The sequence below is a fragment of the Pseudopipra pipra genome, chromosome W (assembly GCF_036250125.1).
Source record: "Pseudopipra pipra isolate bDixPip1 chromosome W, bDixPip1.hap1, whole genome shotgun sequence".
In the NCBI taxonomy this organism is placed as follows: Eukaryota; Metazoa; Chordata; class Aves; order Passeriformes; family Pipridae; genus Pseudopipra; species Pseudopipra pipra.
The window spans coordinates 53037340-53109428 of NC_087580.1; the positions used below are offsets into that span (position 1 = coordinate 53037340).

The 72089-nt window shown below is 46.7% G+C and overlaps 1 long non-coding RNA gene across 1 annotated transcript; it reads left to right on the forward strand.

The window, feature by feature from the left end:
• The first annotated feature begins 15540 nt into the window (after nt 1–15540).
• LOC135405107 (uncharacterized) lies at nt 15541–32241 on the forward strand. The gene is made up of 3 exons (XR_010425741.1): nt 15541–15701; nt 28477–29047; nt 30515–32241. It is a non-coding gene; the product is annotated as an uncharacterized LOC135405107 (long non-coding RNA).
• The last annotated feature ends 39848 nt before the right edge of the window (nt 32242–72089 follow it).

A 72089-nucleotide genomic window follows, 5' to 3' on the forward strand; every position in this document is an offset into this window, starting at 1 on the left:
GGTGGCTGCCGTATCTGTGGGCACTGGCGTGCAGGAGGCAACTGCACCTCCTGAAGGGCATGAGCTGCCACTGGCACGGAAAGAGAGAAGAGGGAAGCTATACCAAATGTGTTAAAAACTATATTAAAATTTATATAATGTGTATTTTAAGGCATTAGCCCAATTTCTTGCTCATCAGGATGAGTCATTCTTGAGCCTGGAGGAAGTGATCCTTGAATATCAACCAGCTCTTTTGGATCCCTCTTCCTTGCAGGGCCTGTTCCCATGGGATTCTTCCAAGAAGGTCCCTGAAGAAGCCAAAGTTAGCTCTCCTGAAGTCCATGATTGCAATCTTACTTGCTGCTCTGCTTCTTCCTTGCCTAATACTGAACGCCACAATCTTGTGGTCACTACAACCAAGGCTAACCCCAACCTTCACATCTCCAACAAGGCCTTCTCTGTACAAACAGGTCATGAGGTATGAGGTCAAGCAGCACACCATTTCTTGTGAGATCCTCCACTACTTGTGTCAGGAAGTTGTCATCAATGCTTTCCAGGAACCTCCTGGACTGTTTGTGCTTTGCTGTGTTGCTTCTCCAGCAGATGTCTGGGTAGTTAAATTCCCCCACAAGAACCAGGGCCTATGATCTTGAGACTGCTTCTAGTTGCCTGTAGAAGGCCTCATCCACTTCCTTCTCCCGCTCAAGTGACCTGTAGCACACACCCACAACAATGTCAGCCTTACTAATCTGCCCTTTAATCCTAACCCATAAGCTCTTAACTCACTCATCATCCACCCCAAGACAGAGCATGATATATTCCAAGTGTTGTCTCACATAGAGGGCAACACCGCCACTGCACCTTTCTGGTCTGTCTCTCCAGCATGTAGCCCTTGTCATGGTTTTCTGTGGCTGTTTTTCTTTTTTGGTAGTGGGGGGGTCCTACATGGGGTGATTTCTGTTAGAAGCTGCTGGAAGTTCCCCCCCCCCATGGAGCCAATGATAGCTGACTACAGGAGGGACTTCCTGCTGTTGGCCAAGGGAGAGCCAATTGTTGCGCCTCTGTGATAACATATTTAAGAAAAAGTTTGTTGTGCAGAAGAAATTCAAGCCAGGGGGGTTGCTGATGGAAGCCTCCAGGCCTGGGGCAGCTCCGCCACATTGCAGCTGAGCCCATGCGGGAACAAGTGGATTCATGAAGGAGGACTGTTACCCTCATGGGAGGCCCAGGATGGAGCGGGGTCCTTCAGAAGATCTGTGGCCCGTGGAGAGAGGAGCCCACGCTGGAGGAGGTTATTCCCAGGTAGGACTCAACTCATGGCCCTGTGGGGGACCCACATCAGTGCAACTCACCCGTTAAAAACTGCATCCTATGAAAAACCATCAGGGTGCAGAGACCCCTCTGCACCCCATGGAGGAATGACCTTCGGGAGGGCAGATATGGAAGATCTGTGGTCTGGGGGGGGGGACCCACATTGGAGAGGTCCATCAAGGACTGTTTCCCGTGGGAGGGACCCCACAGAACAGGGGAAGTACTCAGAGTTTGACGCCCCCCCCCGTAGCCCGTGGTGAAGACCATGGTGAAGCAGGCTGTCCCCCTGCAGCCCATGGAAGGGTGACCTGCAGGACAGCAGACTTGGAAGACCTGTTGCCCTATGGGTGGACTTGTCTCCCTGCAGGGGGAGGAGGAAGAACATGGAAGGAAGGAGGGGTGGTTGGAAAGTGTGTTTAAGACTGTTTTACTTCTCACTCTTTAACTCTTATCCTGTTAGTAATAAGTTTTAGTATTATCCCCATGTTGAGTCTGTCTTGCCTGTGTGACCTCTCCCAACTCTTAGCGATTTTCGTGGGTGCCTAGAATCCAGCCAGGGTCAACCCACAACACCTTTCATGACAACATTCCAGTCATGTGAGCTATCCCACCATGTTTCCATAATTGCAATGAGATCAAAGCCCTGTGACTGCGCATGGATCTCTAGTTCCTCCTGTTTGTTCCCCACACTGTGTGCGTTGGTGTACAGGCACTTTATAAAAGTATTTTACAGAATCACAGAATTTTTAGGGTTGGAAGGACCTCTGGAGATCATCTAGTCCCTTAAAATCAGAAAAATAATTCTCTGGACTATTTTTGAGTATTAAAAGGCAAAAAGCACTCCTTTATTGTGGTGCTGTATTAGGGAGGGTTTGAGACATACTGAAGCTTGAAAATCAAGACACCGTTGGAGCTCAATAAAACAGATATTTATTACAAAAAGTGGATGACATAAACAGGCACCCAGGAGAAGGAGAAAACCAAAGAGGAAAATATGACACCCTACTCACTTAGGTGTCATTTATGAGATGATCTTACCCACTCCAGAGACTATAAAACCCTCTGCCGCAGCAGCGTTTTCCGGAGGGTTAGCAGGCTCCCACGATAGCAGGCGTCCCCGCTAAAGGCAACTTGATCCTTCGTGTAGAGCAAGCCCCACCAATGGAAAAACCTGTCTGCTTTTATACAATCAGTTGAGCATCTCTGCCCGGGGAGGTGTGGCCAGTACCGCCTTGCCAGAGGTTCCCAATCCCACCCTCTTGTTTATGTAAGTTCATCCCTTCAGCGCATACGTGAGAACTTCGGAAATCCCCTAACGCACGTGCAGTATGCTTTGGGGGTCTTTCCTAATTGAGTCAGGGGTCGAGCCTTCCTCCCCTCCTCTTCAGTTTCTCCTTCAAATGCCCTTGACAATAAACCAATAGTAGAACACCAATTAAAATAGTTTATACAGAAGTTCTCCCTCCAAGGACGAATTCACTGTTTTATCAGTGAACTTGGCAGGGAGAATATAAACTACTACAGGTGGCTGGGGCCAAACACAGACCAAAAAATATCAACATCCCCGCTACAGGTGCCAAGGGTGCACAAAAATATTTTGCACACCCCCAATTGCATAGGCTTTTACAACTTTATACTATCATCTAATTACAATATTCAGATTCTAATTACAATATTTGGACACTACCTCATCTGTTACATCTACTTCCAAAATGGTCCCTCCCATAGCACCGCCCTTGCCACACCCCTGCCACACCTCCTGAATTTGAGTCGGAGGTCCCAAAAACGCCACCTCTTCATCTTCTCTTTTTCTTCCTCATCTCCTCTGACTCAGTATCACGCCTTCTGGAATGGTTTCAAGGGTCCTGAGCAGCTTTTACTTATATCGAGTGTTATGTCTCTTTCTCAGTACATTTTTACAGATAGAAAACCCTTTACAGAAATGAGAAGATGCAAAAAGGAGCTCCAGAGTCAAAGACACATCCTCATGGAGGTACAGTCAATGCTCGCCTTTATTGCAAAATTACACATGTTATATAGGGTCCTACAGGGTTCACACGCTCTACTCTAACTCACTCTTGGTTACATCTGTTTATTCACACACTATAGCTATAACTCTATTGGCTTACCTATCCAAGGCATGCGCTCTGACATTTCCAGGCCCTCCCATCTTGTGGTTTCTAACATCCTGGATAACATGCTCTTTTCTTGTTTATCTCTATGCAGCTTTCTCATATCTGCTGCTCAAGGACACACATCTGCTGCTCAAGGACACACGGTCCTCGCCGTCCGGCACGTAGGCTGGATTGTGCAAGCAGGCCTGGAGCAATATGTTATGTCCTGTATCGTCTAAGATACTCTCAGCAATTCCCCCTTTTTCTTTTTGCACAATCCAGGCCTGATTGATGGTCTTTCGCACCATATCTGTAAGACACTTCAAGATACATGGTACAATTATCAAAATAGCGCAGATCACCAGCAAAATAACTATTCCTGATTTTACCAAGTCTCGTAGCCATCCTGATAATCCTAGATTGTTTAACCATTCTTCAAATGGTGACACATTGACAGTAAGCTTTTTCATGTTGTCCCTCAACTTTCAGAGATCAGCGTGTATCGAGGTTGAATGATCTGAGAAATTCATACAACACATGCCTTCAAAATCTTCACATCCGTGCCCTTGTGCTAAATGCAAAAAATCTATTGCAACTCTATTGTGCAAAACAGCATGCCTAATGCTATCAACATCATTTGTTAGTTCAGTTAAAATTTTTGATGTTATGTTTAACTGCTTAGCAGCCCAACATCCTAACCTTTTACTTTCTTTCAATGCTTTTGCAGTGCCAATTGGCACTAAAAAGGAAGCAATTATGTTGGTTGGAATGTCCCACAATTGAACGTTATCATTACAGTCTGGCCCTAGTTGATGCACATTTCTCTTGGTTCGACTCTTTGTTCCATGTGGTTCTTGAAAACTTTTATTTTGCAAATGAAACTTCATTTAACTCAGGGTTATGTGTCTCCTATTTTTTATCTAAAGGTGCTTATGCATATGTGAGGTAATATGGTTTATGCATTTGTGAGCAAAACCAGAATATATTAATAATCATATATTCATACATTCACATGCATACATTCACACCACTTTCATGCGTGATGGCCATCACTTCATGCTCTCACACAAACATACTTTTGAGTTGTATTTTACTATGTTTTCTGGTTGTGAACTGAGAAATTATTGTTCTTGTGTTTTGCCCTCATCTGAGTAAGATCTAATTATGCATTTCTTGTTTTTATGAAAGTATAACTTGGAAAACATAAACATATTTCTGCTTCACGTTCAATTCAAAACCCAAATACATACAAACATTCTTATAATTTAAAGATAAATATATACTCGTATTTTTAAAGCAAAACACGCACTTGTCTATGCAAATGGGCTTTTGGACTTCAAAGAGAACTTGTCAGTAGTCATGACAAAAACTTCAAAAGCTCCACTTCTCCACCACGTTTAAAACAATTCTGGCTATTTAGGCAAGCAACCTCAAGAAACAGTCAGCATGAACTTATCTTTCCTCACTCTCCCCCCCTTTTTTATTTTATTGAAATTAAACCGTTAGGTTAGTTGTTACATGAATAAAAAGCTTAGCTTTGTTGACTTTGAACTTAGTGTCCTGTGTAAGGACAGGTTTTTATATGATTTGCCTATGGCGTGCTGTATCTTGGGGGTCTGTCTTAACATCATCATCTTCTTCACTGTTTCTGTCAAATGTTTTTGGAGAGTTGTCAACTAATAGCAAAATACCAATTAATCTCAAGTTATACAAGATGGTTGTTTCAGGGACGAAGTTCCCGTCTATCAGCACTTGCATCATCCAATTAAGCACAAATACATTCCCACCGCATGGTCTGTGGTTGGACCATGCCATTGTTGAACAACTTAAGCAGCATATTGATGGAAAACAACATAAAAGATCCACAACAAAGGACTAATAGTAAAAGTGCAGACAATAATATCTTTGTAATCATATCCATCTTTAGTGAAAAGATCAGAATAGGTTCTAGCTGTTCTTGCTTCATTGGGTCAGCCAGCGTCACTTGCATGCTATGCTGTGGTTGTAGGTAATCATAATCTCTTTGCAGTCAGCATACAGGGGGTCAGCATCTCACTTTTGAACGTAGACTTAATCTCCAAGTTGGAATAGATGAACAGGAGTGCTTAATCTCACGAGTTTGGGCTACAGAATGAATCCGTGGCATTTCTGTAAAGTAGAGCCTAGACTATTAAACAATTTTCACAAAAGAATTTCAAATTTCAGAATTTTTGTAACTTGATCATACGAGAGGAATATAGGTTTTATAGTACGAAGTGGTTGGCTGTCAGTTACTAATAAAAGGCTGTAGAGAATCATGTAGGACAAAGCAGGTAGTGCAATACAATCAGGCACCAGGCACTGTCACTGCTTGTGTTAAATGGTCAAAGCCTGTGTGCTGTGAAAAACCCAAGAGCATTAAGAGCATGAAGAAAAATATCCAGGGCATGATCAAAATTCACTCAACTAAGGCATTCAGTAAAGGAATGCACAAGTTAGATAAAGCATTCAAACAACAGAAACCATCATGCTATGAAGTTAGCAGTCTATCAAAAGATTGCGGGCATGATGCGAGCTAGGGCCTATGGGGGGAGGGGTGGGTGGGTCCAAAAAACATCAGCCTTTCATTTACAGCTGTGCTAACTAGTCACTGTCTTGCTTTCTAACACAGGGCTCTTTTTCTGTGAGGCTCAGCACTTCATGCATTGTTATTTATAATCTTGTGTGGAGTTGTAAACTAAAAGGTTTCTCTTATATGTTGCAGCAGTCAGAGAGGAGAGAGATATTAAACAATTCTTGCCACTCGCTATAAAACTCCTGGGATAAAGCATATGCAAACAATATCAATTTCCATGAGAGACAATAGAAATATAATATCAATAACTATAATATTGTCTGGTAATTTGACAGTATTATTCAAACTATACTAGCAATCCATTCTTTTAAAGTTTTTCCAGTTTGGATATTATGAAGTAAATTCACTGAAGATATCTCTAAAGTCAGTGAGAGATCTTCAAAAGTCAGTTGATATAGAATTTGGAGTTTGTTTTCAAATTCCAGCTAAATTCATAATACAAATTTAATCATATTATGACTTTCTATATTGGAGTCAAAATGTAAGTTTTAATCCTAACTCTGATTCTTGCTTACCAGCAATACAACATAGAACAATGTTAAAATACATTGTTGGTATACCAATCTAAGAAGCAAAAACCTTCTTAGCTCTGGTAATATTTATTAGGGCAAGAGACCTGCTACATAAGAAAGAAAAAACCAATGTATTTTGTTCTTTAAGATACGTGGCCTGCACTGAATGGCCAATGCATGGCTGTGGTTGCTGTCCTGATTAATACAAAAAATGAAAAAAGCAATTAGAATAGTTTCCTTAATTTACTGTATTCTGCATCATCTTCCCAGCTTCTGGTCAAGCTCGCTGGAGCGACAGATTGGCTCCTCTATTCATGAGAATTACTAATGACAGATTGAGAATGAATACATTTTTATTTGTGACTCTTTTCATTAATTTTAATATTATTTCTAACCATTTTTTTTTCTTTAAATCTCTACTGTGGTATATGACCGAGGTTTCAGTTTGCAGTGTTTCGCTTCCCCTCCCCCTATCCTGTAGGCAGGGAGATTCAGACAGGAGAGGTTTTCTGGATTTCTTGCCCCCCCCCCCCCCCCCCCCCCACTGCAAGGGAAGGTTGCAAAGTTGCAGCCTCTATAAAGCAGGAGGGTTCTACAGCCCCCCCCAGTCCCGAGAAACTGGTAATGTAAACCCTTTTTTTTTTTTTTTTTGAGTTTGGCCGGAGAAGGTGTAAGCCTCCCACTCAGTTGCTCGGCAACAAACTATCTCTATTGTGTGAGCTGCTACCACCTTATCTCTTTCTGAACTAAGGCAAAGGCAGAGTTTTGCAAGAGGGCTTTTTATCCTTTTTGTCAAAACCCCGCTCTTTTTTTTTTTTCTGAATACAACATTTTGGCAGAACATTTTTATAGGGGTACAATACAATCAAGAAGGCATTTCACTAAAATTTTCGTACAAATACTCATTTCCCTGAAAAACTCCCTAAAACTGTCTGCATACTAGCTTGCAGTTAAATGCAATTATTTGGTTTTAAGTTATCTACAAGTGATTAGAAGGACTAAAGAGAGAGATTTTGCTTTCTTTTCTCGACCACTTACATGCGTGGTTTCTGCGGGGCAACCACCCCGGGCCCTCACTAATTCCCACATGGCAGAGCTAAGGAGCTAAAGATGGAAACGAGAACTATGGAAAGGTGTGTACTTGTTTTAAATACCTATTCCCCAAGAGTAACAGAAAAAGGAAAGAAGGCTATTTTGGTTTTCTCTCTCACTGCAGCCTCTGCTGCTGTTCCCACTCACTCTCCCCCCCTCCCCTCGCGGGGGGGGGGGGGGGGAAGGGAGAGAGAACCCGCTGAAGTTGTTTAGTGTCTGTTCTCGCTGCTGCAGCCCCCGCCGAGCCTCGCGCCAGCCCCGCAGCGCCCGAACCGCCTCTCCGCTGCGTCTGCCGCCGGCACCGGTGGCAGTTTGAATAATCTCAAAGGAAAATTCCTATGCTCCTGTGTCATCTGAGACACCTCTCCCGGACCCTCATCCCTGGGTTTTAACAGTTACTAACAAACCCATGGTTGCTTCACCACACACACGCACAACCCCCAACACACACACACACACTAGCACGGCATAGTTAGCAACACCGTGAGCCCACAACGACACACCGGACAGACAACAGAGTCAACACGAGAGTTAACAGAAACACAGGAAAGCAGCCTTCCAGCCTGCTCCCCTTCTCAACAAGAAGTGGTACTTTTCCCGGTTTTTCTTGCACCGCTACTGCCGGGCTGCTCTCCTACCAGCTCTTGGGTGCTCCTGCTTTACCTCCGCAGTGCTGCCTCGCTCTGCTCTGCTACACCGTGAGGGTCTTCCGGCCATAGCGGCTCTCTGGTGTTCGTCTGCCCCACGACTCTGCACAGAGTGGCGGCGGCCACGGTTTGAATTCACACGGTTCTGTCGGGGCAGTGTGTGCTAGGCCGCAACGCACTCCCCCCTTCAGCAGGATGACTGCACGGCCAAGAAGTTTCGTAGGAGCGGCGAGGGTAGTCAAGTCCCAAAGTGTATCTCCCAAACCCCGCCATTCCTCAAAGGCGAAAAGGAGAGGGGGTACTTTAAAAAAGCAGCTATCATGGGCCCAAGCAACAAGCTTGTCGAATACCTTCTCAGTTACTGCTTCCCCTCGCTTAGCGAGGATACCTAACAGCAGTTTTTTAGCTGCAGCAAATTCTGATTCCATGCTTACAGCAAATGACGGGGGGAAGGTAGAGATCCTTCCTACCTCGGTCTGCGCCGACTGACCTCCGCGATCTGAAACTCCTCTGTCGAGCTCCGTTCAGCCTCCCACGTCTCCATCTGCGTCTCACCGCCAAGGAGATTAATCGGCTATCCGCATTCTTCTGCCTTTTTGTGCTTCTTTTCACCTTTCGGGCACCAGAAGAAATGAGAAGATGCAAAAAGGAGCTCCAGAGTCAAAGACACATCCTCATGGAGGTACAGTCAATGCTCGCCTTTATTGCAAAATTACACACATTATATAGGGTCCTACAGGGTTCACACGCACTATAGCTATAACTCTATTGGCTTACCTATCCAAGGCATGCGCTCTGACATTTCCAGGCCCTCCCATTTTGTGGTTTCTAACATCCTGGATAACATGCTCTTTTCTTGTTTATCTCTATGCAGCTTTCTCATATCTGCTGCTCAAGGACACACATCTGCTGCTCAAAGACACACGGTCCTCGCCGTCCGGCACGTAGGCTGGATTGTGCAAGCAGGCCTGGAGCAATATGTTATGTCCTGTATCGTCTAAGATACTCTCAACACTTTACCTCATTAAAACTCCTTGTCTGTCAAAATTCTTAACAAAGAATGTGTCATGGTTTGAGAGCCCCAAAATCCAATTCTCTAGCCCTAGCCCCTCTCTCACATCTCAACCCAGTGTGAGATGGGTTTTCCAGACACCACACAAGACTCAAAATGGGGGGAAGGGATTATATATTACAATGACTGTACAAAATAAATATTACAATACATTACACACACAATCTCAACTATCTCTACCATGACAAAGCAGTATTTACAATGGATCAAATCTCTTCTCCCTTCCAAATAAAAGTCCAGGAGGGAAGAAGGAAAAGATCCTTTCCACTCTCAGAGCAGCACTGTCTTCAGGGCAGCAGCCCATCTCACTTCATGCAGCAGTTGTAGCTGTATCTCTGCCAGTACACACGAGGGGGGTATCCAAGCCCCTCTTGGCCCTTCGTCTCCAAGCGAGGGTCTTCTCTTCCGTGGACTGTGTTAACCCGGACAAAGGTCACTTCACCACGGTCATATCAACGAAGTACAGAAGCCTTCGTGACAGTCCGTATCTTCAGGGGATTCAAACCCCCTTTGCAGAGCTCCGTGCTCTGTCTCAAAGCAGTGGCGGGGGGGAAAGCCTTCCTCCGCATTCCTTTGGCCATCCCGGTCTAGCTATCCAGGACGCCTGAGCTTTTCAGCTCCTCTCTGCAGTGCATGCTGCATCTTAGGACTTCCATTCAGTAGGAGTCCATCCTCTCCACTTAGGAGAGGTCACAAAAGGAGTTTGGGGGTTTTGGTTCAGTTCTTACCCCAAAACTCTGTCTCTGTAGAGCTTAGTGCTGTTCTCTGTCTCTGCGGCTGGCTCTCTTTCTCTTCAGACAACTCTGTGTCTCTCTTCCTTGGCTACGTGCTGTTTCTGCTGCTTCTTCAGTTCTTATCTGTTGGCTCTCTGCCACCTTCCCTCGGTCAGTGCTGTTCTTGCTGCTGCTTCTGCTGCTCACGGTGGAGAAACATCCCCCAGCTCATAGCTACAGGTACTTAGCCCAGCCTTACACTGTTCCAAGTCCCTGTAGCCCCCCAGGCGGGGTCTGGGGGGGCCAGAGCCCCCAACGGGCTCCTGCCCCTTCTCCTTGTAGCTCTACAACATGGCCACCTCTCCAACAACAACTACAACTACTTTCTTTTCTGGTCTAAGTGTGATATGTTTATATTTTGCAAAAGCACTCATTGGCTCAAACCTCAAGGGTCACCACCCCCTGGGGATTTATCATTTTATAACTTCAGGGGAGGGGTAAAACTGTTTTACCCCACCACAGAATGATAAACAGCATTTTTAGATATTTTGTACAAAGGTACTAGCAAGCTACAGGTACTAACAAGCTATACTAAAACTTATATAATATAGATTTTAAGGCTACACTAATCCAACGCCCCTGCCAAAGCAGGGTCACCTAGAGCAGGTTACACAGGAACATGTCCAGGTGTGTTTGGAATGTCTCCAGAGAGGAAGATTCCACAACCTCCCTGGGCAGCCTGTTCCAGTGCACTGCCACCCTCAATGTAAAGAAGTTCTTCCTCATGTTGAAGTAGAACTTTTTGTGTTTTAGTTTATGGCCATTGTTCCTCGTCCTGCTGCTGGGCATCACTGAAAAGAGTCTGGCACCATCCTCTCGGTACCCGCTTTCGAGATATTTATATGCATTGATGAGACCCCCTCTCAGTCTTCTCTAGACTAACCAGGCCCAGCTCCCACAGTCTCTCCTCATAAGAGAGATGTTTCAGACCCCTAATAATCTTTGTGGCCCTCCACTGGACCCTCTGTGGTAGATCCTGGTCTTTCTTGTACTGAGGAGCCCAGAACTGGACTCCAGATGTGGCCTCACTAGGGCTGAGTAGAGGGGGAGGATCACCCCCCTTGACCTGCTGGCCACACTGTTTATGATGCACCCCAGGATACTATTGGCCCTCCTGACCTCAAGGGCACACTGCCAGATTATAGTCAACTTGTTATCCTCCAAGACTCCCAGGTCCTTCTCTGCAGAGCTGCTCTCTAGTAGGTCAGCCCCCAACTTGTACTGGTACTTGGGGTTATTTCACCCCAGGTGCAGTACCCTATACTTGCCCTTGTTGAACCTCATTAGGTTTCTCTCCACCCAATTCTCCAGCCTATTGAGGTCCCGCTGAATGGCAGCACAGCCTTAAGGTGTATGAGCCACTCCTCCCAGTTTTGTATCATCAGCAAACTTGCAGAGGGTACATTCTATACCTTCATCCAGGTAGTTGATAAACAAGTTGAATAAGACTGGAACCAGTATTGATCCCTGGGGAATGCCACTGACTACAGGCCTCCAACTGGATTCTACTCCACTGATCTTGACCCTCTGAGCTCTGCCATTCAGCCAGTTCTTGATCCACCTCACTGTCCATTCATCTAACCCACATTTCCTGAGCTTACCTACGAGGATGTTATGGGAGACAGTGTCAAAAGCCTTGCCAAAGTCGATGTAGACAACATTCACTGCTGTCCCCTCATCGACCCATCCTGCCATGTCATCGTAGAAGGCAATCAGATTGGTCAAGCATGATTTCCCCTTGAGGCTGACTGGACAGTAGTTTCCTGAGTCCTCCTTCTTGCCCTTTTTGAAGATGGGAGTAACATTGGCCTTCTTCCAATCATCAGGCACCTCTCCCATTCTCCATCATTTTTTAAAGATCATGGAGAGGGGCAGAGCAACAACTGCCAGCTCCCTCAGCACCTGTGGGTGCATCCCATCAGGGCCCATGGATTTATGGGCATTTAGTTTGCCTAGCTGACCTCTAACCCAACCCTCTATGACCAGGGGGAAATCTTCTTTTCTCTGGTCTTCTCTTACCTTCAAGGTCTGAGACTCCTGAAAGCCATCGTCAGCAGTAAGTACTGAGGCAAAGAAAGCATTCAGTAATTCCACCTTTGCTTTGTCTTCCATTACCAGGACATGCATGTAATTCAGCAGTGTCCCCACATTTCCCTTAATCTTCCTCTCGCTGCTGATATCCATGTAGAAGCCCTTCTTGTCCTCGATTTCCTTTGCCAGACTCAATTCCAAGTGGGCCTTGGCCTTCCTCGTAGCATCCCTGCATATTCTGATGATGTTGCTATAGTCCTCCCATGTGACCTGTCCCTTTTTCTACATCCCATAAATTTCTTTCTTGTGTTTGAGATTTACTAGGAGCTCCCTGCTCATCCATGCAGGTCTCCTGCCACCTTTGCCTGATTTCTTCATCATGGGGATACACTAGTCTTGAGCTTAGAGGAAGTGGTACTTAAATATTGACCAGCTCTCTTGGACGATAAATCTGGAGATAAGAGAAGTTTTCAGGTTTCCAGGAAGGAAGCCTGCGAACACCCCCTCATGCTCCCTGACAGCTGGCAGTGATGCGCGGCACACCAACCCCAGGCGGGTATGATTGCACCAAGCACAGGGTGAAGAGAGGGAAGAGGATAACGGGGACAGGATGACAGCACTTTTCTCCATATGAGAGGTCCTCTGTCTTGGTTTAATGACAGTATATTCGGGAGGTGAGACCTCTAATGAGTTGAACCCTCCTTTTTTATTTCCCTCCCCCCAGTATAGAGAAGGTAAAAATTACGAGTCTGAATGAAGAAGGAAAAATAAGAATTTTACTAATATGGGAAAGAAACAAAAAAACCCAACAATAGCAGAAAATATTACCTAACTACCCCCTCTCCCCTAGGTTAAAACAAAACCTGGAAGGATATTTCATCTGGAAAAAGCCTTATGCTGCTGAGGTGCTGGTGTTGGTTTCGGCTTAGCAACCATGTGGGTATGTGGGTGGTGGGGCCAGGGCTGACCCAATGCAGTGCCAGAGGCCCGTCGGGGCCAAGTGGGCTCAGGCTGCAGGGCAGCAGCCCTTTGTGTGGGCTTCAGCTGAGATGGCAGCAACTCTGGGAAGGGGAAATCTCGAGCTACTGCTGGATCTGCTCCCGGGCTATTGCAAAATAGCTGCTGCTGCAGCAGCAGCTCAGGAGAAGGGAATTCTGAGCTGGAGAGGGGAATCCTGAGCTGACGTGGTGGCAACTCCCGGGCTATTGCGAAATAGCTTCAAAACTCCTCTGAAGACAACACTATGGTGGTTCCCCTGAGTCTGAGCTCAGTCAGACAGCGAAGGAATGGCTAAGCACTCTGGCAAAGACTCTTGAGTGCTGCAATGAGCAAAAACCAGGTACAGAGAGAGCAGTTTTGGCCCACGCCCACCTTTTATCTCCTGTCTCTCAGGTTCCTGGGATGCTCCACTCCAGGGACTCGCTTTTCTGGCAGGTCTCAAGACCCCTGGGGAAGTTACATGGTGGTATGAAATATTCATCACTGAAAAATCCTTCCCATTTAACTAAAACTACAACATCCTCTGAGATGCTTGGCTCAGGGTGGCCAAGTCCTTCTTCTTCTCCTATGAGGGGAACAGATGAGGGGAGGAAAACAATGCTCTCTCCTCAGTTGCCTAATGGAAGAACAAAAGGACAATGATCCCTTCCAGAAGTATCTTTTGAGGAACAGATGATTGAGTCAAAAGGCCAAGTATTTCTGGCTAACCACTGCATGCTGGCACACACCCCCCCACCGCGATGAACCGCCGTCATGCCAGGACCCATACCAGTGTCTCAGCAGCATAACTCTTTCTGGATGAAATTGTTTGCCAGGGTTTTTTTTGCTTTGTCCCTTTGTTCCTGGGGAGCCACATAGGTGGTGGACTCCCTTTTAGTGGGTTTCTTTCCTCTGTTTTGTTGTGTTTTATTTCAAGTTTTGTCTCAGTAAAATTGTGACTTTAATGTTTTAACCTCTCAGGTTTGTTTCTTTTTTGCCCTTCACTATCGAAAGGGGATGGCCTGAGTAATCTCAACTTGCCCTGCTGAGTGTTTTTAAAACCAGCACATGGGGCTACAGCATTGGTGGATAGGGAAAGAGCAATTGACATCATCTACCTGGATTTGTGCAAAGAGTTTGACACTGTCCCACACGAGATCCTTTTCTCTAAATTGGAGAGACACAGATTTGATGGATGAACCACTGTGTGGATAAAGAAATGACTGGATGGCTGCACACACAGTGTTGCGGTTAACAGCTCATCATCCACATGGAGGTCAGTGACAAGTGGTGTCCCTCAGGGGTCAGTACTGGAGTCGATATTGTTCAACATCTTTGTTGGCAACAAGGACAGTGGGATTGAGGGCACCCTCACCAAGCTGTGTGGTGCAGTCGACACACTGGAGGGAAGGAAGCCATCCAGAGGTACCTTGACAGGCTTGAGAGGTAGGTGTAGGAGACCGGAGGAATGATTACTGGCTCCAAACAAATAAGTAGAAAGTGGGGGGGGGAGGGGAGGGCAGGGCAAGTTCTGCATAGTGCACTGCTCCACACCCTGCCCCCTGGAGCCATTGTTCTGGTCCTGAAATGGCTGCCAAGCTACATGGACCCCCAGGGAACATTAAAGCGCAGGCACGTGCCTGGGAGAGGGCCCTGGGAAGACAGAGCAGATAAAAAGCAGTGGCATGGATGTGACCCTGATGTGCCCCACTGCCTTGGATTTTACAAGCAGCTGAGACCACTCTGAATCTAAGGTGGTGACTATATATATCTTTCTCTCTCCTTTTCCTTTCTCTCTCTCTCTTTCTTCTTCTTACTTCCTCTTCTTGAACTCTGGATAGCTTAAAGTTGGATGGGTTAGAGTTTGCTAAGCTAATGCTTTATGAAGTGCCTTACTGGATGTTGTTTTAAAATTTGCAAAGTACCTTATTCTACCTTAATGTTCTAAAGTTTGCAAGTAAAAGTTTGTTATTCAACCTCCTAAGAATTTTGTTTTTTCTCATGTTGTATTCGTGCTTAAGTAGACGCTACTACCTTTGGTCTGTGTTTGGCCCAGCCACCTGTGAGAGTCTGCTCTTTTCCTGCCAAGTTATGAGAAAACAAGCACTGATAAACAAGAACTTCATCCTTGAAGGAAGCATCTTGTATAAACTGAAATTAATTGGTGACTGGCTATTGGCCAATGGCCCTCCAAGGGCATTTGAAGAAGAAAGTGAAGAGGAGGAGGATGAAGTAAGCCCTCAGACTCATTTAGGGAAGACCCCCCAAGGTGTAGTATGCAGGTGCGGGGAAATTCCAATGTACACACGCATGTGCAGAAGGGGCACCACTTACATAACGGTGGGAGGGACCGAAGGCCTCTAGCTGGGTGGTGCTGGCCACACCTGCCCAGGTAGACATCACAGACTAATTGTATAAAAAGCAGATAGCTTGTGCTGGGAGCCAACTCAAGCTTCACATGGAGGACAACGTTGCCTTTTGCGGGGACACCCACTCTCTTGTGAGCCTGCCGACGCTCCGGGGATGCAGCTTCTGCTATGGGGAATTCTAAGCATTCTGGGGTTGGTAAGACAACCTCGTAAGTAACACCTGAGCGAGTGAGGGGTTGTACTGAGGGCTTATTTCCCTCCTCTTTCTCTTGGTTTCTCATCTTGTTGGCAACTTCTTTGTAATAAATATTGTTTTGTTGAGCTTTCAATGGTGTACTGATTTCAGTTTCAGCATTTCTCCCTGCTACACCTGTGCACCGCCAGAGTGAATCTGAGTACCTTTCCCTTTTAAACTCCCTGAGCGAGCTTGGGGCTTAACATTTTTTGGTGCAGTGAGCAGGGTAAACTCTGTAATACGCAGTGAGGAGGTTTTTTCTACTTGGATAACAGCCAGGGGCTGGACAAAGGAGAACTGATTTTCCACTGGAGCCAAAATCTCTTGCAAAGAGACCATGGTAACCCAGGAAATGCCTGATCTTGATTGCTTCCCACTGCTAGACTTGCTAAAAGATTATAAAGCCTATCCAGCCCCAAGTAAACGGATCAATCTCTGGCAGCTGTGGTTGAGAGAATAAGGGACTTGGCAAAGGACAAGAAAAAAAAACATGGCAAGGGAAAAGCTATAGTGTATGCAATTTCTAGGAAGTACCTTGATGGTTGCCCAAAGGGATAAATGTGTTGCTAAGCAAACTGATAAGGAGGTAAATGAATCTTTGAGTTGGTTAAGACCTTGCAGGTGACCTTGGAGGCTGAGTGCAGAGAACTGGTGGCAGGCCGATGAGGTGCTAGATGTTGAAAAGAGATGAACAGGAGACTTGCCTGAATGAAGCCTTTGTGAGACTTGCCTGAATGAAGCCTTTGTGAGAGAAAGAAAATTACGATTGCAGCTTACTCACTTGGGGAGGGAGGATTTGGATAGTGAGACAGAGTTTTCCATGACTGAAGAGTTACACTGTTCTTTCCTGCATTGATCGTTTGCATGTGTTTTGTCTTGGTAGTTTTGCGATGTTTATATTTGTATATGTTTTGTCTCAGTAGTTTTGCCATATATAAGTTTGCCTCAAGCATTGTTTTGGGATGTTTGTGTCTCCTTTCTGGTTGCCACAGTGGGTGGAAAAGATTCCTTTCCAAATTTAGCTTGGGAGTTCACACAGGATTTCATATGAATATGAAGCCAGACAGACCAAGGTATTTGTATACTCCTTCCTACCTCCTCAGAGCAAAGTCTAAAATTACCGTATGTAGATTTGTTCTTTGAATTGAGAAACAATCAGGACTGGAGAAAGAAGTTGTCATAGGTTTGTGAGAAATATCTCTAATTAAAATTTAGAAGACGGCCAAATATAGTGAAACAAAGAGTTTTATTAACAGCGTACTGGGTGCACGAACTCGTGACCTGGTCCAAGCACACCGCTGTTTGAAAAACACGCCCTTTTGTACCCTTTTGGTTACATAAGCTGTTAAATATTCAACAGGTGTAAGGTATTTTACCTTAAAAGGTAATTTCTCAGACTCAGGAGGGGGTGTTACCTTCCCTCTTGATTGATTTGTGACGTACCCCCCTGGCCTTTTTACAGGGGGGTCTCTCCACCCACAATGAGTGGTCATGTGGCAGAGGGTACATTTTTATTTTTATGCTTTTCCCTATTCCCGGCCGCAAAGGTTCTCTGGCGTCAGGCCCGGACAGGACCCTTCACCTTACAGCTTTCACGATACACCTAAAAAAAACCTTGGAACTAAATGAAAAAAGAAAACCCCACCCCCTTCTGTTTTTCCACTAAATTCATTTGCTTATAATAAAACCAGATTATTTATTTCTCATAGATTTGAAAAGAGATGTTGGAATTTTTTCCCAGTGTCCCCCCTCCATTTGTTTCTTCCGGATGGGGGGGGGGAACGGAGCGAAGCCGCACGCACTGGGCAGTGGGGGAGCAGGTGGGAGGACGAGCTCTCTAGGGAAACGGAGGTTGCTGCAGGGATGGCTGGGAGTCCGTGGTTTGGGGGTTTTTGGGTTTGGTGGGGACTGGACAGAGCAGGGAGCCCGGTTTCGGCCACCTCCTCTTCTTTTCCTGAGAGGAAGGTTTTTCCCCCACAGGACCCCTTGCGGGGGATAACAGAGAGAGAGAGACCGACCCATCTCAGAGCAAGGTATTCAGTTTTTGGGACTGCCTGTGGGAGAAAGGACTCCTTCATCTCTGGCTGTAAAGCCATCAGCTGCTGACTGCTGCAGGCACACGTGGCTGCGAGCAGCTGTTGAACTGCTGGGACAGTCCTGCCTTCCCCCCTCCTTTCCCCCCTCTGCCCCGGGTTACTGTGGATCCCCCCCCCACCTGGGGAATTGAGACTTTGTTTTGTTTCTTCTGAAAGTTTTTGATTGCACCATTTGTTGTTTATTCAGATTTTGTTAATAAAAAGCTGGGTTTTTTTTCCTTTTCCACACTTCCACCTGAAGTTTCTTAATTTCTAAGTTGTAATCTTGCTAAACTAAGACAGAAGTGTGGTTTGATACCAAAGGAACGGAAGGATTCTATGATGTTAGTTCTGGAGAAGGACAATAGACTGGGATCTCTTGAGTATGGTTGTTCAGCATGTAGTAGTGGAAAGTGATGTCTGAAGCATGGTCATGCAGAGGAAGATGAACTGTTGGTGGTCCCTGGAAGGAAGGAGAGTTTGACAGAGGAGCTGAGGTGGCAGATGGAGAGTTTCCTCCAGCTGCAGACAAAGGAGGCATAAGTGCTCAAGTTGACAGAGGAGTAGAAGAAAGGATTTCAGGTTTGGAAACCAATGAAGGGCTTGGTCCATTAGCAGGGACTTATAGGGAAGACCCAGAGAAAGTTGTGAAGGTACTTGAAATCATTGTCTGAACCCAGGACCATGACTGGAATGATATGCTGGTTGTATTGGATACACTGTTGCTAGGCAAACACTTGAGGACATTTGGGGCTGGAGAGTCTGCAGTGCCTCTCACCCCAAAATGGACTTCACCTTGCCTGCTGAGGAGGTTGGAATGGCTAGAGTTTTGTTACATTATAATATTCCTTGTGAGGATTTTACTTTTGACTATATCTTTGACCCCCTGAGGCAACCAGACTATTATGAAGCAGAGTTTTCACCAAATGTCACTATCCCATGGTGCACACTGACATTCCCCCCTACCTCTGGACATTCAGATCTCTAGCATTGTAATAAGATAATTGACTGTAATACTGGTCCCAGGGAACCCCTTGAAACCTGGTTGATGAAAGGGATAAGGGTGTTAATCTGGGACATGTATTTGTTAAGGCTATAATGATACTTGGACTTCTAAGATCACCAATTCCAAAATGTAAGGCAGCCTGACTATTGGAAATTTGCCTTTGCCTTAAGGTTTGTATTTTTTGGCAGTGGTGCAATTGCATTGCAACATCAATGGGCAATAGAGAATCTTACATGACAAAACATCATTTTATTAAATGGCAATCGCTATGCCATTTTGGAGCTTAATTTACAAGTCCAACAGGTATCAAAAATGGTTTTATAAAACTGCCTAACACTTAATAAGTTGTTACTAAATGAGTAAGGAGTATGTGGAATGCTGAACCTCACCGAATGGGAATGCTATATTAAGAAGCACGAGTGAAAGTGAAGGAAATCGCCGACCAGTCTGCTGAACTCCTCCAATCACTGCAGTCAAAGGACTGGTTTCACGGACTCTCCCCGAGATCCTGGTTTGCATCTTTCCTGCAATCTCTAGGACTCACAGGGTGGGGACAATGGCTTGCGTAAAGTGGAATCTCCATATTGACTGGACATATATTTTTGATTATTGAAATAGCGATTGTCTGTTGTATAATTTCTCATATAACAAAAGGGGAGGGAGTTCATTTGTATTTAAATCAAGGCAGGTATAAATTCCTAACAACTGCAGCACTTGGCCTCACTGCACTGGTAATTGGAACCTGCATGCGCCGCTTCCCGGGAGTCTCATTCACAAGCGTGAGAAAGAAGCATTCAATTTTTCAACAGGAAATTTTGTCACTGGAAAAAAAATCCACCTTTCTTGACTCTGAAGAAAAGCCAGAGGGCAAATTCTCTCCTTGACCACTGTTTCATCTTACTGCCGACCCTGACCAGAGCTGCCGGGGCGGGGGGCAGGAGGACAGGCTGCTGCACCAACTGCTCACACCATCCCAAAGCCATGAAATGGCCTTCAACGCTGCAAGCTTTGTCCTTTTTTTTCTTCTGAACACATTGAATTCTTTTCCTTTGGGATTGCTCAGATGTCCAGTTTTCAACTTTTCTTTCCACGTGGACTAAACAAGCCCAATTTTGTTATGACAGTTTTCCTTAGATTTTTAGCTTTCCACCCGATTCCAGACCCGGGACTTCATGGAAAGCCCATGGGTGTATCCAAGGGTCATGCTAACATGCAAGAAGATATTTGAGGGATTTCCTCAGAGACAGAGCACACGTGTGTTTTTTATGAGCCCAGGACATCCCCAGCCATATGGGGCTGAGCAAAAATCACCTTACACCATCAGCTTTTTTTAATATCATTTTTCTAACTTCTTTTTCATTCCTCAAGCTGCTGCCTTAGCAAAGAGTTGAATAAGGCTTCAAGGCCACAAAACCCCATCAGAAAATCCAGCAGGGCTCAAGAAAGCCAAGCAGCAGGTAAAGGGACTAGGCAGTGCAATGGCAGATGAAATGTAGCACCAGTCAATATAAAACAGATGCAAAACAACCCCTGACTTTGGTTGCTCTAAGGATCAAGCTTCAGGATTAAATAGAAGCAATTGTCCTGTGCATAGCAATTGTCCATAGTGCAAATTTAAAAATCAAAACATACTTCTACTTTTAAAACTTACTTGAAAAGTTATTCCCCTCCTTGCTATTTATGTGTTTTAAGGCATTAAATAATAGTTCCCACCGTAATGGCTTATTTCTTTATGTAGCTATAGAAAAGTTGCATTCTGCAGCCTTCTTTGCCTGCTTTCCGAGCCATCCTTGAGACAGAGCCAGGAGACAAAGAACTCCCTCCATTATGCAGTCTTGATGCTACCTTCTATCATATCACATGCAGGACCAGAAGGCTGGATGAGAAAGCAGTCATAGACAATGCATGGAGTTCCACAGAAATGCATCAAACTTCGTCTTTTCCCCCTAATATCTCTAGAAAAGGGTTGTTGCAGAGTTGTTCTTAACTGAGACATAGAAATAGTCTTCTAACCCCTAATGCAGCACCGTTAGGGCACTTTTAGCCATACTTAGGGTACTTTTAGCTGTCATGAACTGATTTGAAAAGGGAATTTTCAAAGCAGACTGGTGTGTGATTGGGAGGGCAGACCTGGACCAATAACTGATGGCACAAGGGGCAGGAGATGGGAAAAGCTGAGGGCGGTAGCTGGAGTAGAATAAGGAAAGCTTAGCGCAAAGTCAGTATGGAGTCACATGGCGTGTTGGGTATTTTGGGATATTTGGGGCAATGGGGGTACTTACTGTTCCCCTACTCCAGTAGGGGATGGTGCTTTTTCCCAAGAAACCAGGGTAGAGTTCCCCCAAGCCTTGCTGAGTTAGGCATAGGATGCCTCAAAGGACAACATAAAGACTATAGCATCAAAGTACTGAAAGAGTCCTCAGAGAAGTCTTCTGGTTCACCCCTGGCCCTAATCAGGGATCCCCAAGGATTCACAGGAGATGCTTATCTAGTTCAGGACTGCCAAGATAGATCCACAGCACTGACAGGTCCCTGGTGTTTCACCAGCTTTTTATTTAATGGTGCTTTACTGCCCCAAGGATCTGCTCTCAATGTGAAGACCCATCACTAGATTCTACTAACTCCTCGACAAGCCAAGGAAGTCAGGCAATGATTTATCTTTGCTGGACTTCATCCTGGCCTTGACATGAAAGGCTTGGACCCTCCTGTTGGATTCAGACTCCAAGCCCTAATCCAGACCCAAACAGCAGAGCTTAGCATCTCCTCGAGCACCAAGGATCATGCTAAACCCCAACAAATTTTAGAGTAAATGACAAGTAAACATTTATTTTTGCAAGCCAGGTTCACTTTTGTTGAGCCACCACCAAAGCTTTTCTTAGGAGTCATTAACCACAATGGCCAAAATATGATTCTACTTCTTTCCTCTCCTGCCTCTTCAAGGGTAAGATGGCAGCACTTGAGCCACTGCCATGCTGATTGTCCTATTGTTCCACAAAGTGGTTCCTCTCCAGCAAATTGAACACTGAGAGCCATCAGAGAGCTAGCTTCCTGAACCAGTGTCTGTTTCTGGACAAAGGGACCAGTGTCTGTTTCTGCGATTAGAGGAAAGCAGAAAGAAGCCTCTTGAAGGGTCTTCATGGCACTTAACGTAACAGCTGAAAGATAATTTAAATTAGACAACTCCTAGAAAGTGGTGTTCACTTAGGCTTCCAAAGGAGAATCACCATTTCTTAGCAATGCTAACTCTCACATCTATGTGCACTCCCCCTCTGCAGCATATACACACAGAGACGCCCTTTTTTAGGTGCTCTATAGAGCATTTGTTCAATTTGCCAGTGGCCACTGCATCCCTTCCATTAGGAGATGGAAAAGGTGTAAATGAGCAACATCAGCTGCAGCTCATCAATCCATAAACAAAAACAGCCCTTAATTCCTTTCCATTGACATAAGTTCAGGAATTTATATCTACATGTGGTGGGGGAAAAACAGTTTTCCCCCTGAAGTTACAAAATTATAACCCCCCAGGGGGTGGTTACCCTTGGGGTTGAGCCAATGAGCGCTTCTGCAAAATATAAACATATCACCCAGACCGGAAAAGAAAGTTATTGTAGTTGTTGTTGGAGAAGAGGTGGCCATGTTCTAAGCCATGAGTTGAGGGGCCTGGAGCCCCATTGGGGGCTCAGCCCCCCCCAGCCCCTGGCTGGGGGGCTACAGGGACTTGGAACAGTGTTAGACTGGGCTAAGTATCTGTAGTTGAGAAGCTGGGAGTTTTTCTCCACCGTGAGCAGCAGCAGGAGCAGCTGCAGAACAGCACTGACTGGAGAACAGTGGCAAAGAGCCAGAAGATAAGGAGCAGCAAACAAGCATTGCAGCTAAGGAGGAGAGATACAGAGTTGTCTGAACGACAGAGAGAGTTGGGGTAAAAACTGAAAACAAACTCCCTGCGCCCCTCTGAGACCTCTCAGAAAGGAGGAAGAGATGGACTCTTACTTGAGAAGAGTCTTGGAGTGCTACAGCACCTAAAAGAGAGGAGCTGAGAAGCTCAGGCTTCCCAGAGCTGGACCGGGAGGGCCAAAGGAATGTGGAGGAGGGCTTTGGCCCCCCCCCCCCCCCCCGCTGCTGCTAAACTAGCAGAGCTGTTAAGCAGAGCACGGGAGCTCTACAAGGGAGTTTGGATCCCCTGAGGATAAGGACCGTCACGAAGGCTTCTGCACTTCGTCGATATGATGTGGTGAAGTTACCTTTGTCCTGGTGAACGCAGCCCACGGAAGAGAAAGACCTTCACCTGGAGTCGAAGGGCGGAGAGGGGTTTGGAGGCCTCCCTCGTGTGTATTTGGAAAAAGTGATCCAGCTACAGCTGCTGCATGGATGGGAGAGAGACTACTGCCCTAGAGAGACTGCTGCTCTGAGAGTGGAAAGGATCTCTTCTTTCTTCTCTCCTGGACTTTTATTTGGGGGAAGAAGAGATTTGATCCATTGTAAATATTACTTTATCATAGTAGAGATAGTTAAGATTATGTGTGTGATGTATTATAATATTTATTTGCTGTACAGTCATTGTAATATATTTCCCTTTCCCCCCATATTGAGTCTCGTGTGTTGTCTGGAGAACCCATCTCACACTGGGTTGAGATGTGGGAGGGGGGCTTGGACTCAGGAATTGGATTTTTGGGACTCTCAAACCATTACACTACATGTTCCAGAAATCATTAAACAGCTCTCCAAAGCTACTGAAGGAGAAGGTGAATCGAGTCAATTTGCAGAACTGAAAGCCGTTCAGTTGGCCCTTCTCATTGCCGAATGAGAAGTGGCCAAGGCTTTATCTCTACACAGACTCGTGGATGATAGCCACCTCTGTGGAGGTGGCTGGAAGAAGATCAATTAGTAGTGTAGAGGAAAATCCATCTGGGCTGCTGATTTATGGCAAGACATTGCTACCCGGACAGAGAAGTTGACTGTGAGAGTCCACCATGTAGATGCCCATGTACCCAACAGTCCAGCTAATGAGGAACATCATAACAGACAAGCAGATGGAGCTGCACAAGTTCAGGTGTCACAGGTAGATCTAGATTGGCAGCACAAGGGAGAGTTGTTCCTAGCTCAGTGGGCCCATGATGCTTCAGGCCATCAGAGCAGAGATACCACCTATAGATGGGTGTGAGACCAAGGGGTGGATCTAACCATGAACACTATTTCCCAGGTTACCCATGATTGTGAGACATGCACTGCCATTAAACAAGCAAAAAGAATGAAGCCCCTATGGTACAGTGGACGTTGGGATAAGTATAGATACAGGGAGGCTTGGCAGGCTGACTATATCACACTGCCTCAGACCTGCCAAGGTAAGCGCTATGTGCTCACCATGGTGGAAGCAACCATTGGATGGTTAGAGACTTATCCGGTGCCTCACGCAACTGCCCGAAATACCATTCTGGGTCTTGAAAAGCAAGTACTGTGGCGACACAGCACCCCAGAGCGCATTGAGTCAGACAATGGGACTCATTTCAAAAACAGTTTAGTTACTACTTGGGCAAGGGAACATGGCATTGAATGGGTATATCACATCCCATATCATGCACCAGCTGCTGGAAAAGTCGAGCAATGTAATGGATTGCTGAAAACTACTCTGAAGGCACTGGGTGGGGGGACTTTCAAAAATTGGGATCAGCACCTAGCAAAGGCTACTTGGCTAGTCAACACTAGAGGCTCTGTCAATCGAGTCAGTCCTGCCCAATCAGAGCCCCTTCAGACTGTGGATGGAGACAAAGTTCCAGTAATTCGCTTGAGAGGTATGTTAGGTAAATCAGTTTGGGTTAACCCTCCCTCGAGCAAAGGCAAACCCATTTGTGGGATTGTCTTTGCTCAAGGACCCGGATATACTTGGTGGATAATGAGAGAACAAGGGGAAACCAAGTGTTCCTCAAGGAGATTTAACCTTGGGGAAAAAGTAATTCGTATTCTGAGTTGTATGTTGCAGGAAAAGTCACTAGATGAAGAAGACCCGAACTAAGCTGATGCTGGTGTGCAACGATGAGACAACTGTAGAAGACAAGACCTGTATAAGTGCGGGATATAGGCGAATAATGGGATATGAGTGTGATGTAAAATAGTATGGAATAAGGGGTGGAGATTGTAATGGGTTTGTTACCCTCCCTGAGAGGGAAACGGAACTAGGATAGATCACCTAATGTATATTTTACCAAGAAGATATTCCATACTAGGTTACATCAGCTCAGATATAAAAGACGAGAAGGAAGTAAGGTCCTTGCTTCTCTTCCGGGTAGCTGCGCGGTTGTGGACTGGCTGCTTCTTCGGGGGAGGAGAGCATTCATTGTGGGAAGTAGTCTTTGTTGTTAGTTCTTCTCTGTGTGTATAGCGTTGATAATTTTTTCCCTCTCTATGTGCATATAAAGCCGCTTTTCTTGGCAGTTTCGATTTCATAGGTTTTTTTTCCTTCTTCTCCCCCTTCCCTCCTCCACTTTCCCTCCAGAGGGAGGTTGGGGGCAGGCCCAGTGAATACCTGGCATTCAGCCAAGGTAAACAATAACATTAGGCCTGGTGAATCTGCAGAGAATTTTGGGACTTAATGTACTGCAATTAAGGTATAAAATTACTGGATGAATTGATTCTTGCACAGTGTACAAACCTGGTCTGACTGTGTGAGTGTGGGGTGTATAGCTGCAAAGGGGCCTCAGTCCCAGCTCTGGCGGAACGAGTGTGACTGCCAGAGTGGCTCCTGGATGGTTGGACGGGGAAGTTTCCTTAAAAATTTACACAGCAATAACCCTGCTTCCAAACATGCCAGCTTCAAGCAACTGCCCGCAGTTGCATCACACTGCTCCTATGAAAGGGAGAACTTCATTTGCATCAGTGAGGCAGCCCCAAACAGCAGCCTCCTGAAGAGTTGGAAGCCCTCAGCAGCCAGGCAGGAGATGGGGGGGGGGGGGGCTGAGAGCAATTGGGGACTTTTAAACGGCTCCAGGGAGTGCAAGTGACCCTGAGCATGGCAAACAGGAGCAGGCAAAGAGGGGCATGGCACAGCAGTTTTGCACAGCAGTTCACGCAGGCAGGAGGAGCAGGAAGGGCGCCTCTCTGATCACCCGGGAGCAGCCAATAGAGGCAGTAAACAGACTCAGTATCTCAGTATTTGGTAAGGAAGAGAAAAGAGATCCTTTCAGCCCCAGTCTTATTAGTGTATTAGTTTAAGCTTCCTCAGGTATGGTGTTGACATGATGTAAAGCTCAATCCTTTGTAGCTGCTGGACTCTGTACCAACCATGTCAGAGGCCTCCAGCCAGCCAGACTTGCTGATAGTAAATGCAGCTCTCCAGGTCACAGGTTGCCAGGAGTGCCTGATGCCTCTTCGTGAGGCTGAGGCAGACAGTTATTTTGCAGAAGGTGTGCTGTGGTTGAAGAGCTGTCTTGTCAGGTGAAGGAGCTATGGGAAGACATGAACAGGCTTCATAGTATTCGGGTGAACGGGCAAGAGAAAGACCAATTATATTCAGAGATGCTACAGTCTCAAGACTCTCAAGAGTCTCGAACCTCCATTGTAGTGGAGAAGCAGGTGCACTCAAAATCCCACAGGGTAATTACTCAAAGGACTGTTTGTCAAGGGTCTGTCAAAGATGAAGGCTGGAAGCTGGTCACTGCATGTACCAGGAGGAAGGTTCCTCCTCCTTCTGAAAATTTCACAGGTAGGACTGGTACATTCTATAACAGGGATGAAGCTCTGGAAGTAGAAGGCCAGACAACTGATGAGGTGGGCCAAGGTCCTTCTGGGGTAGTGGGCCCTCCCAAAACAACACCACCTGTACCCCGCATCAAGACCTCCTCTGTTAACAGGAAGAGTAGTTGTAATAGGAGACTCCCTTCTAAGGGGAACGGAGAGCCTGATATGCAGAAGGGACCCAACTCACATGGAATTCTGCTGTCTCCCAGGGCCTCAGGTAAGGGACATTACTGGAAAACTCTCCAGTCTAGTAAGGCCTTCTGATTACTATCCGCTATTGGTTGTTCGAACTGGCAGCGATGAAATAACAAAGAGAAGTCTGAGGGCAATGAAAAGAGACTTCAGGGCCCTGGGATGATTGGTAGAAGGATCAGGAGCACAGGTAGTAATTTCCTCAATCCTTCTGGCAACAAGGAATAATATTGATAAGAATAGGCAGACCCATCAGCTCAATGAGTGGCTCCAAGGATGGTGTAATCAGAAAAATTGGGGGGGTTTTGCCCATGGGATGATCTACTCAACACCTGGTCTACTGACACCTGATTGGATGCATCTATGTCAGAGGGGAAAAAGAGTTCTAGCATAGGAGCTAGCGGAGCTCCTTGATAGAGCTTTAAACTAGCTTGGAAGGAGGAAAGGGACAAAACTAGACTTGCCAGTGATGAACAATGGGATGGTGTGCCAAAACTTGAAGAAACAAGCACTCATGGGATCCTTCAATCTGCCTCATGAGGTGTTGGCTACAATGTATCACACCTGAAATGTTTCTATACCAATGCATGCAGCATGAGGAACAAACAAGAGGAGCTCAAAGTTTTAGCCCAGTCCCAGAGATTTGACATCAGTGGCGTAAGTGAAACCTGGTGGGATGAGTCCTATGACTGGAGTGTCCTGTTGGACAGTTACAGGCTCTTCAGGAGGGATAGGCAGGGCAGAAGAGGCAGAGGGGTGGCACTGTATGTTATAGAAGGGTTAGAATGTATGGAGCTCACAGCTGACACTAGCACAGTTGAGAACCTCTGGGTAAGAATCAAGGGGCAAACAAATAATGCAGATGTCATCATGGGAGTCCACTATAGACCTCCTAGCCAGGATGATGATGCTGATGAATTACTCTTTGAGGAACTAAGAGACACTTCCAAGTCAACTGCCCTTGTCCTTATGGGGGACTTCAACTTGCCAGAAATTAACTGGGAGCATCAGACAGCTGGTACAACCCAGACCAGAAGATTCCTAAAAAACCTGGATGACAACTTTATGGAACAGGTCCTAAGGGAGCCGACTCAGAAAGATGCTTTCCTTGATCTACTGCTTGTCAACAGAGCGGATCTCATGAGCGAAGTGGAGCTTGGTGGCTGTCTTGGCCACAGTGACCACAAGGCAATCGAGTTTCTCTTGACAGGAGGAAAAGTGCCAGCAAAACCCCAACTCTGGATATGAGAGAGGACTCCAGGTTGCTCAGGGAATTAGTCAGTAAGGTCCCCTTGGAAAATGTTTTTGCAGGTGCTGGGGTCCATCAATGCTGGTAACTTTTCAAACATCACCTCCTAAGGGCACAGGAGCAGGCAATTCCCAAATGTCGGAAGTCAAGCAGGTGAGGCAGAAGGCTGGCTTGGCTGAGCAGGGATCTTCTCTTGGAAATAAGGCAAAAAAGGAAGGTGTATGCCCAGTGGAAGCAAGGTCAAGTGACATGGGAAGAATACAAAGATGCTGCTTGCCACTGTAGGAAGAAAATTCATGCAGCCAAAGCTCAACTGGAGTTGAAGCTGGCCAGCAATGGGGGAGACAACAAAAAGAGTTTTTTCAAATACATTAATGGCAATAGGCAGTATAGAAATATCATCAGCCCATTACAGGATGAGGATGGTTACCTCACAAACAGGACAGAGACAAGGCAGAGGTGTTTAATGCTTTCTTTGCCTCTGTCTTCAACACAGATGACGGACCAAGGGGGTCTCAGTACCCTGAGCTGGAGGACCATGACCGTGAGAACGATCAACTCCCAGTCACCTCTGAAATTGTTCAGGATCTGCTGTTCCAGTTGGATCCCTATAAATCTATGGGGCCTGATGGGATTCATTCCAGAATCCTCAAAGAGCTGGCTGATGTCATCGCAAAACCACTCTCCATGATTTTTGAGCAGTCTTGGGAATCTGAAGAGGTCCCAGCTGACTGGAAGCTGGTGATCATTGTCCCAGTTTTCAAGAAGGGCAAGAAGGAGGACCCCAGAAACTACAGGCCTCTCAGTCTCACTTCACTGCCTGGTAGCTATGGAGAAAATTATTCTAGAAAGTATTGAAAAACACCTGAAAGACAAAGCAGCACAGCCTCATGAAAGTCCTACTTATCAAACCTGATTTCCTTTTATGACAAGGTAACCCACCTCGTCAATCAAGGGAAGCCAGTTGATGTAATCTTTTTGGATTTCAGTAAACCTTTCGATACTGTCTCTCACAGGATCCTTCCAGACAAACTGTCCAGCACACAGCTGGATAAACACATCATGCGGTGAGTGAACAATTGGCTCACGGGTCAAGCACAGAGGGTAATAGTGAATGGGGTAACATCAGACTGGCGACTAGTGGGGTTCCACAGGGCTCCATCTTGGGCCCTGTGCTCTTCAACATCTTCATAAACAACTTGGACGCAGGACTGGAAGGGATACTAAGCAAGTTTGCAGATGACACAAAAATCAGAGGAGCTGTTGACTCCCTCGAAGGCAGGGAGGCCCTGCAGAGAGACCTTGACAAATTAGAGGACTGAGCAAGTTAAACAAGGGAAAGTGCTGGATTCTGCACCTGAGATGGGGCAACCCTGGATGTTCGTACAGACTGGGGAATGAGATGCTGGAAAGCAGTGGCATGGAAAGGGACCTGGGGGTCCTGGTCAATGGCAAGTTGAATATGACTCAGCAGTGTGCCTTGGCAGCCAGGAGGGCCAACCATGTCCTGGGGTGCATCAGGCAAAGCATCACCAGCTGGCCGAGGGAGGTGATTGTCCCACTCAGCTCTGCACTGGTGCAGCCTCACCTTGAATATTGTGTGAAATTTTGGTCACTGCAATATAGAAAAGATATTAAGGTATTAGAGAGCATCCAAAGGAGGGCAACGAAGGTGGTGAAGGGCCTTGAGGGGAAGCCGTATGAGGAGCAGCTGAGGGCACTTAGTCTGTTCAGACTGCAGGAGACTGAGGGGAGACCTCATTGCAGTCTACAACTTCCTCATGAGGGGAAGAAGAGGGGCAGACACTGATGTCTTCTCTGTGGTGACCAGTGACAGGACCCAAGGGAATGGCCTGAAGCTGTGTCAGGGGAGGTTTAGGTTAGATATTAGAAAAAGGTTCTTCACCCAGAGCATGGTTGGGTGCTGGAAAAGGCTCCCCAGGGAAGTGGTCAGAGCACCAAGCCTCCCAGAGTTCAAGAAGTGCTTGGATGATACTCTCAGGCACATGGTGTGACTCTTAGGGATGGTCCTGTGTGGGGCTAAGGGTTGGACTCGATGATCCTTGTGAGTCCCTTCCAATTCGGCATATTCTGTGATTCCGTGATTCATTATCAGCTACTCATTACAATTCAGAATTAAAAAATATCTTTTTTTTTTAAAAGGCACAGCTAACGTAAAAAGAAAATCCACTCATTTTCAGCCCAAGTCAAGGGAGTGTCATTGTTTAGGAATGATATTTCCCACTTTAGTGTTCCCACTAAAACACTCCAAACCATGCTCCACTTTATCACTCCCCACTCCCCCCATCGGTGGGCTGGAGAGGAGAACTGGAGACACGAAAGGTAAAGATCATGGGTTGAGATGAGAACAATTTACTGGAAACAGCAATCAAATAAGACAACGAACAGTAACAGCAACAGTACTAATGAGAGAGTGTCATTTTTTAGTAGCTGATTATATGGTGGAACCTCCTCAGCTCATGTAGCCTTCTCCTCCTATGATGATGACAATAGTCCGAAATTTTTCCTTTCAGGCCGCTTCATGATGACTTTCAAGATCCCTGGGCGATTGGTCCCTCCTATTTGAGCTTGCTGCATGATCAGCATAACCCACTTACTCCACGTAGCATCAGTGGCATGACGTGTGGAAGGGACTTTACCTTTGAACGCTCAACTCAGCACTGGCAGTCAGGGTGCCAGGAGGAGCTGTGCTTTGGTGCCAATCACTTCTGAAGCAGCTCGAACCTCTTCATAAGCTACCAGGATCTCTGTTTCAGTTGGGGTGTAGCTGTAGCAGGCCTCAGATCCTTTGTATCCCTGACTCCAGAACCCCAGGGGTTGTCCTTGAGTCTCCCTGGTGCTTTTTGCCAGAGACTCCAGGAAGGACCATTCTCCCTGGCTGCAGTGTAGAGCACATTTTTCACATCTTGTCCTGTCCTGACTGACCCAAGGGCTACTGCATGAACAATCTCCTGTTTGACTTGTTCAAAAGCTTGTTGTTGTTCAGGACCCCATTTAAAATTTTTCTTCTTCTGGGTCACTTGATAGAGAGGGCTTAAAATCTGACTGTAATCTGGAATATTCATCCTCCAAAAACCCACAGCACCTAGGAAAACCTGTTTCCTTGAATGAAAACAACTTCGTGCAGAAGTGAAGGACTAACAGAACATGCCTTAACAACTGCAAGTGAGATACACCAATACAAGAGGCCTTACCATCTGACACACCAAGACAAAGGTTTTGGACTGTAATAAGAATTCCTGAAATGGGTCAGGAGTAAGTAAACAAGAAAGACCAATAAGGAAAAGCTTCTGTCATGGTTAAGAACTGTTGTAAAATCAGCCTGTGACCTCCAAAGGTGGTAATTCAAGAATCTGAGTAACACTATCAAAACACCAGACATTGTAACGACTGTTGTACTTTGTTATCTTCTGTCCTGTGTTGCTTTTAGGCTTCTTTTACTGTTAGTTTAATTGCAGCAGAATTGAAAGCTCATATGCTTTTGCTCACTGATTGCTCTGAAGTTTGCGATGTTTATATTTGTGTATGTTCTGTCCCAGCAGTTAGGCAGCATTTTGCGAGCACAGTTTGGAATATCTGTGTCTCTTTGACTACTGCAGCTTGTGAAAGAGATTCCTCCCTGGATTGGTTTGGTGGGGAAATCCACATAGGATTTTGTGAGATTGTGAGATCAAATTTATCTACCTTATGCCTCTAAAATGCTTTGTCACCCAGTGTCATCTAGGAGTATGTGAAGCACTGAGTTTCACAGGAGAAGAGTCCTGTGTTAGGACAGAAAGGGGGATAAGAAGGTGACTGCAGTACTTCAAATGAAGGACTGGTTCCATGGACCCTCCTATGGGACCCTGAGACCTGGCTCACATCTTGCCTGCAATCTTTGAGACAAACTGGTAACATCATTATTGGGATGATTTGTTTAGATTGTTTTAGATGATTTGCTGTCACAGTTTGAGAGCCCCGAAAATCCAATTTCCAATTTCCAAGCCCCCCTCCCACAATTTGCTTCAGTGTGAGAGGGTTTTCAGACATAACACAGCTACTAATATGGGGAAATTATATCAAAATTTATTACTACACGATAAATACTATAATACATTATATACAACAATTCTAACTATCTCTCCTATGGTAAAACAATATATATGTATACAGATCAAATCCCTCCTTTCCCTCCAAATAAAAGTTCAGAAAGAAAAGAAGAGAATCACTTTCAACGCAGCACAATCTTTTCTCTTCCAAGCAGCAGGTTCACTCCGTCATAGCTGGAAAATCTCTCTCTCTTCATTACAACGCAGGGGTTTTTCTCTCACCCCTCAACCCTTTGGCTCCAGCTGAAGGTCTCTCTCCCGTGGACTGCGAAAGCAGACACAAGGCTTGCCTCACCATGGTCATATCATGGGGTACTAGGCACCCATGACAGTCCCTTCCTCAGGGGATTCAAGTTCCTCCTGAGTCAGAACGTTTAGGGCTTTCAGTTCAGTTTTTGCCCCAAGCGTCCTACCAGATCTCCTTTGCTCCTTCTCAAACTGCCAGTGTGGCAAAAGGGGGGGGGGAGGAAGGCCTCTTCCACCCCTGCATTCCTTCTGGCCATCCTGGTCCAGCTCCAGGACATCTCTGAGCTTCTCAGCTCCTCTCTCTGCTGCTGCTGCATTTCAGGACTCCCTTCAAGTGGAAGTCCACCTCCTCCTTCCAAAAGGGATTTCAAAGGGTTTGGAGAAAATAAAGCTAGCCTCACTCCAAACAATCTCTACTGAGCTTGGTTCTCTCTCTCCGTTGGACAGCTCTGCATCTCTCAGCTTGGTTCCATGCCATCTTTGCTGCTTGTTATCTTCCTGGCTTTCAGCCACAGCTCTCTGTTCAGAGCTGCTCTGCTGCCGTTTCAGTGTCTCTGACTGTCCACTCACAGCAAAGAAACTTCCCCCAGCTCTTGGCCACAGTACTTGGCCCAGTTTAACACTGTTCCAAGTTTCCGCAACCCCAGCCGGGGGCTGGGGGGCCTTGGCCCCCAGCGGGGCTCCCTGGCCTCTCTCTCCTCGTGGTCTCAAAACATGGCTACCTCTCTTCTTCCAGCTACATAATCTCTTCTTTTCCAGCCTGTTGTGATATGTTTAATTTTGCAGGGGCGCTGACTGGGTCAACACCAAGAACACCAACCCCTGAGGTTAACCACTTGCCAACTCCAGGGGAGACCCCTTTTTAACCCACAACATTTGCTTAGACTGTTTTCTAGCTTTATTGTAATAGAGCTGTTTTGTTAGTGTTCACATACACATATAGGCACATATACATAAGTGCACCTAACCTAATACATGAGGATGCTTTTATCCATAGAGGCAAGAGGTACCTGCACTACCACTCCATGAGGTAAAGATGATTGACTGCAGTCTGGGGCAGTCTGAGGCAGGATGGCCTGCCCCGATAAGGCCTGAAATCTCTCTGGAGAGTGCAAGCTCTCTGTGATGAGCTACTGGCAGTGCCAAGGTGCTGTTTGGTATTGCATCAAAACTCCAGATGCATCCTGCTTCTGGCAAGCTCCTAACTGGCCTATAGATCTGCAGCTGGCAGTTAATCACTTTATGTTATAAAAGCTCAGTTCCTGTCACACAGCCAAGATGCAAGAATTCCAAGTTTGAGATTCCTTTGAGATTGTCATCGGACAAAGAGTCACACTTCATTAACTCTCAAAACACAAATAAACAGGGTTTGTCAAGAACCATCTATGATGTGGGTTCAGGCCTTGCCTATGGCCTTACTAAAGAATCCGCATACAACCCAAAGCGGAGAAGCAACATAAGTCCTTATAATTCCTATATTCACATAAGGGAAAGTTAATTTGCAAAATTGTTTAATGGTTTAGGCTCTGCTTTGCAGGAAACTGCAGAGATTCGTCATGTCATCTTGAACCCATGGGACTGGACACTCCTGTTCATCTGTTCCAGCCCAGAGACCGAGCCTATGTGAAATGACGGGACTGAAACCCCTGAAAGCCAAGTGGAAAGAACTGTTTCAAGTTCTGCTGACCATCTCCGTTATGGTCAGAGTTGCTGGCGAAGGACCCTGGATTCACTACCCAGAGGGAAAAAGCCTCTGTTCCTGAGACAAGTGGAACAACAGAGACTTACCAAAACAACAGGGACTGTTAAAATGTTTAAACTGTTTTTCTGTGTGTATTGTCTAATACCACTGGTAACTATGGATTGGGTTTAGAACCAAAATTTACATTTGGCTTTAGTAAAATGTATCCAATATTCTTCATGAAAATAAGTGCTGGATTTGCACTATGAATTCGGCTGAAATTTGGTAACAAGCTTAAATTCTACATTTGGCAATTCCCGAGGATGTCTCATTAGGTTAGTTGTATATAGTGTTAGAACTGCATAATAGCTTATTGCATGATTAGTGCTGTAGGTGTTAGTCATCTTACTGGTATAATGTTAAGTGTGGCAATTTATATTACAGGAAGAGTGCTGCAAGGCATTCTGGGGATTGTAGTCCTTGGCACTCTATTGCACATGCTCAATGGAGTGCTTGAATATGAGTGGATGAGAAAGTCACATGTCATGTTTTGAACTGTCTATATAAACTCTTGTGTTTTTAATAAAGTTGATTCGGTTGCATGCACTCACGTGTGATGGGGTCTGTGCCCACAAATGCTACAAATGGCACCTGAACAGGGACTTTCAACAGGCATCAGTAACCAGAGGCTTTAGGCCTTGGGATGCTCTGCCGTAGCATCCACCTGATAGAAATCAAAGGAAAAGGGAAGAGCTCTTTAAAACACATCACACACACCAGTCACCTCTGGAAAGATAGGACAAAAAGAAAAAAGGACTAAAAAGGAAAAAAGAAGAAAATCAGGCTTCAGCAACAAGTGTCGGAGGACCTAGTGCCGGGTCGGGGTGGCGGCGGGGCAGGGTCGGCAGACGCGGGGCGTCCCTGGCGCGCGCGGCTCGGCGGGCGCCGCGAGGCACTGGGCCGGCGGGCGGTCCTAGCACTGGGCCGGCGGCGAAAAGCGGCGAAAAGCGGCGGAAAGTTCTTTTGGGGTTTCCGCGGTTTCTGAAAGGGTTTTCCTCAACTTGAAGGGTCTACACTGTTCTCACAAACAGGCAGGGGTCCGCAGGAGGTGGCCAGTCTCCTCCGGTGCGCAAGACGGCGCAGGGGGCGGCCAGCACACGTGCTTGGCTCGGCCACTTCTCGGGTACTTTCAAACTACGGGTTTAGTAGTTGCTAGGCAACAGGCACTAGGTGCCAGGCCGGCGGTGCAGCGGCACGGAGCTCTGCGCTTTCCGCTGGGCAGAAAGGCAATGCGGGGGTCGCGTGGTGGGGCTGGGATGGTACGGCGGCAGCGAAAGCTTCTCGCACGTGATCCAGCAGCAGTCGGTAGCGGAATACCGCTTTTACCAGATGACCGACACTTAGGGAATCAACAGGCTTTTCCCTGACGATCTTAAGGTGCTCCGCAGCTCGGGGCTCCGAGCTGCAGCCACGTCTCGCCCAGGGATCAGTCTTAGACTTGCGGGTTCGCTCCAGACAGACTCACCGCTTTTGATGTTGTTTTGACCCTCTCCGCACTCTCTGGCTGCCTGCTCTGACGTCTCGGCTTCTTCCTTAACTCTTTCTTCTCTTCTTCCGTGCACTACCTAATCTTTTTCGAGCTCGCTAAACTAACTATCCGTCTCTTAGATGCCACTAAGACCACGGGGTTTACTGACGTCAAAGTTTTTTGTGGTCAAAGATTCCCAAGTCAAACTAATAGACCTGATAACCGGAAACTACCACTTATATACCTGATCCAGGGTGAAATATCTCGCTTAATATAAGCTAAATTTGTCCCTTTTGGATCGCCATTTGTAGCATGGGACCCTTGTATAACAAGGAATGATTGATGCTCCTCGTGCGATGTTGTGGACAAAGAGGATTTATTCAAACTCGCGCGCCCTTTTATCCTTACAGATCATGTGACTTTCTTAACCAACCAGTTTACTAACTCTGGGGCATGCTCCTTGGGCTCTGTACCTGGGCACATCCTCTGTGCCACCTTGACCCGCCCCTACACAATAGTACAATAGGGATAACAATCATGTAAACAGTGCCTAGAGAAAAACCTGTTTCTTTATTAATTCTGATTCTTTTATTAATTTGGATATTACTAGTCTTTTTATCTTCACCAGTCCTGGGGGAGTTCAGCCATCGCGGCTTTCGTGTCCCACAACCTAGGCTCTTCCATTTTTTGGCGTTTCCTCCTCTGCCTCGCCTGTCGACTCGATTGCTTCGAGTCACAGGGTGTTTCATCTTCTCGGCAGCAGGAGTCCCAAGTAGGAATATGCCTCTTTTTAGTGAGACGTGCTGTATATGCGGGCCACGAGGCAGCCTTTACCATAGGCCCGTTACACGACACGGCACTAACATCCCGTCGGCACTGGACTTTTACTATTTCCACTACGAAAAGATCTCCTACATAATATAAATAACAAAAATTTTGAGGGTTTACTCCATAAGTGTCACAATTCCAATATTCGGGGGAATCCCACGGAACTCCCTTTCTTTTTAACTGTTTTAATGCCCAATCAGTGAATTCTCGTTCTGATCAATAGCACTGATCACAGACTCCTCTAGGAGGATATCCGTCTCTACAGTGCGTCCACCATTTCTCTTGGCACTTTTTACATTTAAAACAAACAAATGGATAACATTTACAACCTGGTGTATGACACCACACTCTTATATCTCGTGTATCAATTTCTTCTGGGTCTGCGTGTTCTCGATATGTTATGTTAAAACCTAGCTCAGCGTATTTTAACAGATTTTTGTGCCCCAATTCGTAATATTTTAACACATTTTCATGCCCCAAATATTCCATAATATACAAACAAAGATAGAATGAATGCCACAATGAATGCTAGTAGACACTTAATTTTTAAAAGTAAAGTAGTAAAAAATTGCTTAATGTCTCTATCATAACTTTTCTTCTTAAGACTACCTTGGTGTCTTCCAGGAATGTCGACTACTTGCCAGCGTGAGGGATTCACTAGTCTTTCAATGCAACTGACATGTGTCCATCCACGTTTTGCAGCTCGAATTGGTGTTTTTACATTTTCACAGCCCTGTTAAAAATATGCACTCACAGTGTATTTATTTAATGAGCAACATACTAACATTTTGGTATGAGACTCATCTTTGTCAGTATACTATATAGCAGCATTAAATGTAGTAGCATTAAATATAGCAGCAGTAAAATCCCCATTCACTCTTCTTGCTCCTGACTCTTTTCCTCTCTCCTTCTATACACTTTCTGGGCTTCTCTCAACAACTCATCCAGTCTTCTATCTTGCCAATTTGTTAATTTTTGAATTTTCTTTCTAATGTCTTCCCATGATTCTGCCACAAATTGTGTCTTAAGGAATTCTTGTCCTACTGGGTCGTCAAGGTTGACATCTAAATACAGCTGGAGAGCTTTCTTTAATCTTTCTAGCCATTCAGTAGGACTCTCATCTTTCTTTTGCATCTTATTAAATACCTTGTACCTCTGGTTCTTTCCTCCATTCAATGGATATGATAGAGGAGACTTCCATGACTCCGAATCTTTAACAGAGTTCATTTGGCTCCTTCTTTCTCTTAAAGAAAACAGGTAAATATCTTCACTGGCTTCTAACCATATAGCGGCATAAAAACTCTCCTCTGGGCAAAAGGGTTTTTTATCGCTAACATACCAATTTAAAAGTTCACAGACCCAATTCTTAAAAGTACCATACATGGGCCAGTAGGTATTATTTCCTATTCCTCTACCTCCCCACACTTCAATACAATACTTAATCATTTTCTCCTTTGATCTTCTATAAGTGCTGGAATAACAACTCCAGTTCTCTAAGAGGTTCTGTAAGGGACTCTCAGGGGGAATCCTCAGCGTCCTAGCCTCAAAGTCACCTTTCCGGTAAATTCTCAACCTTCTACAATCTCCAGACACATTCGGATCCCACCCGGGATCTTCCCGCGGCACGAAATCATTTACTGCTCCCCGCGCCGCCCGGGGCAGAGTTCGAATTCTTTCTTTCGCTCTTTCCACCATCACTCTTAATACCATTTCTTTTTCTGTTGAATCCAGAATTGTATCTAACAATACCTGTAAATCATTCCAGTCCGGATTTTGAGTTTTTATAACCATTTTTATAATACAAGTCACCCGCTCCGGATTTTCTCTATATGTCCCAGCTGACTGTTTCCAAATTAATATATCATTAGGTAAAAAAGAAACTTTCATCATGACTTTTCCTCCGTCCGCTCCAACTGCTTCCCGCAAAGGGGCCATCAGTCTAGGGGGCGAGAGCGACACGTCTGTCTCCCTTCCCCCTCCCCGTCTCTTTTCTCTACTCCTTCCCCTTTCTTTTCGCCCCTTCCGAGTCTGTTCTGCTAGCGGAGTTCTATCAAAATCACATTCTCGCCCTCTCGTTTCTTCCTCATCCGAGGACGATTCTAACGGGGGCATGGTGGGTGATTGTGCCCTCACACGTGAAGGGAGGCTATCTCCCGGGGGCGCACTTGGAGTTATGCTGGGGGAGACCAACAAAGACACATCCTCCTCTGGTTCTGAAAACCGTATTTTCCGCTCTTGACATCCTATGCATTTATCATCCAGTTCTTTCAAAATCAACATGCCACATTCCTTTTTCCATTCAGTCTTACGTTTTAAATAATAAAACAAATCTAGATACGGTATTTCATTCCACATCTCGTTTTCCCGTAAATATTGCATCAAGGGGGTTATAATTTCCGGAGTCAATGAACCATTCCTAGGCCACTGCATTCCTTCTGTCTCATATTGAGGCCATACATTATTACAATAATCAATCAATTGTTTCTTGCTTAACTCTTGTCCGAAATTTCCTTCCTTCCAATGTTTTAACAAACAACCAAGCAGAGAATCGCTAGGAATATCATTTTCTGCACAAGATAGTGCCCTAAAGGTTTTAAACGGCATCATACTGACTCACACACACACACACACACCACAATCCGGATTCAAAATCAAATTCACAATAACACAACGATATAAACCAATTACTTATTCCAAAACCAAAACCAAAACCAACTCGCCAATTCTCCCTCTAAGTGGCGAGTGCTGGTACAGCGCGGTTTTCGCTACATCTTACGACCAGCGCCTAGGCTTCCCAAGGTACCTTTTAACCCAACCCAGCGGGAAACTCACGGTCCCGTCTTATAGGCAGGCTCCCAACCAACAAACCTAAAAGAATAAAGCACCTCCGGGCTTACCTGGATGGTTGTCCGGCGGGCGCGGGGTCGGGCACGGGTCGATGTCTCCCCAGAAATCACCTGGTTGCCGGCATGGAGTGGATCAGCTCGTGAGCCGCCCCAGCTACCCCCGGAGTCCCATCTGGGTCGCCAGAAAACTGTTGCCCGTAACCAAAAAAAAAAACACAAACCAACAGAGTGCCGTTTTATGCGGTGCTTTATTCAGGGCCCGGGAACCTGCGGACTCGCGTCCCAAGTCAGGATTCCGAAGACTCTCATTCTCAGTTCAGCTTTTATACACAAACAAGTTTACGTGCAGTTTCCACAGCAAAACAGTTACAGTTTCCACAGCAAACCAGGTACAGTTACAAACAAGCTCATACTTCATACTGATAACAATTAATAATCATCTACTCTAATCATAAATCTGCTTAAGTTGTCTTACCCCTAGAAACTGTTTAACAGACCCTTACCACATCCAAGGTAACAAATCATTATATACATGCTTGACTAAATCCTTTGATTATTGTTTCTACTTCTTCAGCACACTCTATGCTCACAAACAAGGTTGCTAACTTACTACCTTGGAGTGTTGCTTTCTAGGCCTACTCTCTTATTAAGCCTTAGCCATTCTACTACCAATTGCTAAACTTCAGTTATTTTGCAACAAAGTGGTACGTCACCATCGACATTGTCAATGCATTTTTCTCCGTTCCCTTAGCAGTAGAGTGCAGGCCGCAGTTTGCTTTCACGTAGAGAGGTGTGCAGTACACGTGGAACCAACTGCCCCATGGGTGGAAGCACAGTCCAACCATCTGCCATGGACTGATTCAGGGCACACTAGAGAAGGGCAAGGCCCCAGAACATATCCAGTACATCGATGACATCATTGTATGGGGGGACACAGCAGAAGAAGTTTTTGAGAAAGTAGAGAAAATCATCCAGATTCTCCTCGATGCCGGTTTCGCCATCAAGAAGAATAAGGTCAAGGGACCTGCCAGAGAGATCCAGTTCTTAGGGGTGAAATGGCAAGATGGACAGCGCCAGATACCAACAGATGTCATCAATAAGATTGTAACCATGGCTCTACTGACTAACAAGAAGGAGACACAAGCTTTCCTGGGGACCATAGGCTTCTGGAGAATGCACATCCCTGAGTATAGCCAGATTGTGAGCCCTCTTCACTTTGTGACCCGTAGAAAGAATACCTTTCAATGGGGTCCTGAACAGCAGCAGGCATTCAAACAGATTAAACAAGAGATTGCACACGCCGTGGCTCTTGGACCAGTTCGGACAGGACCAGACGTGAAGAACGTACTTTACACTGCAGCTGGAGCCTCTGGCAAAAGGTGCCTGGTGAGACACGAGGGCGACCACTTGGCTTCTGGAGCCAAAGCTACAGGGGTTCTGAAGCCAACTACACTCCTGTGGAAAAGGAAATTCTGGCAGCCTATGAAGGCATACAAGCAGCCTCAGAAGTGGTTGGCACTGAAACACAGCTCCTCCTAGCGCCCCGACTACCAGTCCTGAATTGGATGTTCAAAGGGAAGGTGCCCCCTGTGCATCATGCCACCGATGTTACGTGGAGCAAGTGGATAGCCTTGATTACGCAGAGTGTATGACTGGGAAGCTTGAATCGCCCTGGAATTCTGGAGATTATCACAAATTGGCCTGAAGGTGGGAACTTCAGTCTGGCAGAAGAAGAAGAGCCAGTGAGCCGAACTGAAGAAGCTCCACCATTTGATCAGCTGCCAGATGAAGAAAGGCGTTATGCCCTTTTCACTGATGGTTCTTGCCATATTGTAGGAAGGAACCGGAAGTGGAAAGCAGCCATTTGGAGTCCCACCCGACAAGTGGCAGAAGCTGCCAAAGGTCAAGGCAAGTCGAGTCAGTTTGCGGAACTCAAAGCTGTCCAATTGGCCCTGGACATTGCCGAACGAGAAGGATGGCCAAGGCTCTACCTCTACACCGACTCTCTTTTCTGGCTGGGAAGGGGAGTGATAGAGCAGCTTAGTGTCCAGCCAGGGTCAACCCACTACAAAAGGCAAGGCTGACAAGTGGAGTGCTGCCAGAAGACAGCAATGCAATAACAACACTGCCTGCAAATCCCCTCTGAGCAACTTTACTGACTATCATGTTTCTCTTTTCCTCTGTGTGGGAACAAGTTAAGCCGGCAGCACCTGCATTCAGTTAATTAGAATCAAACGGGAGTGTTTCTGCCTTGGAGCCAAGAAGGATTGTGTGAATCAAAACATTGTGTTTGCAAAAAGTCCTGGGAATTCTAGTTAACTGAATGACAACACCAGGTGCTGTTTACCAAAGAACCCTAATAAAGGGGAAAAGCAGAGAGAGCTCTGTGGAGAATCCCAAAAAGTGAATCATGGTGTGTGTGCAGCCTCATTTCTTCATCATCTATATTTGGTGACCCCGATGTGATATGTGTTACAGGAGTTTTCAATGACCATGACCCGACGGGGGTAATGGAGTTAGTTCTGCCTGGACAAAGTCTGTCTCTGCTTGAATTCATTTGCTGCAAATGGTGCCCCATGTGAGGCTTTTTTCTGCACCGTGGCGAAAGCACAACCCAATGGGTGAGTAAAAAAGAAAAAAAAAAAGAGAAGAAAAGGAAGTTAAATCTGATGCAATGAGAAGGCTCTGATAGTGTCTTTCCAGGCTCCTGCCACCAGGAACAAAGACCAAGAGGTCCCACAGGACAAAGGCCACCTTGCAGACTGGTAGATCTTGTATGCACCAGAAACAAAATCTGCAAGAACTACTGACAACAGGTTGGGTCACATCACTTTTCTCAAAAAATCTCATAAGGATTTGATCCTGAGATCTCTAAGGATCTCAGCAAAAGCCCATAAGGTTACCTAGGACTTTCTACACCCCACAACCCAAAAGGACCCATGTCCCTCTTCGCTGGCAGAGGTGACAACTTTTAGATAAGCCATAGAGCTGCTGGTTTTGTCCACTCGAAGATATAAATAAAATGTCCACATCATGTTCATAGGGGTGTCCTGTTCAGTTTCCAGTAGGGTTCATCCTATTTGTGGACTCAAATTTTCCCTGAAGCTCCAAGTGGAGGCAGTAATTCTGCATTTCAGGTCCTGAACTGTCATGTAGTTTTGTTATTAAACAGATGATGCTGCCTTGAAGCCTGGGAGTGTGTGGTGGGGAAAAAAAGGGTTTTTTTCCCCCTGGAGTTAAAAAAATGGTAACCTCCAGAGGGGGTGGTGTCCCTTGGGGTTGACCCAATCAGCGCTCCTGCAAAATTTAAACATATCACCCAGACCGTAAAAGAAAGTAGTAGTTGTGGTTGAAGAGGAGAGTGGCCATGTTCTAAAGCCACGAGGAAAAGGGGCTAGCCCCCCCCCCCCCAGCCCCGGCTAGGGGGTTGCAGGAACTTGGAACAGTGTTAAACTGGGCCAGGTACTGTAGCTAAGAGCTGGGGGAAGTTTCTCCACTGTTAGCAGCAGCAGGAGATACTGGAAAAGTGGCAGCAGGAGCAGCAGTAACGGGAGAACAGTGGCAAAGAGCCAAAAGCAGATAAGAAGAAGCAGCAAAGCCAGCATTGCAGCCAAGGATGAGAGACACAGAGAGATGTCTAATGGAGAGAGAGAGAGAGAGAGAGAACTAAGCTCTACGGACAGAGTTTGGGGTAAGAACTAAAACAAACTTCCCAAACCCCTCTGAGACCTCCTGGAGAGGAGGAGGAGATGGACTCCTATTTGAGAGGAGTCTTAGAGTGCAGCATGCACTGAAGAGAGGAGCTAAGAAGCTCAGGCGTCCTGGAAAGCTGGACCGGGACGGCCAGAAGGAATGCGGAGGAGGGCCTCGCCCCCCCCCCCGCTGTTGTTGCAAAGCTAGCAGCCTGAGATAGAGCATAGGAGCTCTGATAGAACTCTTGAGGCAAAGGTTTTCAACTGAAAGCTGCCCGAGACGCTCTGACTCGAGGGAACTTGACCCCTCGAGGAAGGGACCTTCATGGGATGTCTTACACCCCATGATATGACGTGGTGAGGCGAGCCTTGTCCCTGCTATGCAGTCCACGGAAGAGAAAGACCCTTGCTTGGAGTCGAAGGGCTGAGAGGGGCTTGGAGACCCCCCTTGTGTGCAATTGAAAGAGATCCAGCTACAGCTGCTGCATGGAAGAAGAGAGACTACTGCTCTAGAGAGACTGCTGCTCTGAGAGTGGAAAAGAACTTTCCTTTTCCCTCCTGGACTTTTCTTGGAGGGAGAAGAGATTTGATCCATTGTAAATACTGCTTTATCATAGAAAAGATAGTTATGATTGCATATGATGTATTGAAATATTTATTTGTAGAGTCATTGTAATATAATTCCCTTCCCCCCATTTTGAGTCTTGTGTGGTGTCTGGAAAACCCATCTCACACTGGGTTGAGATGTGGGAGGGGGGCTTAGACTTGAGAATTGGATTTTAGGGGTCTCAAACCAGGACAGAGTGGCACTTTATGTGCATGTGAGAGTTTACAGAACATTTGGGTGTCATTTCTGATGAATGGCCCTGCATAAATGTTACATCTCCAACCTGTTGCTCTTGTAAATAGTATTTTTTTCTTTGTATTGTAGTAATTCATTCAGGTGCCAACCATGACTGAGGCCATGGTATCAATATGCAGCCTGACAGCAGCAGCAAGAGACAGCATCGGCTTTACAGGCTGCACAAGAGAACAGGAAGCATCACAGCTGGCGTTGGTGAGGAATGGAGGTAAAATGAGATTATGTCCCCAGATCCCAAGAAAAACCCCAGCAAAACAAACAGGAAGAGAACTCCAATTCACAGAACACCCATTAAGTGTTTAACCAGAAGAGGACCACAGAAGCCCCATCTCAGGCAGAACAAGGAATCTCAGACAGACCTTTCATACTGAGATGCATGTCCCACTAAAACACCTAGACCACAACAAGATCAACTAAAGACCATCAGCTGAGGCCTCTGCAAAGCCAGTCCCAGATCACAGAATTGTTTAGGTTGGAAAAGACCTCTAAGATCATCAAGTCCAACCGTTAACCCATCACTGCCAAGCCCACCACTAAACCATGTCCCCAAGTGCCACATCCACACATCTTTTAAATCTCTCCAGGGATGATGACTCCACCACTTTCCTGGGCAGCCTGTTCCAGTGCTTGACAGCACTTTTGGTCAAGACATTTTCCTAATATCCAATCTAAATCTCCCCGGCACAACCTGAGGCCATTTCCTTTTGTCTTTGTCACTTGTCCTAGCTGGGACAGTCTCCCTACCCACCCCAAAGACCTGCTTCCCTGCAGGAATGATAATCACACTCAACACATGCTCCAGCGCTGGTTTGTATGGACCAGCAGGATGAGGTGCTATCAGCCCATACAGCTCCTCCCCAAGGTGGCATGCAAACTCTGCTGGTGGTGAACAGTGCAGTAGCAGTGGCTGGATTTGCAATATCCTAGCTTTGGTTTGACAGTGTGTAGGCCTGCACCATCCTTGACGAAGCTAACGCTGTCCAGAAGCAGGTTGACGTGGCCCAACAGCACCTATGGGGATGTGGGCTAACTCCACATCTGTGGCCAGGCACTGTGTCGCCTCCTCTATCTGTGCCAGATGTTCATCCCACTGCATGAAGGACCATGCATGTGGACAACCACCATGGCCGTGGGTGACAGTAAGCTGCTGCCACCCTAAGCCACAGCAGCCAAAGTGTCACCAGGATGAACTGGACCTCCAAACCATGGAAGTCTGCCAAGATCCTGTCCTGTTTCCTGGGAATTGTACCACTATCTGCAACAGAGGCAGAGCTGGCTCCTGGTTCTCTGTTGGTGTATTGAAATTGTGTGAGCAATTTCCCTTGCATTTCCATGAGTATTGCCTTGGCATATTTGGGTGTGAACAGTAAAACTAACTGCGTACTTAAAATGGCTTCAGCCTTGAGGCTAGAACAAAAGAAGCTTTCTGCCAAAGTCAAGGAGGAGTTTTGGCAGGTGAACAAGTTTTCTCATCTCCTATGGACACCTGTTGTTATCCAATTAGCACTGTACAACAAAGTATGTTTTCCTTATGTATCCAATCTTGTGTGAACAAGAAACACACATCTGAGTGTCATAAGCAGTATATAAGGTGTCTTTCTTCTAACAAAGCGGACATTTCGCTGATCATAATGATCTGTGAGTGATCTGTCTATACCTCTCCATCAATAGTTCTCCTTGCCACCAGGAACAGACAGTGTCATCCCACCCTTTCAAGTCTTTCTTCTGAGTCCTGCTCTTGTAGCATCTCCCTTTGCTCCTGGAGACCCACTGGAAAGGAAACCAGCAGCCTGGGAAGCCCCACCACTCCCCACCCACCTGTTCATTCCTCCTCCTCCAAAAATATCCATGCAAACCATTTCAGACCAACCAGCTTAGGTAAATAAGCCAAGGCATCTCATCTTAAAGATGATAATGGAGAACTAAGATCTAATTAAATAAATGAAACAGATTCATAAGAACGGGCAGGGTTGTTTTTGAGCTAGTCATGGTGAGATTAAAAGCAAAGTGAGACCTGGATCCCTTTTCACTGGAGTGCTGTAAAACAAGTGGCACAGACTCAGAAGAGCTTAATATACATGGCAGGGCACATCCTTTCCTCCAAACAGACATGCCACTTTTCCCCCCACCTCTTTTTCTCTCCTGCATCCTCTCTGGAAAAAACATACTTCATTTATTACAGAACCATTTTATTCTAATATTTCCCTTTTTTTTTCACAGACAACCATCTGGGAGTGGGGAAAGGAAAGGAAGCCATGGAGCTTTTCAGACACGATAAATACATTTTAAAAAGCATTATTAAAAAAAAAAGCATAAACAAACCAACCATGTTACTCAGAATAATGCCTTCAGGGAAAAGTGCCAAAAGACTTGTTTAAGCTTCTGAAGCATGGCAGGATAAGAGAATGGAGAGTCCTTGCTGCTGAGGAGAGCGTGCCGCTGCAGTGGGACAGCGGCTGAGACAACTGGGTGAGCCAGGAAGAAGGGTTTCACATAGATTTAGATGTCTAAATATGTCTTCAGGCACCTGGTTCTGCTAACTGCAAAGCCCCAGTCTAGGCACACACAGACCCTTTTGATAGAGTGTAATTGCCCCTCTGCTCCGCTCTTGTGAGACCCCCACCTGGAGTACTGCATCAAGCTCTGGGGCTCCCAACATGAGAAGGATGTGGACCTGCTAGAGTGAGTCCAGAGGAGGCCACAAAGATGCTCAGAGGGCTGGAGCATCTCTGCTATGTAGACAGGCTGAGAGAGTTGGGATTGTTCAGCCTGGAGAAGGCACCAAGTAGACCTTAGAGCACCTTCCAGTACCTACAGGGGCTACAAGAGAGCTGGAAAAGGACTTTTGGCAAGGGCATGGAGTGATAGGACAAGGGGGAATGGCTTCAAACTGAGAGGGCAGGTTTCGATTAGATATTGTGATGAAATTCTTGACTGTGAGGGTGGTGAGGCACTGGCACAGGTTGCCCAGAGCAGCTGTGGCTGCCCCATTCCTGGCAGTGTTCAAGGCCAGGTTGGATGGGGCTCTGAGCAACCTGGTCTAGTGGAAGATGTCCCTGCTCACTGCAAGAGGTTGGACTGGATCCACCTGTACTGATACCAGGGTTTGCCCTGACCGAGGTACAGGACCTTGCACTTGGCCTTGTAGAACCTCATGAGGTTCTCATGGCCCCACTTCTCAAGCTTGTTCAGGTCCCTCTGGATGACATCCCATCCCTCAGGCATATCAACTGCACCACTCAGCTTGGTGTTATCTGCAAATATAAACTCCTCGAGCTATTCTTGTTCTACAGCTTCATCATTTTTGCAGCAGCGTGCAATATTCTGCATTGATGACAAGTGGGGGGCATGCAAAGCAGTTGGCATTACCCACAACCAAGCCGATATTCTCCTGCACAACAAGGAGCACAGAGGGATGCACTTATTGCTCGTCTCCTAGGAAGGAAGCATTTTGGGGGTGATTCCGAAAAACTTGGTCCGAAAAACTGCTCAGAGATTTTTATCTTTGTTTATTCAACGTTGGGAGCAAGCCAGCTCGCGCTGGATAAACTTGCTCAACTTGAAAGTGCAAAAGCAAGCTATTTCATACACTTTAGATACATGGTTACATCATTTAACATACATATTAATATGTAGGCTAGTGTCTGGGCGGAGTCTTTACTGTGGGGCTCTTCTCCTCAAGCCTTCATCCCTCTGATGGTTGCCATGGACGTCTTCCTCAATTTGACCTCTTCAATTAGGTGACCTGAATTCTTCAAGCTTGCAAAATCCTGGCTCTGGGCCTTCTATATCTTATTCAAACATCTAGTTTACCTAATTTATTACTGTGTGTGTGCTACTCCTATTCTTTCTATAATAAGGCCTTTGGTCCAGTGAGCAGAACAGAACATGATATTAACCAGTGCTCCTAAAATGTTCTTCTAGCAAAACAGGTATTGGGGTTTCTTAGCAGGCCAAGATATCTCAGTTAACTCTTTTAGGCCTGGCTCCTGTTTCAGGGGGATGCTTCGCACCCAAGCATTTCCACCCTGATGCAGCATACTAAAACTAATGGTGTGCCACATGAAAATTATGGTGAGAAGGAGGGGGACAGTATCCAGTATTGAGACAGGGAGAGCAGAAAACTGTAGGAGCAGCTGGACAGACAACACCGGCCACCTAGATGATAAAAGAAGAAGAATAAAACAGTAAAGTAAAATATTGTGGTCTTGAGCATGCCAGAGCTAAGAATAGCACATGTGAAAGCATGACAAGGTCAAGCTGGAAAGCCACTTGAGGCATGATTGTTTTTTGTGACTGAAAGCAGTCACGTGGGTGTGTGTGGTATGTGTGCTGATGCAAAACATCTGGCCTGGCTTGATAGCTTGGATCCCTATCGGTATGATAGATATATAGGGCAATAAAGAAATGGAGTTAGTTCTGCCTGGACAAAGTCTGTCTCCATTTGAATTCATTCACTGCAAAAAACAGGGCAGCACAGGCAGCCACTCTCCTGAGATACCGACACTGCAGCAGAGAAGATAAATGACTGGCCCAAGATTGCACAGTGTCACAGTATTACCTCTATGTGACTTTCAGTCCCCACTCCGGCACAGGATCACTAAGGAATCCTTCAACAAAATGTTATATTGGCTTCAAAATTATGTGATTTATTTTAAGCCCATACGCACACATATAAACATACTCTTTTTTTGCCTCCTTCTTTCTCCTTTACCCAGACATACTCAAATACATCTGATATGGTTTGAAGCTGGCTCCCTGCCAAGTCTCCAAACCTTACCACCAGAAGTCCGTCCGTCCCCCCCCCCCAAACCTCAGGGAGAAGAGGGAGAAAAAAAAACTAAGAAAACCCAAAACGAGAGAGAGACAACCAAAGTGAGATATATAAATATATTTACACTTATATACAATTAAAATATACAATTTCACAAGGGAAAAAGGAAAGGGGAAGGGAAAGGGAACAAAAACTAAACTAAAATATATATATATCCCAATTAGTGACCCAATATCTAACAACTAAAAGAGTTAGCAAAGAAAATAGCTCACTACTCTCCTGGGACAACCGAGAGTCACTCCGGAACGATCGCCGGCAACCTCTGTCTCCCAAGGTCGGCAAGGCCTAACCAGGCCTTGCTCCCCAACACGGCAGACTCAACAGCAGGGAACCTGCACCTCCAAGCCGCTGGAAGGAAAGAGAGCAAAGGCCTCTCCTCCTTTCTTCTTATAATCTGGCTTACGTAAAAATCGTAGGGAATACTGGGTAAATCTGGACCCTTCCTTGGTTACAAACTGGTCACCAAGGAAGGCCTAGCCCAAACCACCACAACATCTCAAAGACTCTCTAAATAACTAGAAAAAGTAAAAATGTCCTATTTCCCCACTGAAGGAGAACTCATAGGGGTTGACTTGACTGTAGGAGCTGGAGCTTTGCATAAAGCAGGATGTTGCCAACAGTCCCAACCTGGCAAATCAGTGCCTGTATTTACAATCACACACCCAGAGATACTGCAAATATTTCCTAGAAGCTGTAAACCTCATCCCAACAATTGCAATGGGAGCAGGGATGAATTAGCTGAAACCTGTCACTTGGAAAAGATCCATTCAGGTAATCCATCTTTCTGCTGTGTTATACAATGGCACAGTAATGGCCAGCCCAGAGGGACCTACTTCAGGAAAACTCCGTTGTTACTAAAAGGATAAGCTAATACTGTGTAAGAACTCAGTCGTCATTAGACCAAAGTATGGGCATGACAGGGAATAAAATATTACAGTCCCCATTCAAATATCTTTATTTATGAGAGCAGAAATAAACAGACATCTGCAGGCTGCAAAGAGAGGAGGCTGGGATTAAAAGAAAAGAAAAAACCTGCACACATTGATTCCTTCTTTGTCATTTTTCCTAATAAAAAGCCTGGCACGGTTGTGCTGATGGGTATCTGGGGTGGAGGAGCTCTCACAGGGACACAGGACACAAATCTGAGCTCAGGCTCTGCCCTACTGTGTTGATTAAAAAGAAAATTAAGAAGAAAGGAAGAAAGCCAGAAAAGTTATATGGCTAATAAAGGGCTCTATTGTGCCATCAAATTTTTAAGCTTTAATGATTTTGGGAAGAAGTTCAGCTCAGCAAACAATAGCACGATATGGGCAGGAGGGCTCAGAGGAAATTCAGTGCTGTAGCTGTGGCGAGTGCTGGTGGAAAGGGGGGTTCAGAGGAACATGGGGCACCGGGGGGACTCCCGGGACCCCACACAGGCTGGGGAGCCCTGTCCCGCACAGCTCCCCATCCTGTTTAGTCATGGTGATGTGAGCTCCCCCTCCTGCCATACAGCGTGCATGGCCAGGGGACAGCAGGGACATTTGGGGATGCTAGGACAACTGCCATGGCATGTAAGTTTGGCAAAGCACCCACAGCATCTGGGATGCTCACTCCATGCTCCCCACACTGGGGCTGAGCCCAACCCATGGATGCTTGTCCCACACTCCCTGCACTGGGGCTGAGCACATCTCAGGGATCCCTGCCACCAGGCCCACCAGTCCCGGAGCACCGCAGCTGAGGGTGCACAGGCAACGCCCCATTGTCCCTCTCCTCCAGGCAGCCCACTAGGAGGGCAGCCAGCCTTGTTCCTGCCTGCAACGGGAGCACACACCGACAGACATACCACATCACGAAGGCTCGGTGATGCCACCGGGTTGCAGGGCTATCCAGGGTGATGATCCTGCCCCAGGCAAACCTAAGCGACATGGTGACACAGTGTGAAGCTCTTCAGCATCAGCGGGGACAATGCGTCCGAGGTGCCACCCTAACCCTGTGCACAAGCCACAACTGCCAGATAAATAACTGGAATAAAAACCCACTGAGGACTCTCCAGCACCAGGGCTCCCTGCCCTGCTGCAAGGTGCAGAGAAGGGATGGCATGGGATGGGGTCACCCCCTGCATCTCATCTTTACAAGTAAAAGCTGATCCTATAAGTCAGCGTCGCAGAATCATGGAAGCTGCAGTGTGAGCAACTGCAGGCAGCAGAAACTCTGGCAAAAGTTCTGCCACAATACAGGGAAAACCAATAAAAATTAATAGTATTAATTAATCAACAAAAATTATTAACAACTAATAATAATTAATCAATAATAACAGTAATTATTATGATTATTCGACATGAAGAAGGGGGAAGAATAGCAGACCTGAAAGCCAGGAGCGCCGGTGACGGCGGTGCTGCCTCTGCGTGATGCTGCTGAAGCTCGGGGACCCACCGGGATAACCGATCACCGTCCCCCGGTCACTGGGAGGGAGGGACGAGAGACGGGGGGTCTGTCACTGCCGCTGCCGCCTCCGCATGCAGTAAGGGTCCACATAGGGCGAGGAGGAGGGCACTGGAGATGGGGGGACCCCCCCTGCTGCCCTGTCGGTGAAGGCAACAGACGGGGACCCCGAGCTCAGTTCCCTGTTTGTATGGGAATTACGATGGGGCCGGGCAGGAGGAAATGGGGCGCTTTTTAAAAAATATTAAATAAAATAAGAACTTACCGACGAAAGCGGAATTAGAAGGGAGAAAGCCGCAGGACGTGGAGTGGAGGTAGCATCGCCCCCGCCAGTACGACGGGATGGAGCAGCGGCAGCGCCGTGCACCTCGGAGTGGGGGGGGATGAGGGGACACACACACACACACACACACACACACACACACACACGACCGGGACGCAGACTCACCTACGCGCCAGGAGCCACCCTCCCCGTCCGGCGGCGACACGGACCCGTGGGTGGAGGAGGCTAAGGCGGTCGCGAGCGAAGGGCCCGGATGTCGGTAGCCTGCTCCTTCCCCTCAGTGCCCGGGGCGGCCCGACCCCCACCAGGGAAGTCACCGACGACGGGGGGAGTCTCGCCCGCCCCGTCAGGGCTCCGCACGCTGCCACGTGGGACCAACAAGGAAGGCACCCCCCCGCTGCGGGCTTGACAGGTCCATGCAACCAAACAAACCGCAGCGGCGGCGCAGCCAATCGAGGCGGGGTGGTGGGTCCGGTGGCCACCTGAGGGGAGCACAGTGGCACCGGCGCCGTGGGGTTTGAGTGCCGCCCGCTTCCTTACCTCAGGGCTTCCCTCCCCCTCACCGCCTCAGGGATCGTTGAGGAGGAAGAGAGGGCACTAGCATGAGTGGGGGCTGTCTCCGCGGGGCACGGGCAGGACGTAAGGTGCGATCCCCTCAGCCACGCCGCAGCTGTGCCTGAGGGAGGGGGGGTCCTGCCCTGTAGCTGGGCCGCGGGCCGGCACCAGGCCCTGACAAGGACAGCTGGCAGGGTTTGGGGGAAAGGGGGCTGTCGTGAAGGGAGTGCTCTCCGGCGCTCACTTTCAGCCCCTCTGTCACTGCTCACTGGCCTTCATGGCACTGAGACGGTTTACAGGGCTGACTGTGGAAACGCCGTGCCCTTTGGAGAAAAACTGACGTGAGCTGCCCTATCCTGGACTATTAGATAATTACAGCTGAATAAACCCTTGTATGGGGGAAAAAAAACAAACAAAAAACCAAAACAGAGAGTGCAGTATTGCTCCAGCATCATAATCCCACTGCTAGACCCTCAGGCCCCACTTGCAGGCAAGGGCAGGGTGGAGTGGGATACGTCTGACGACACTGCCCTGGCCCTCCCGAGATCCAGCTAGTCTGGATTCTCTCTGCATCTCCTTCCTTATTGCCCCTGTCTGCCTGCATTCTCCATATCACTGGGAAAGAAGATTTAAGATTTAAAAAATTTCTCCTGAGAAGAAAACACTTCCTAAATGGATCAGTTTCCATGTTTATGTAGATCACGTGCTTCAGGTGCCACCTGCCCTGTGTGTTGTTATACAGACACCATCCCTGAAGCCAACCTGACAAAACCTGTGGATGATCCCATATCACTCCTCAGCCTCTTAAGGGTTGGTCTGTGAGGGAAGAAAATATGACTTGCAGAGAAAATAGGCAAAGAACACACCTAAATCCAGCTCACTCCATGAAATTTGGATAGCAAGAAGCCTCCTCTATACAGTTAATTAACTTGGTCCTAAAACTGGTATTCCAGAGGACAGCAGGGTTTTTTGATGGTTTTCTTTGGCAGGCTGTTGTTTTGGGGATTTAAGACACAGGCCTGTAAGGGGGAAGAGAGACTTTCTTCATATACCCGGAGTTTGGTAACCAAATTATCCACCTTCTTTCTATGACATCAATGCCAATGAGTTGGCGTATGACAATGGCGCACTTCGTAGGAACTTCCGCCACATGGGTTATGTAGACTTCATCTATATCTATAAAGGACTGCTTGTTATTTGAATCCCCATAGATTACCTCCAGCACAGCTAATTCTCTCAGGTACTGGATACTGTCTTTGTTTAATGAGACAAAAGTGTTAGCTAAGGAGGGCAGGATAGGAGAAAAACCAAACTCCTCCCTCTGAGTTATTATAACTTCAAAATTAAGAGGCTTCAGTCGAAAAGTTGTGGAAAAGAAAATAACAGCTCTTTACTAAATATATATATAAATATATGTAACACAACTGAACAAACCACAATTCCATAACTTCCACCGAAAATAATTATTTTTCTTTGCCTTTCAGCGCAGTTATAACTACAAATAGCAGGGGGCGCTGGAGGCAGGGGCTGCAGTGACTCACTCACAGTCAACAGGTGGCGCTGTTGGGCCTCTGGCGAAGCAAAGGCTGAAGTTGCTCACTGATAGTTGGCAGGTGGCGCAATTGGGCTCTGGTGGCAGCTGCGTCTGTGGGGCCCGGCGCATGGGAGGCAGCTGGGTCAGTCCAAAGCACTTCCCGGGGACATGGGATGCTGCAGGCACGGAAAGGGAGAAGGAGGGTGGTTCCTCCTGTGGACTCATGCTGTAGAAGGCTGGCTCTGTCTGGGATCCCCTTTTTCATCGATGGGTGCAAGCTGCTGCTGACATGGGAAAGGAGGAGGGGAAGGGTGGCCTTTCCCCTCAAAGGTTCCTCCTCAGATGGCTCCAGCTTTCCGATGAATCCGAGACAAGTCCAGGCAGTGGGCAGAGCAGGACGTGAGGAATCGGAGGCGAACCGGGACCTCCCCTGGAGCCAGAAGAAACCAGTGACTCGGCCAAAAAATGAACCCAGAAACCCCCTCTCCACACCACTCCCTGAGTGGGGGAAAAAGTAGAATGCAGTCCCTCCAACCGAAAAAAAACAACTTACCTCCCCCTACAGTCTCCCGACTGGAATGTGGACTATCAACTAATCCTTTTGTGTGTGGCTCTGCACTGGCCATCCCTTCAGGCCAGGGTAATCCAGTCAGCTAGCCCCCTTCCCCCTCCAATTGCTCAACACCTTTCTTTCACAGTAGTGAAGGGAAAAAATTCAAAGAAGGATTTTTTTCTTTAAAAAAGAAAACCTATGACAGATACCTTGCTCCATGGTGTTCCACTTGTCTTGGTGCACTGATATATTGTCATTGAAAAGATATCTTTCCCTCACTCTTGACAGGAGTTGCCTCCAGAGACTGAGCATTTCTGTCCTTTTCCCAAGTCCCTTGTCAATGCCCACATGCCAGGACAGGGATCCCAGCTGCTTGGCTTCACTACCCTCTAGTTTCCAATTGTGGGCCACACTATCCCAGCATCAGAACAGCCAGGTCACCAGGGGCTCACCCAACTGGGGGTTGAAGTCTTTTTGCATACCTCGGGATAGGGTATCTCTGGCCCTGCCTCTTCCTCCTGTTCTGGGCGCCCTACTTTCTCTTCATCCCTCACTAAGCAAACTGATTTTGTCTTGGATTTCTTCTTCTGTATAGGGGTGACTGCTACCAGAACGGGTTGTTCCTCTGGTTCCTGGCCACAAGAAAGGCCTGAGAAAGTTTAGGCAAGGCCAAGGACTGGAGGTGAGACATCACAGAAGAAGGTTTGAAATCTCCCCTCTGACAGGGATGACTCTCTGTGACTCTCTCCATGGAGAACAGAAGAGACCTGAACTTTTAATTGCAGCCCTGGATTGGAGGAGACCCAGGAGGAGGGAAAAGAGGGAGGAATTAAAGAAGAGGTGCATAATTTGAGAGAGCAAGGAAGGAGGCAGGCTGCTCTGGTTGAGAACAGGGCTCAGCAGAGGCCAATTTATGAGCCTGGCAACAAAAGCAGGGGGAGGTTTTATTCTTGTTGTCTTTCAGTGGGGTTCAGGAGCCCCTTAAGGCTGGGACAGCTTCCCCATTTCTGCAGTGAGGCAACGGAGAGCCCTGTGCTCCCACGAACAGGCGAAGGGCAACACCTGAGGTAAAAAAGGAGCGAGTTGCCATAAACTACTATGAAAAACAAATACTCAAGTTTTATTATAAGCAAAATGAATTTAGTGGGAAACAGAAGGCGGGGGGATTTTCTTTTCTTTCATTTAATTCCAAGGTTTTTTCAGGCGTATTGTGGAGGTTGTAAGGTGAAAGGCCCTGTCTGGGCCTGACACCAGGGAAACGTTGCGGTTGGGATAGGGAAAATATAAAAATAAAAAAATGTGCTATCAGCCACATGTCTGGACTTTGTGTGCAGAGAAACCCCTCCCCCCCATACATGTACAGGGGGGTATGTCACCAATCAATCAGGAGAAAGGGTAACACCCTCTCCTGAGTCTGAGAAATTACCTTTTAAGGTAAAATACCTGTCACCTGTTGAATATTTAACAGCTTATGTAACCAGCGGGATAGCGGACGTCCTGAGCATCGTTCTGCCCTAATCGCCCATGAACTGGCTCATCTTAACATCGACATTGCTGCTCTCAGTGAAGTTCACCTTCACGAGGAAGGCAGCCTCAGAGAACATGGTGCCGGTTACACACTCTTTTGGTCAGGTAAGCCCAGAACTGAAAAGTGTTTCTCTGGAGTTGGCTTCATGATCAAAAACTCTATTGTTCCAAATCTTGAAAATCTACCGACGGGTCACTCTGACCACATTATCTCCCTACGCCTTCCACTACACAACAAGCAACACGTTGTCCTCTTAGTATATATGCCCCAACTCTCCAAGCTGACCCTGCCGAAAAAGATAAATTTTATGCTGACCTGCGCCGCCTTACCCAAAAGGTGCCCGCAGATGATAAGATCATTATCCTTGGTGATTTCAACGCCAGAGTAGGTAAGAATTTTGAAGCCTGGAAAGGAATATTAGGCAAGCATGGTGTTGGACACTGCAACGATAATGGTCGACTTCTGCTAGAATTCTGTGCGGAGCAACAGCTCACCATCACTAATACTATCTTTCAGCAGAAAGATAGTCTGAAGACAACCTGGATGCACGCCAGATCTAAGCATTGGCACCTCATCGATTATGTCTTGGTGCGATGGAGAGATGTCCGTGATGTCCACCACACCCGCGTGATGCCCAGTGCAGAATGCCAAACAGACCATCGGCTTGTGCACTGTAAACTCAACTTCAATCTTAAATTCAAACCTAAAAGGGGCAGTATCCCAAGGAGAAGACTCCAAGTTAACAATCTCCAATCAGCCACAGTAACAGACAGATTCCAGGCAAACCCTCAAACTAGGCTCGAAAACCACTCTATAGATTCTACAGATTCCTCTCCTGAAACAATTTGGCACCTTATTAAAAAAAACATCCTGCAATCCTCTGAAGAATCCTTAGGGTTCTCCTTCACGAAGAACAAGGACTGGTTTGATGAAAACAATCAAGAGATCCAGGAATTGTTGAGGAAGAAGAGAACCACCCACCAAGCACACCTTGCACTGCCATCCTGTCATGCAAGAAAAACAGCCTTGTGAGCAGAAAAGGTCTGTGGCAGATTTTGGAATGTTTAGGTTGTCCCCCTAAATTCGTTAAAATGATCATCACACTCCATGGGGATCAGTACGACCAAGTCAGATAAGGCAATGCACTTTCTGAGCCCTTTATAATAAAGAATGGTGTGAAACAAGGCTGAGTTCTTGCTCCAACCTTTTTCACAGTCTTTTTCAGCATGATGCTCCAAAGGGCCACGGCAGACCTTGATGATCAGGACGGTATCTACATTCGATACCATACTGATGGAAGCCTTTTCAACCTAAGGCGACTGAAGGCCCACACCAAGACCTTAAACCATCTTGTCTGGGAGCTGCTTTATGCTGATGATGCCGCCCTTGTTGCCCACACAGAAGCATCTCTGCAGCATTTAACATCCTGCTTTGCAGACGCTGCTGAGCTCTTTGGGCTGGAAGTCAGCTTAAAGAAGACAGAAGTTCTCTATCAACCTGTACCTCAGGAAGTCTTCCATCATCCCCATATCACCATTGGCCAATCAGAGCTTAAATCAGTCCAGCAGTTTAATTACCTAGGTAGCCTCATCTCCTCAGATGGTAAGATTGATGGGGAGATAGACAACAGGTTAGCAAAGGTATATAGTGCTTTTGGAAAACTCCATAAAAGAGTATGGCGTAATAAACACTTGAAGAAAAGTACCAAGATCAGTGTTTACAAAGCCATAGTGTTGTCTACTCTCATATTGTTCCGAATCATGGGTCATCTACTGCCACCACCTGCGTCTCCTAGAACACTTCCATCAACGCTGCCTCCGAACAATCCTAAACATCCACTGGTCAGATTATGTGACCAATACATCTGTTCTAGAACAAGCAGCAGTCACAAGCATTGAGGTCATGTTGCTGAGAACACAGCTGCACTGGGCAGGGCACATCTCAAGGATGAAAGATCACCGCCTCCCTAAGATCATGCTTTACGGTGAACTTGCCACTGGCTGCCGCAAGAGAGGAGCCCCAAAGAAAAGATACAAGGACTCCCTGAAACATCTCAGCCTTGGCCATATTGATCATCATAACTGGTCTACTCTGGCCTCAAATCGGGAGGCCTGGAGACACACCATCTATAATGCTGCCATTTCCTTTGAGAACGTGCGCAGGATCACTCTCGAGGAGAAAAGACAACGCAGAAAGAATCGTGTCTTGCTGAATATATCACCTAAGGAGTCTTTCTGCTGTGCCTTTTGCAATCGGATATGTCTATCTCGTATTGGCCTCATAAGCCACCAGCAAACGTGGATAGAGCCTTCCTAAATCTTCGTTCACGAAGCCTAGCCATGATGTAACCAAGAGGGTACAAAAGAGCACGTTTTTCAAACGGTAGTGTGCTTTCCAGGCCATGTTACTTAGGATTGCACCCAGCGCTGCAATAAAGAACTTCTTGCTGCAATTTTCCTTGTCCTGCAGGTATTTTTTGCCGTTTTCCTAAATTGAAAGCAAGGATTTTTCCTACACTACCTTTTCATCTTTCTAGGCCCAGAGCTGTGCTGGGGTCTCACTTAACCCTGATAAATGTTTCATTGGAAAGGATGCTGGAAGCATCCTGGTGATGTGCTTTCCTGTGATTATTCATTTATAGTGAGGCAGAAGGTGGGAGTTAAACTTACCTTCTTAAAGAAACTCCATCTTCTTCCTGTCTTCCCTTTAAAGCTATTAGATATATTTCAAGCTGACAAAGGGTTAGAAGTCCCAAAGATACCCTTAAGCCTTAGGTAGAAATAACATGTTAGGTAGAAGAGAAAGACCTTCTCAGTGCCCCAACAAGGGGAAAGCTGTCAGGGGAGGTCCCTGAAACATGGATAAGGCAGAGCAGTGTTATGGAAGTCTTTGGCCACAGGATGAGCATTGGGCAGGCTGCAGAGAATCCAGCTGTGCCACACTAATCTGATTCTCTAAGGCTACGCTTAGTTACTCATGTGCTTTGTCAGTAGAGCAGGTGATGTTTTGCCTACTTGCCTTTATTTTTAGCTGCCCATCATGGTTTAGGAATGGTATTCTCCAATTTAGTGTTCCCACCAAAATCATGCACTGCTCGCTCATTCCCCCCTTCCCCTATGGTGGGCTGGAGAGGAGAATTGGAGGCACAAAAGGTAAAGGTCATGGGTTGAGATAGGAACAATTTACTGGAAACAGCAATGAGATAAGAAAATTAAGAGTAACAGCAACAATATTAATGACAAAAGTGTACAAGAGAGAGGTGAGTGATTCACATGCAAAATGCTCACTGCAGAGCCCGACTGGACTGCAGCCATGCTACCCCAACCCAGAAATGAGCCCTTCTCCTGTTCCCAGGAAATGGCATGAGGTGGTATAGAATAACCTCTGGGTCCTAGCCATGCCCCCTCCTGGCTACTGCAAAAATTAACCCTGGCCTGGCCAGAACCAGGATACTGCCTTGGGTCAGCAAAAACAATGCAGACAGTGGCCTTAGGAGACCTGCATCTTCAGAACTAATCAGCTGGCTCTGAGCCATACCCTATGTAGATAGCTAGTCTGCAATCAGTAACTTCTCCCTTCTCCACAGCTCATCATGCTCCCACTGACCAGTATCTCCACCTCCTCCTGATGGTGCCAGCTCATGGCTGTGGCACCTTGCTCCAGCTTCATAGTGTGGAGATCCTGGCATTCAAGGTCTGCTCTTGGCAAAATCTTAGCCTTGGTCTGAGGCTTTGCATGTGAACTAAGTGCCTGCTGCCAATGACAGCTGGCTCCAGGATGGACCCACCGCTGACCAAGGCCAAGCTAATCAGAGTAATGCCTCTATTGAAAACATATTAAAGAAGGAAAAAATGTTATTGTGTAGATGTAATTGCAGCCAGAGAAGAGAGATATGAGAACATGTGAGAGGAACAACTATGCAGACACCAAGGTCAGTGGAGAAGGAGGGGAGGAGGTGCTCCAGGTGCTGGAGATGAGATTCCTCTGCAGCCCATGGTGAAGACCATGGTGGAGCAGGTTGTCTGCCTGCAGCCAATGGAGGTCAACAGGGATGCAGAGATCCACCTGCAGCCCGTGGAGGAGACCCATGCAGGAGCAGGTGGATGCCCAAAAGAAGGCTGTGACCCCATGGGAAACCTGCACTGGAACAGGGTCCTTGCAGGAATCTATGGACCTGTTGAGAGAGCAGTCCATGCTAGAGCAGGTTTCCTGGTAGGACTTGTGACCCTGTGAGGGAGCCACGCTGCAGCAGGCTGTTATTGAAGGACTGCACCCTGTGGAAAGGGACCCATGCTGGAGCAGTTCATGAAAAACTGTCACCTGTGGGGGAGGGACTCCTCTCCCTGAGCAGTGGCAGAAACAATCTGTGATGAATTCACTGTAACCCCCCATAGTGGGTTTCTGCGGCTGGGTTTTGGAAGTGGGGGGGGGGGCTACAGGGGTGGCTTCTGTTAGAAGCTGCCAGAAGCTTCCCCTGTCCAGTGGAGTCAATGCCAGTTGGCTCCAGGACGGACTTCCTGCCGCTGGCCAAGGCCAAGCCAATCAGGAGTAATAGTAATGCCTCTGTGATAACATATTTAAGAAAAGAAAGTTGTTGCACAGAAAGAATTCCAGCCAGGGAAGAGCAAAGTGAGAACATTGGAACAAAGTAGACACCAAGGTCAGTGCAGAAGGAGGGGGAGGAGGTGCTCCAGGCACCGGAGCTGTGGCCCCTGCAGCCCGTGATGAAGACCATGGTGAAGCAGGCTGTCCCCCTGCAGCCCATGGAGGACCATCAGGGTGCAGAGACCCACCTGCAGCCCATGGAGGAGCCCATGCTGGAGCTGGATGCGTGAAGGAGGCTGTGACCCTGTGGGAGGCCCAAGACGGAGCAGGGTACTGCTGGAGACCTGCAGCCCATGGAGAGGGAAGCCAATGCTGGAACAGGTTTTTCCCGGATAGGACTTGTGGCCCCTATGGGGGACCCATGCTGGTACAGCTCATTCATGAAGGACTGCATCCCATGGAGGAGTGACCCACGGGACAGCAGTTTGGGAAGAGCTGCTGCCTGAGGGATGGACTCACGCCCCAGAGGTCCATCAAGGACTGTCTCCCGTGGGAGGGACCCCACAGGAGCAGGGGAAGGACTCCTCTCTCCGAGCAGCGGCAGAAACAGCAACTGACCGTAACCCCCATTCCCAGTCCCCCTGCACAGCTGGGGGGGAGGAGGGAGCACATGGAAGGAGGGGTGGGGGGAAGGTGTTTTTAAGACTGTTTCTCACTCTTTGGCTCTGATCCTGTTAGTAATAAATTAAGTACTATCCCCACTTTGAGTCTGTTTTGCCTGTGAAGGTAATCAGTAACTGACCTCTCCCAGCTGTTATCTCAACTCATGAATCCTTAGCTGTTTTTTTTTCTCTCTCTTCTGTCCAGTTGCAGAGGGAGAGTGAGAGAGTGAGAGAGTGGGTACCTAGTATCCAGCCAGAGTCAACCCACTACACCCCCATTTCCTGTCTCCCTGCATCACTGGGGGGAGAAGGTAGAGCCCGGGAAGGAGGGAGGGGTGGGGGCAAAGTGTTTTTAAGGTTCATTTTACTTCTCATTATCCTGCTCTGATTTTGATTGGTAATAAATTCAGTTAATATCCCCAAGTCAAGTCTGTTTTGCCAGTGATGGTAATCTGTTGGTTATCTCTGTGATGACCCATCCTTAAGGGTGGCAACTAAAGCCAACAACAACAGCCCCTCTTGTGCCTGTGTTTCCACCTCTTAATTCAGGGTATTCTTGCTTTCGGTGTCCCTCTTTTCTACAATATGCACACTGGTTCTGTCCCAGCCTTGTCTGTCGGGGAGGCAAACCTTACATCTGTTACACAAGGCTCATACATATAACCAACAGTTGCAAAATGGACAGATCTTAATTCTAGATCTTATCCAATGTGGTGTGCTTATAGTTAACTGTTCAACACTACCTCCCATATAGCAATTCTTAGCATGATAATACCTTTAACTATGTGCTCCTAGATGTTTCAAGGTAAGCAAGGTATATCAGGTACACAATAACTTTTCTGAAAACAAACAAGCAACACAAAATGGCAATAAACACACACAAAACTATTAACACAATAACGGTACCCCAATCCCCAGTTCATAGGGTGTCGTGGTTTGACTCGCCCAGTTCCCCTGGGGCTGGAAATGGTTAATCCCAAGTGAGTTTCCCATGCAGAGCCAATAGAAAGCTGCAGAGTGCCCCTGCAAAATTAGCATATTAGTCAGACCGGAAGAGAAGTTGTTGGCAAAAAGAATTGGAACCATGAGGGGAGCCCCTGAGTTTGGGGGTGTCCCTGGGCACCCCGTGGCCCCGGCGCTATGGCCAGGGCTGCGGCAGTTCCTCACTGTTTTCCCCCTGTCAGCAGGGGAGGCAGCAGCGGTGATCGTGAAGCAGAGCAGAAAGAATTCCAGGCAGAGGAGAGAGAAACTTCAAGCAGTCTCGCTGCCACCTCTCCCGCCATGGCAGGGGGAGGGGGTGACTTGAGCTGAGACTGGAGAGAGAGAGACGAGCCGAGAGCTCAGAGGCGCCCCTGCGTGAGGTTTGGACGAGGGCAGCCGAAACCGAAGGACAAGGAATGCAGGGGATGACTCCCCTCCCCTTGCCACGTGGCAGCCGAGCTGATACTACAACTGAGACAGAGAGAAGCCAAACCAAGCAGGCTTTTTCTGGGTAAGGATTTTAATGAAAGCTATTTGGGGTATAAGATTGAGCAAAAACCCAGAAAATCCTGCAACCTGGGGAGAAGAATGGACCCGAAGTGGAGAAGTCCCTGAATCTTACTCCCTGGGAAGAACCTTCACGAAGCAGGGGGAAAGGACTTGAAAGCTTTGACTCCCTGTAGCTCGTGATGCAGAACTGGTGCAGCAAGTGTTCCCTTGCAGTCCAGGAGGAACCCTCGGCAGAGGCTGAGCAGCTGGTAGGGGTGCAGAAGACCACCTCCCGTACCCCAATGAGAAAGAGACTTTAGCTATCGCCCTGAAGGTTCTTCTTCTGGATTGATGTGGGAGGGCCCCAGGGGTGGTAGAAATGGTATTAATACAGTGTATTTATTTGCTTTTTTTTTAGTTTCTATAGTTTTTATTCTGTTAGTAATAAATTTTGATATAATTCCCCCATGCTGAGTTGTGCCTGTCTGAAAACTTCTCTCAACATTTTAGCAAATTGTGGGGGGCTTGAAAATCGTTTTTTTGGGAGTTTTCAAACCACGACATAGGGTGGTTATGAACTTAAGGGAACAAATACCAAAAACAAAAGAACAACCGAAAGGAAACTTAGATACCTTGTTTCCCTCAAAATAAACAATATTTGGCCAAATACAAACAAATCTGGAACATACCAGCTCTAAGGGGCTATCACTCCAGGAAAAGCATCCTTTTCCATTACTCCCAGCGAGACGGTGTCCCGTCTTCGTCTTATGGGAACTCCAAAACCAAACTAAAACCAAAAACAAGTAAGAAACAAATACCTTTTATCAATAGGCAGCAAGCCCTTGTCCACCCCCGCAGTAAGCTGATGAAGAGGGGAGACCCTCTGAGTAAAACTCATCTAAGGCACACCCAGGGGGTCCCGAGCTCCAACAGATTTTGCAGCTAGGCAGAGAGGGTGCTGCTGCGGTTGCCAAATTGATGCCGAAAAACCCGGTCCGAAAAACTGCTCAGAGACTTTTGTATCTTTAAGCAGCAAGGTAGGGCTAGTCTCTGGGCACAGTCTTTCCAGACATGCACAGTCTTCTACTGTAGGGGTCTTCTCCTCAAGCGTTCATCCCTCTGGTGGTCGCCATGGACGTCTTCCTCAATTTGACCTCTTCAATTAGGTGACCTGAATTCTTCAAGCTTGCAAAATCCTGGCTTCAGGTCTTCTATATCTTATTCAAACGTCTAGTTTACCTAATTTATTACCATGTGTGTACTACTTCTGTTCTTTCTATAATAAGGCCTTTGGTCCAGTGAGCAGAACAGAACATGATATTAACCAGTGCTCCTAAAATGTTCTTCTAGCAAAACAGGTATTGAGGTTTCTTAGCAGGCCAAGATATCTCAGTTAACTCTTTTAGGTCTGGCTCCTGTTTCACCAGGCCAACATTGGGTAGCAAAGCCAGGGCTGAGATCTCCACTCCTATCCACGGTCAGGGGAGCTCTGAGGCCTTCCAGTCCCCTTCCAGTCGCCCCCATCACTGAATCCCAGCAGGTGAGTGAGAGCCTGCTGTCGTGGGCAGAGTGGGAGCTTCAGACAAAGTTTATTAGAGAATCCCTCCTGAGTCACAAGGTGCAGAAAGGACCCCTTTGCTTTCTAAACTCCTCAGAGAGGAGCCTCGGTGCAGCTAGATCTAATCTTAGCTAACGGCGGAGGGGGACTGACAGAATGCTCATAGATCAATGTGATCAGGCAAAATGTCCGCTTTATTAGAGGGAAGACAACTTTTATGCTACTTGTGACACAGATACATGTGATTCTTTTCCAGGTTACATTGGATACATAAGGAAAACACACTGAGCTGTACAGTACCAATTGGACCACAGCAGGTGTCCATAAAACTTGTTTTTCTGCCAAAATAGCTCCTCCTTCACCTTGGCACAAGGCCTGCAGCCATATTAGTGGCACAGTATATTTTACTGTCTGCACCCAGCCATGCCAAGGCAAAAGGTCACAGAAATGCAATAGAAATTGTTCACACAATTTCTGTCCTCCGACAAATCCCCCGTTGAAGTTTGAACAATTTAAATTGCATTTCTGTAACATTCCTTATTGTATCCATAACAGTCCAATAAACACAAACATACAATAACACTACTATCATTAATAAACTTAACAACCTATTGACCCCAAGATCTGTGCTCTCAAAGTGTGCAGAAAAATGCTTCTCCCAATGTATTCAGTCTAAAAATGTCTTCTGTTTTAATGTGAAAGTATTTGAGTATTTCAAATGTGTGTGTGTGCATTTGTTATCAGAACACAGTAATCATCATGCAGTCATGCACATACACGCATACAAACTTTCACAGTGGCCACTGTCAACACACTTTCACACAAACATACTCCTGAGATCCATGTCATTGTGTTTACTAACATGTAGTAAATAATCTAAAATCTTTACTTTCTAGAAATATGTGCTTAAATATACTAAAATATTGTGCTGTAATAAGTGTGTTTTAATAAGTCTAAATAATACTGTGCTTTGATAACACTAAGATGTGCTCTTAATGATGCTGACAAAACTGTTATATACAACACCTTCTAACAGTGCTAATAATACCTACAGCAATGTTAGTCCTGATCTGAAGAATCAGCGCCCTTCCAGGGCTTAATCCATCGAGACGGTATCCATCAAACACCTGTGTCTGTTAAGATGCAAGCATAGCCTCTTCCAGTCATCTTCACTTCTGCAGGCCCTTTCCATTCCCCTGTTTGTGGATCCTTATATTGTACTTTAACTACTACCTGTTGACTTACCAGACCCGACTGCAAAGAAGTGTTATGAATAACAATGGGAGGGTCCATTCTAGTACCCGTCAGCCGCAAAAAATTCAGCACATATAACACTTTTGCAAGTCAGTCATGTGGACTGGCTAGCTCTTCTCCCCTTTTCTGCTTGTGCAGAAATGACTTCAGAACTCCGTGAGCCCATTCAATAATAGCTTGACCTGTAGGAGAATTAGCAATATCAGTAACATGAGAAATACCCCAATTCATACAGAATCTTTGGAAATGCTGTGAGGTATAACTAGGTCCATTGTCAGTTTTAAGCTCTCTGGGGATCCCTAGGGCTGCTATGCATGCATACATATGTCGAATGACATATCTGGTACCTTCTCCAGCCTGAGCAGAGGCCCACATAGCATGAGAAAAGGTATCAATGCATACATGCACATATTTTAACCTCCCAAATTCCGCAACATGAGTAACATCCATTTGCCAAAGCTGCAATGCTTGTAGCCCCCGAGGACTGACTCCTAAGCCAATGCCCAGCCCGTTCTTATGACAGGCTGAACAGGCCTGTACAATTCCTCGTGCGTCCGATGAAGTGAGACCAAACTGTCTCACTAATACATCGGCAGACTGATGGAAAAAATCATGAGACAAGACTGCTTGCTGAAACTTATTTACTGCAGGACCAGTCCATGCAGGTGCCACTAATTTATCTGCTCTGTTATTCCCAATTGCTAAACCACCGTCTAGCTTCTGATGGCTTCTTATGTGAGTGATGAAGTAGGGCTGCGTTCGCTGATCTAGCAAATGCAGCAACTGTGTCATAAGTACTGCTAAGATTTTATTTTTCAGGGTTTTGATCATTGCTCGCTCGATTCGTTGCACTGTACCCACTACATAAAGTGAATCTGAAACCACATTAACAGGTTCTTCCTTCCAGAAGTTCAAGGCCCACACCACACCTCTCAATTCAAGGGTTTGTAATGTGTCTCCTGAAACACCCAGAAGTATTTTATGCTTCCATTCTGCTCCCTCCTGCCAAGTAATCGCTGCACGCCGAGATTTTCTACCAGCGTCTGTAAAAACAGTAATCCCAGCAACTGGATCATCTGAACGCAACACAAGCTGTTCAATTGTCTGATGTTGCAGCAAAGGCAGCAATTTGTCTGACGGATAATGATTGGTGACCAGACCTTCAAAGTCTGCCATGGCTATCTGGAATGGTTCTGATTTCTCAAGCAACCACTCCAAATAGTTCTGGCACAAATATTACAGATGGATCTCTGCCAATTAATTCACAAACTCTCCGTCGCCCTTTTATGACAAGTTGTGCAAACAATTCAGGTCGTGTCATGATTGTCTTTTTGGGTTGATATGGTAAAAATACCCATTCTAAAATTCTCATACTGTTCGCGATTTGACAGATGATGCCCAATAGATGCTTTCTGCTCTCTCCAGAATTGACAAGTAGGTACTGCACTGGTTGGTCTTCTATTATTCTACAGGCATATCCTGCAGCTATTTTTCCTGAGATATTAACTATAGCTGCTTTTTGGTCTTCTGACAATTCTCTTGAAAGTCCTGCCTGAGCAACCAATCCTAGTAAAGGCATCAGAGGAGCTAGATCATCATTGGTTATTCCACACACAGGTCTGACCCACTGTATGTCACCCATCAGCTTCTGCACATCAGTCAAAGTTTTTATGGCAGTGTTAATAACTAATTTCTGTGGTCTCACTATACCATTCGTGATGGTCCAATCCAGGTATTGCCATGGCTCCTGCTTCTGAATCTTTTCAGGGGCAATTTTGAGACCTCGACGACTCAACTCTTGTTCTAATTGCTGTAACAGAGCAGGCACCTCCAAATGCTTTCCTGCTATTAGAATATCATCTATGTAATGATATACTAATAAGTCAGGATGTTGGGTGAGAAATGACTGCAAGGCCCATGCAACATAAATTTGACACATAGTAGGTGAATTTTTCATCCCCTGGGGAAGAGTTACCCAATGAAATCGCTGTGCTGGTTCTGCTTTGTTAATTGAAGGCACTGTGAAGGCAAACCTGACAGCATCATCTGGATGCAAAAGAATTGTGAAAAAACAGTCCTTTAAATCTATCACCAGCATGACCCAATCATGGGGGATCATCATAGGAGAAGGCAGACCAGCCTGTAAGGGTCCCATATCTTCCATGACCGCACCGACAGCTCGCAGATCATGTAATAACCTCCATTTTCCTGATTTTTTCGGGATGGCAAATATGGGAGTGTTCCATGGACTCATAGATGGAACAATATGTCCTGCATCCAATTGCTCCTGAACTCATGGCTAGGCTTTGCGAACGAAGATTTGGGAAGGCTCTATCCACATTTGCTACAGGCACGCTGGTGGCTTATGAGGCCAATACGTGACAGACATATCCGATTGCAAAAGGCACAGCAGAAAGACTCCTTAGATGGTGTATTCTGCAATACACGGTTCTTTCTGCGTTGCCTTTTTTCCTCGAGGGTGATCCTGCGTGTGTTCTCAAAGGAGACAGCTGCGTTATAGATGGTGTGTCTCCAGGCCTCCCGATTTGAGGCCAGAGTGGACCAGTTATGGTGATCAATATGGCCAAGGCTCAGATGTTGTTTCAGGGAGTCCTTGTATCTTTTCTTCGGGGCTCCTCTCATGCGGCAGCCAGTGGCAAGTTCACCGTAAAGCAAGATCTTAGGGAGGCGGTGGTCCTTCATCCTGGAGACGTGCCCTGCCCATCGCAGCTGTGTTCTCATCAACATGGCCTCAATACTTGTGATAGCTGCTTGCTCTAGAACAGATGTGTTGGTCACATAGTCTGACCAGTGGATGTTTAGGATTGTGCAGAGGCAGCGTTGATGGAAGCGTTCTAAGAGACGCAGGTGTTGGCGGTAGATGACCCATGATTCGGAGCCATATAAAAGAGTCGACAACACTATGGCTTTGTAAACACTGATCTTGGTGCTTTTCTTCAAGTGTTTATTACGCCATACTCTTCTGTGGAGTTTTCCAAAAGCACTGTATGCCTTTGCTAATCTGTTGTCTATCTCTCCGTCGATCTTACCATCTGAGGAGATGAGGCTACCGAGGTAATTAAACTGTTGGACTGATTTGAGCTCTGATTGGCCAATGGTGATGTGGGGATGATGGGGGACTTCCTGAGGTGCAGGTTGATGAACTGCAGTTTTAAGGTCAGCTGCCTATCAATGGCCGCTCCTGAAAAGGAGAAGTAATCAGGCGTGCCCCCATTTGCCCCAACAGATCTCGACCTATCAGGTCTACTGGTAAAGATAACACATAAGGACGCGTTCCCACTATTGCCCCATCAGAAAACTGGAAAGTTATCACATCTCTGCTGATCCACGTCTGCTGTACTCCCTTAACTCCTGTAGGTGCCATTTCCACAGGCCATGTTTGAGGCCATTTATGTTTTGGAATAATTGAAATGTCAGCCCCGGTATCAAGAAGCATAGTCATAGTGCTGGATTGACCATTAGGATGCTGTATAATTACGTCTTCCTCGGGTTTTCCCTGCTTTATGTCTACTGCTAACATCACCGTAGGGGGGTCTGTTGAGCCAAAACCCCCATCTCCTCGTGTCAGTGGTTCTGCATTGGGCACTTCTGCTTTAAAAGGCACCAACTGAGCTATTTTACTGTTAGCAGGAATAAAAACTGGTGGTGTTAGGGTGTATACCATGATTTTGATGACACCTGTAGAATCTGCATCTATGACTGCTGGCACCACAAAAATTCCCTGACGAGACAAAGATGATCGTCCTACCAAATGAGCACTCAATCCTCTACCTAAAGGTCCTTGCAATGTAGACTCAATCACGTACACATCTTGAGTCTCAAGCATAGTATCTACTGCTGTTGCCAGGTCCACGCTGGCGCTTCCTGCGGTGGCTGCATGGCAGCATTCCAAGCACCCTGATTTGCTGTCATTGCGTGAGAGTGCATCGCGCTCCGTTTGGAGTTTCCCTGCCGTTTACACTCATTTGTGTTATGGTTACTCATTCGACAGTTATTACACCACCTTGACCCTCCTGCCAGAATTGCAGGGCGAGCAGTCCCTGGCAAAGGAAATGCTTGACACTGGGTGCTGAGATGTCCCTTCTGACCACAGGCAAAACATCTCTTTTCTTTGCATTTCTTACCATTCCTTCCTTTCCGAGACATAAGAGGCTTTACTACTGCACCTACTGCCGCAGCCAGATAGGCCACTTCCTCCTGTTTACTCCTTCTTGATACAGCCTCCAGGAGTTGAGCTGTGCCAGCACCCCTAGGCAGCGTGCTTAAAATCTGGTTTTCTCATTGGCGTTATCATAGGCCAACACATGCAGAAATTTTGCTTTCATATCATGATCCATATCTGGATCTGTATTTACTGACTGAAATAAATGATCTATAAAGAGATTGTATGGCTCATTGGGCCCCTGTTTGATCATAGTACATGGGGGCCCTGACCTTGCATCCTTCACTGCAAGCAAGGACCTGTAGGCCAGGTCTTGGCTAATTCATAGTACCTCATCAGGAAACTGTGCTTTTATGGCCGTTGTGTTATACTGACCAATACCCGTGAGCATGTCGGCTGTAACGCCATAGAGAGGGTGACCTTGCTGCCTGGGTTGTGCTGCCACTGCTGCACAGCTAGCATCCCATTTATTAAAAAATTGTAGCTACTGCGAAGGAGTCAGCAGCGTGGTTACTATCATACGTGTATCGAACGGTGTTAGCAGACTTGCAGTAAAAAGATGTTGCATGATCGATTGTGTATAACTGCTCTTTAAACCATACTGGGAAACGGCTGCTTTAGCCTCTTTTATGATTTTCCAATCTAAAGCTTCCCAGGATTTACGCCCTGCACCATCTACAATTGCAGGGAAAGCACTAACTCCTAAGAGCCCATAATCCCCATCAGAAGCAGCATCCCGTATGATGTTCTTCCAATTCTGTGTTGGATTACCATTCACCCCCTCCCTTCCCCCCCCTCCACCCGGCAAGGCTGGAAACCCTACATCAGAAGGTCCCACTCCGGGCATCCCAGGAAAGGGAGGAGGCGAGGTCTGCACTGTAGATGAAGCTGGAACAGTGCAGAAATCTGGATGCCGCGGAGCAAACTGTCTCTCTGCTAATATAGACTTGAGCTCTTCAAAGGAACGCAACAAAGAGTTCATCTGATCTTTTGTGGCAAGTATAGCAAGTCCGTCGCCGTCAGCCTCCGAGCTCTCAGCATCAGAAGTCGGACTCGGGGATGGAAGTGGAGGGGATAGTCGTTCCGCATTGTCATGAGTCGGTAGGTCTTTCACCTTCTGCAGCAGTAGTGGTGCAAGGGCAGTGGTCCCTCCTCCGGCAGCCCCTGCCTCTGTTGTAACAGCGGCGGCTCTCGCCGGCATAGCGGCAACTCCTTTCTGAAAAACTCCGGTCGCTATAGCAACGGTCTTCGTCAACGTCCTACCGGGTTCAGACGCGATGGGTCCTGAAGACGTAAGTGCAAGCGACATGGTGGTTCCGGGCAGTAGCGCTGCAGCGCCCCCTGGTGACGTGGAGGCTCCTAGCATCGCCGCCCTGGGCGGTGCCTGCATGGTAACAGTCGCCAATGTAGCACCTGGAGCAGACGCAGTGGGGAGCGGAGCCACTGACTACGCAGGCTCAGTAAGAGATGGCAGTGTCGGCTGCCCAGGTGCAGTAGAGGGCGGGGCCGTTGGCGCGGCACCAGCTTTGGTCTCCACAGTCTCGGCTTTCTGTGCCAGCTAAACCGAGACAAGCCCGCGGCTTTCAAAACCTTTATCGTTCACGCCGCAGCAGGAGCAGGAGCCGAAACCTCCCCGAAAACGAACCGTTCTGCACACAGATGCACTACAGTCTCCCCGTCACCCTGGAAAGCTGCCTTTGCAGCCACCTCTGCAGCCGTAGATGCTCGGTCCAAAGCATTCTGTCTCTCAAGCGATTCAACAACAAGACGCCAAAGCGTAGGATATTTCTTTGCGTCTTTTGACCCCTTTGACATCTCTTCCCATAAGTGGTCCTTTATAGTGTCCCACATGGACACCTCAAAGGCGGTTTGAGTGGTAGGGATTAGGTTCTTCGCTCTCCCCCATTCCAGTAACCCTTTCAGGGCTTTTTCATCATAATTTGGCTCTCTTAGAGAGATTATATATTGGAGGAGCTTTTCCACAGCCTCTTCCTCTTTTGATGGCGCGGGCCCCATGCCTCCTCCCTCAGTCGACTCACCTGGCCAAGGCGAGATTCCAACTCCATGGCACGCGCGGCTTTTTCGTAGCACCGGGGACAATGCTACCTCTCATGACCGCTTCCCTCAGCTCCTTCCGTTCGCCTTACGTCCCTGCAGAACTCGGCGAAGTAGGAGTCCCTGTTAAACGGACGCGAGATAACGGCGGAGGGGGACTGACAGAATGCTCATAGATCAATGTGATCAGGCAAAATGTCCGCTTTATTAGAGGGAAGACAACTTTTATGCTGCTTGTGACACAGATACATGTGATTCTTTTCCAGGTTACATTGGATACATAAGGAAAACACACTGAGCTGTACAGTACCAATTGGACCACAGCAGGTGTCCATAAAACTAGTTTTTCTGCCAAAATAACTCCTCCTTCACCTTGGCACAAGACCTGCAGCCATATTAGTGGCACAGTATATTTTACTGTCTGCACCCAGCCATGCCAAGGCAAAAGGTCACAGAAATGCAATAGAAAATGTTCACACAACTTCTGTCCTCCAACACTTAGCCCCAGACTTTGTCAACAGTTTATGTCTAAAGGATTACATAGGTGTAACTGAACCTTTACGCAACTTTGTCCCACAGGATTAAGGATGGCAAACCAGATATATTTATATAAATATATGAGTTTTTTTGATAATGATTAGGCAAAAAGATCCTAATCAGAATTATTTACTACACAGTATAGGAGCTATAGCAACTAATATAATATAGTGCACTGTGAAGCAATATTGAAGCAATATATATATTGAAGCAATTATATTAAAACTAGTGTCGTAGGTTTGAAGAGATGTTGGAATTTTATTTTCTTTTTCCCTAGGGTCCTGTGCCCATCCCCCGTCCCCTGTCCCCCCATCTGGTTTTTCTGGGATGAAGGGAAGTAGG